The following is a 72,089-nucleotide window of genomic DNA, read 5'->3' as shown; positions in this document are numbered from 1 at the left end:
CATTATAAACATTGTTAGTAAGAAAATGATTATAAACACTATGAAAGAAAATGATGAATTTATAGTTAACAAGAAGAAGAAAATAAAATGAAATGAAACCTTCTTCAATGCAGGGGCCCTCTGCAACTGATTAGGCTACGCTTGCTCAATCAACTCCAAGAAAAATCCTTCAGATTTTCATAAAACATGCGGTCTTCATATTAAAAACAAGGACACAAAATGCCCAGAAATTACAGAGTCTAGAACTTCGATTTCACAATAAAACTATTACTATCACTACTAACTTCTTCGGTCCTTTACACAGGTATTTATAAGAAAAATCATATAACTGTTTGTGGAGAAAAACATGCTACAGTCAAACATGTAGAAGACAGATATGCAGAATTTCTTCCTCGGCTGCTGGAGACATAAATCCAAGACATGGTGGTTGTTGGATTCGGTTGTACAGGTGGTTGTTGGAGTCCGTAGGTACAAGTAGTTGTTCCGGATAACGCTTCCCATCACTATGAAACGTGTTAATTAACCACGAAATAGAGTCATGTTACCTTCGGTCTCTCTGCATTTGACTTATCCATTGATCGTAGTCTTATGCCATCTTCTTTGTCGACCTAGGCTAAATGAATAGGACAAGGTCCATGTCACGATGATTTCCAAGCTGCCCATGTAGCTAGTTTCTCCTTCTGACACCTGGAACTGTTAGAACATGAAGGTAACTGCGGAACAGCTGATTAGCTGCAAAATAGGCTGCGTTCCATAGCTAATATACAAAAATTTATTCAAACAACAAAACATAAAAGCATAACATGTAAATCACTAAATGTCCTCCTCAAGACAGTATATACCGGTCATTGGTGATGAGAATGCATCTTTCTCATGGAAAAACAAAGAAAAGGAATGAGAAGAGTTGCTAGGGAAAGAGTAATTTTGAGGCTCAACACTTATGGTCATGTGGAGTTTTAAACCCATTTCCATAATTGATTTACTAAACATTTCACACTATAGTTTATTTCTTTGTTGATTTATTTAAGCAAGTTGTACCTCCATGATCTACCATGTGCCTAAGTTGAACGTCAAATGTCAAGTCATAAATTTAGCAAGCTCATTCATGCTAACACGGTGGAGAGACTTGTGCACAACTCGTCAACAATAGGACCATAAAAATGACGCCCACCTTAAAGGTCTCCCCAGTTCAGACACAAGTTCATCCATAATAGACTCCTCACCTCAAAGGCATCCCCAATTGAAGACAAATTCATCCATTGGCAGGTGCGACATTGGTCAACAATCTTATCACTTAATTTGGTGTCCATATATGCAAAGCTAGCCAAACCAGTAGCATATCCACCACTAGCAAAATACCTAGTAGAACTAGTAGTAGCCTATCCATAGAGAAATAAAGATGCAATAGAAGCATAGGTAGCTATATATATATATATATATATATATATATATATATATTTTTTTTTTTTTTTTTTTTTCTTTCAATTACATTAATTATAGATTTTTTCCTTGTTTACACATAACTTTTATAATTATTAGTTTTTAGAATCAAACATTTCTTTCCTAATTTTATTAAGAAAGTTTTATTGATGTATAATTATTATTTTTTAGGATCTCGTGAACATTTTTTTCATTTGTTGATTTTTTTTTTAAACATATTTTTTATAATTTCTGTCTCCACATATATTAAGAATTAAAGAAATTGATCTTATAACAATAAATTGAATTCAAGATTTCAACAAATTAATCTTGGAATTCAAGGGGTGTTTTTTTTTTGGTCTATGATTAATGTCTATTATTCTCAGAGGTCAAAGGATTTGAAACTCCAGCTAAGATATTATCAGGACCCCACTTTGAAGTTCTATATCCTGTTTCAAGTCGCTAGAGATTGTTCCGCATTTATTGGGAGATTGATCTTCAATTTATCATATGTTTCAATTGGTTTGTTAAAGTTGTTTTATCTTCTTTCCTTGAATCAAACACAAAAGATTGGTCTCAATTACCGTGAAAAAAGTTAATGTGTGAATTTGGTTAAAGCGGTTTAATATACTGCAACTCTATTCCTTGTTTTATTCAAAGTGACTATCAAACTCAATCAATTTAGTACTAAATCACAAATCATAGACAAATATATAATATTTAGAAAAAAACTTGAAAAGGGCTACTGACATATTTTATTTATTTTAATATTTCAAAATTTTAAATGATTTTTTTTCATGATACGAAATGTTTTAGGAACTAAGTATTTTGATTAGAAACTAAGTGTTTTGATATCCATATATAATCATTAGTGATTTAATTTATATAACTGTGCTAGCTATAGTTTAGTTGTTAAGTTAATATTAAAACCATTGTTATTATGAATTATTCATAAATATTAATTAAGATGTCTTTATAATTTAATTTAATTAATTTAATACTAAATCATAAATTATAGATAATCTAAACTCAATTTTGCTTTACAAAAGAAAGAGATGTCATTTGAGATATAAAAATAAAAGTTTTGTTTCATATTCCCATGCCTTCATTGCCACAAACACAATTGCATATAACTCTATATCAATCATGTTCAATTCCCACAAACTTTGTAGGAGACAATTGGTTGTGCAAAACAAGTTTCTTGGAATTAACATCTCAATGAGTTGCAACTAAGTTTCTCCATATCAATTTGAACCAAACACTGCAAAAAAAATAAAGTTATAAAGCTTCATTACAACCAATGAGGTAGGGCACTCACCAAAAAGCAACATTTTCACTTTCATTTCTATTTTTTTATGAAGGCTTTAATTGATCATCTCACACCTTGTCAACAATTCATACTCCAATTAATTAAATATAGCGAGTACCTGCCACTTAGTTTAAAATACAGCTAATTAGAGTATGACCAGCTGGCAGAGTGTGAGATGATCAACTAAAACCTTCATAAAAAAATAGAAATGAAAGTGAAAATGTTGTGCTAAGATGTTGCTTTTTGGTGAGCATCCTACCTCATTGGTTGTAATGAAGCTTTACAACTTTATTTTTTTGGCAGCGTTTGGTTCAAATTGATATGGAGAAACTTAGTTTCAACTCAATGAAATGTCAATTCCAAATTGTTTTGCACAACGAATTGTCTCCTACAAAGTTCATGGGAATTGAACATGATTGATATAGAGTTGAATGCAATTGTGTTTGTGGTAGTGAATATGAAACAAAACTTTTATTGATGTCTCTTTCTTTTGAAGAGTGAAATTGAGTTGGGATGATCTATAATTTGTGATTTAGTATTAAATTAATTTTTAAATTAAATTGTAAAAACAAGTTGATTAATATTTATGAATAATTTATAATAACAATTAATTTACAATTAATTTAACAACTAAACTATAACCAACACAGTTATATAAATTAAATCACCAGTAGCTTGTTGACGGTATTGGACTCGCCAACATTCAAGGGATTTCCTCAATATGAAGTCTTAACTAGACCTCCAACCGTTTAGAATAGGAGTCCCAACAATGGGTGGTAGTGTAATGCCTTGACCGCGGTAGCGCGTAGAGGTAAGTAATATAACTTTTGGCGAAAGCAAGTGTGTGACCCTGCGGAGATTCAAGTGTGATGCATGAAGGTTCTAACACATGAAGGGGGAAAGGAAGTGCGCCCCTTAGAAACCTGTAATAGTACGTAGCTTGAAAGGAACACACGAGCGGAATGACATCACAAGCTAAAATGTGAAATAGTCCACAAATTAAAGTGACAGGTTAATCCAACAACACGCATTCAACAAGATTCGTACAATTGCATACAAAGTAGTTCATAAGCAAATGCGTAAGTTAAACAACATACATTGCTAAAGCAACCAGAATAGTCCAACTACAATAAAAACATATGCATGAAAGCATGTTGGCTTTGATATTATTATTATAAGTGAAAGTTCCATCCATACATACACCATTGATGACCACTAGCCCCAATAGTGGAACATTACAGTCAAGAACACCTGCTCCTCCAAAGAAGTATACTCACTCTACGTTGTGGAGAAGCCAAGGCTCGTCACAATACTCCCAAGACTTTCCTAAGCCTAAGCCTAGCCAAAAGCTTGGCTCCCAAAATCCCTTTCTATGAGTTATGAGGTTCTATTTATAACAAAGGGTGGGGTGACCCTTGACATTCCCCTTTGTGACTCTTTGAATACCCTCATGACTCTTCAACTTCCTTACAAGTAACTCATTACATAACATGATGATCTTTCACATTCCACTAATGACACTTGGAATTTCACTTACAACATATTTATAAATAATATTACAATTTCCACATGTACCCGTGTAAGACAAAATGGACTAGAGACAACCTAACAAGACAAAACACTATGACTCTTAAATTTGGGGAAAGACCAACTCGGCAACTTCCACTTTGTGCTTCTCGGGCACATATTGATGCTAAGCTTGATACTATGTGATGATTTCCCCAAACTACTTGATGGTGTCTCTCTTATATCGAACTCTTGCCTCCATGGCATCCACGTATATGGTTTCGGAACCTGTATCCAACTCGTTCTGAAGCATGTGCAGCATGGTGTTGACCATGACCAGACCACCAATGTACTTATGCATGTTATGTGCGCTCAACTCCAAGTATTCCCTGGTGGCCTCTCGCCTTAGCTGTTCCATGTACTCATCGATCTCTAGCTGGATTGGTTCTTAGGTTTAGCCTTGGTGAGGGAACCGATTGACGAGATCCTATGTGTTCTCACCATGACATCCAAACTGTTGTACAACCGTGCATATGAGGCCTGTATGTTGCTGACGAATGGGGTGATTTTCTCATAATTCTGGATCAACATATGAACCTTTGCTTTCTCTAGCTCTGTCTGCGGCTTCATCTTCTTTGCTAAGTGAAGCAAGGCCCCTTTGTACCGCATTGTCCACTCCTGTACATGGGCGATGACAACATGTATGTTCTTGAGAGTTTGAACAAACTATTTACTTCATTGTTGTAGGCCATGCACACAGGAAATTGATTTATGCACGGTGACAAATCAATCATAAAGCTTCTGCATGGTCTCCTCAAGTGTTGATACTTCAACAAGTATCGCTTTCCTCATCTCCCCCATTGCGAAAATTGCATTGTGCTCTCAACGTTCTTCTGCCTCTTGCCTAACAGCCTGCAATTTCTTTTCCAGATGTTCATTCTTGGCTAACAAGAACTTAACATTTGAGCTTGCTGCTCCTGCATAGGCCAAGTTGGTGTCGGTAAGGGCAGCTGGATGCTTCCTAATGTCTCGCACTATCACCCTTTCCTTGATGAATGCAGGTGATGCGTGATCATCCAAAAAGTGATTCCTTTGCGCTTGTACAATCATCTTCTACTTCTCTTCCCGTTCTTTCCTCCTCAACTCCTGTCCTTCCTTAGGTTCTTGTTCTTCTTGATTCGATCTCAGTTCTACTACCTGCAAGCTCTACTTTTCTCTCTTCCTCTACTCTGCTTTCTGTGTCGTCTGCTTACTTTTGCTTCTGTTGCCAAATCTAACTGCATGAAGATTGAATTTGCTTTCACTCTGCAATTTTGTTCTCCCTTTATTATGTCAATGACTTCCTCTTTCCCTAATCTTGTACTTGATTGATGCCTTCTGCCACTGCTATTGTACTTGCTACCATGTTAGTCTTGACTCCTTTTCTATGAATAGTTGAGTGTCTGCATATATTGGCGAGTAAATTATCGCTTGCTCAACTGCTTCCCCAGTGTTGCTTTTAGTGGTCTTGCTTGAAGCAACTCTCTTTGGTGCCATGGTACAATTACTGTTGGAGAGAAGTGCTTCACGACTATGGTACCTGTGGCACAGAAAGGACAATCATGGCAAGCAAACATTAGCTCGTACAAATCTAACTTCACAGCATGATCAAGCAACAACCAGGGCATCTGATGAGATGGATTACACAATTTTGATTGACAAGGGTGGCTGGCTGACTGTGGGAACTGCACACTGTGCAGTCCCAACAGTCAGTGTGGAAGCTTGATGACTAGAATTGTGCAATGCGCAGTTCAGTCTGGGCTAGGGCCTGGGAGACTTCACATTGCGCAATCTTAGTGTCCAAGTTGGGAGATTGGCTCCTGGAACTGCACAGTGCACAATTGGAGCCAGGTCAGTACAAGCTATGCGCAATTCTAGTGGCCAAGGCAGAGGCCTTGAGTTCCCAGAGTGCGCAGTGCATGCAGTGAAGTGTGAGATCCGGGCAAGGGGAGCCCAAATCTGCCCATGGGGAGTGTGAAAGTCAAGCATAATTGAAGGATGATGTGATGTTGGGTGCAGAGTTGACTAAGTGTTGATGCATGCATGTGAAACAAGTGCATCAATTGATTAAACTGAAGGAAAACAAATCATGTGAAGAGAGTCGCCACAACAACGACTGTTGGTGCAAAAACAGGAAAACTCATGCGACACTTGGGAAAGGCAATCTATAACTTGAAACAACACTTCTACAAGCTAAAACAAGTTAAAACGACAACAGTCGTTCAAAGAAACAAGTGAAACAACACTCTCACAAGCTAAACAATAAAAAGTGACAGAAAAACAAGACGACAATGCTTCGAAGTCTCCTTGATCTCCTTGGGAATGCTAGGGCTTGATGATTGAATATACACATGAGCTCTAGAGGCGTCCATTATATAGAATTGAGCAAATTGGAATTTATGACACACATGCCTGAGATCAAGGACAAAAGCGACACTTGGGGGAAACTTCTAAAGATAACAATGTGCCACCTTCATGAAGCTAATAATAGTTCCCTATTTTTTAGGGATTGTCTTTAATTTTTTACTTTTTCGAGAAAACTGCCATGCATTCCCCAAAAAGATTGCACAGTTTTGGGAAGGATTGGGCAACTCTCTAGTTCATGCATTGAGCAGTTTCTGAGCAAAAAAGGGTTCTGCGCAATTTCTAGGCTGAGTGGCTCTGGGTTGCCTCTCATGTTCTGCGCAATTTCCCAGCTTAAGATTGGTTGCCCTCTAGTGTTGCGCAATTCTTGAGCTCAAGGCTCATTGTTAGCTTGGATTGTGCAATTCTCGGGAGCAAGGCTAGTTGCCCTCAAGGATTGCATAGTTCTCCAAGGCAAGCACGAAACTGGATCAAGATCAAGTCAAAAGATCGGCTTGTGGGTTAGACAATAGACCAAGTAAGCAAACACAAGCCAAGATGCAAAGGATGAGGCTCAATCAAAGCACAAGTACCTGGATCTGTGCAAGATGAGATGTTGCGGTTTCTAAGGGAGGCTCCAAAACGAAGCATGGGCAAAATTTTGGAGGGTGGTTGTAGCTGCTACAACATACCTATAGATGGATATCAAAACACTTAGTTTCTAATCAAAATACTTAATTCCTAAAACATTTAGTATTGTGAAAAAAATCATTAAAAATATTTAAATATTTAAATAAATAAAATATATCATTAACCCTTTTCAAAAAATTTCTAAATATTATAGTTTGTCTAAGATTTATGATTTAGTATTAAATTCGTTGAATTTAACACAATCACTTTGAATAAAACTAGGAATAAAGTTGCAATAGATTAAACGACTTTAACAAAATACGATTGTTGCATGGTAAATAAGACCAATCTCTAGTGTTTGGTTTGAGGAAAGAAGATAAAACCAATTTTAACAAACCAATTGAAACATATGAGAAATTGAAGACTAACCTCTCAATAAATGCCGAGCAATCTCTAGCTACTTGAAACATAATATGGAACTTCAAAGTGGGATCCTAATAATATCCTAGCTGAAGTTTTAAATCCTTTGACAGTCTCCAGCTACTTGAAACATAATATGGAACTTCAAAGTGTGAGAACAACATACATTAATCATAGACACACGAAAGGAATAAAATAAAATAAAACCTTCTTGAATTCAATTTCTTGAATTTTTTATATACTTGGAATCAGAAGTTATAAAAATTATGCTTAAATAAAACAAATTCAAGAAAGTTAGGAAAAAGATGCTCACTAGATTCTAAAAACCAATAACTATACATCAATAAAACTTTCTTAATAAAATCAGGAAAGAAATTATCACAAGTTTCTAAAAAAGAATCATTGATTATCATAATAGATATTAATTATAAAAGCTATGTGTAAACAAGAAAAAATATTATGATTAATGTAATTGGAATTGACAAAAAAGAAAAAGAAAAAAGAAAAATTCAAGTCAAATAAAAAAGTAATAAAACTTAAAAAGATTTTTTTTTTCTCAATTAGTCTACTCCTATATTCATACAAAAAAGTTACAGCGAGGCTGGCCTCGAGAATTCATGCCATGAGGTTGGCATTTAGCAGAAAAACTTGACATCCTGACTGTAGAACCGTCAAAATGACTTACATCAGAGAGAATAATTTCAAGGAACATTGAACATACCAGACAGACTCAAAAAACTGACCCAAACAGCGATACCGGACTGAGTGAAACACTGTTGTTTCAAGGACCGATTTTTACATAAACAGAAACATAAACAGACCCGACCTGTATCATAAACAAAAGCCTGAGACAGGCATGAACCCTGTGAATCGAAAAGGAGGTGAGCTTCGTCTTTGGAGGCAAAACCATAAAACCAGAGGCGCTGACTGGCTCAATCTTCATCTGAGGTAGACGGTTGTTCCTCTAAAACTCGGCACCCAAATTGACCGGAGTCCATGGAGTCAGAAGAATGGACCGCAGAGCTTGAAGGCTCTCCTCTCGTGCTTGGGCCGACATTGGCCTCAGAGTGCGTAGTAGGCATGCTTCCGGTGCCTTGGCGCGGGGTGGCAATTTGACTTGCCAACCTCTGTTCCTCCGTAGCCCTCTGTTGAACTGCTCCCGGACCCGAGTTGTGCTCACACCTTTCAATAGTCACAGATACGATGAAGGAGGAATTAACTTAAAAAGAAGAATAATATATATATTAATTATCTTAGATTGAAAATATGGAGAAAAAATAAGAATTCATGAAAAAAAAGGGAAAAAAAATTAAGCAAAAAGAAAATAAAACTAAAAACAAAAAATTAGTAACTAATAGAAATTGAAGTTACTAAACAACCCATAATAAGACTTCAACCAATCACCTTACAAATAAATAAATTTAAATAATAATAATAAAACAACAAAAAATGAATTCCCAATGTTAAATCATAGATACGTGGCATAATGTTTCGGTAAAAAACAAACTAATAGATAGTCAAAGGCAAAATTGAATGCTTAATACCATGCCTAATTCAAATAATATATGATGCCTGGATTTTTCCGCATGCTCCGCTAAGACATAAGAGCGTGATCTATTATGCTTGATATCCGCGACATGCTCTTGAATTCTCTACTTGATAGAGCAGCTAGTTTCTCCAATATAAAGCGCACCACAAGAATAAGGATTAAGTACACACCCTTTAATTTTTACGCCGTAAGGCATTTCCATGTGAAAAGAACTTCCCTCCGGCCTTCATGTAATCATTACGGGTCATTAGATTTTATGTTAGACGATGGACGGATTTTCAACCATTAGATCATAGTTTAAGGTAGTTGAAAAGTCGTTAAAAACCGTTGGAAGGTATTTGGTTGCCAAAACAGTTATCAAGACATGCTATTTGTAGTACGATCATCCCATTGAGCAAAAAAAGCTTGCCACCCTAGAGCCCGTGATGAAAGTCTCCCACATTCACCATTGAGCAAAAAAAGCTTGCTACCCTGGAGCTTGTGACGAAAGTCTCCCACATTCACCCACAGAGTCCCTGGGTAGAGCTTTTGTGAGAAGAATTGCATCTGAATCTAAAACTAGAAATTGTGAGCAGATTGGAGGCGCTTGGGGTTAAGGTTCCCCGCTTGGTGCGCAGACAGGGCATGGTGCCGAAGATGTCGGGGATCATCTCGAATGAACGTGGTGCCTGAGATCATCTCGAATGAAAGGTTGGAAAATTCAGCGAATTGATGAAGCCCATGCTTGACCTTCTCCCTTGGACATATACGCACGTTGAAGTGGAACTCCAATTGGATCATCGACTTTCACCTTCTCCGCAGTGAATTCATTTGTTGCGTGGGTTCGAGAGCCCGTCTGCCCCGTTCTGACTATATGCCAAGCGAGATGTGGCGTTGGTGAACCAGGCCTTTGACATGTTGAGGCCAAAGTTAATGGTGCCGGAAACTGGTACCAAGTGGAGAGCATGGGCCGCGTCCTTAACTCGTATGGAAGATGGGTACAACCTGAACGAGATCCCGAGGATGTTCCATCTTCAATCTCTTGACCAATTACTCCAACAGTCTCTTGTTTTGGAGTTTCCAATAAAAATGGTGTAGGTTAATGTGTGAAAGTTATACCTTCTTGAGCACATCAACATATATTTCCAGCTTAAAGCAAATCTTGTAAATAAGAAGATTTCTTTTATTACTTGTATATATAAAAATTTCTTTTACTAAGAAAATTTGTGTAATTTACATCTGTATGGTATTTATGTGACTATGTAGCCTATAATGATGTTATAAATTTTATGAAGATTTATTTTACTACTTGTAAATATGAATATTTCTTTTACTACTTTCATTTTTTCACATAATGAGAAAATTTATGTAATTTACATTGTATGGTATTTATGTGACTAATGTAGCCTAAAATGATGTTATAAATTTTTTATTCCAGTAAAAGAAAGCAAAAGAAAATTACATCTGTATAATTCATTATATTCTTAATATAAAATTAGCAAATCTTGTAAATAAGAAGTTTTTTTACTAGTAATATGAAGATTTATTTTACTACTAGTAAATATGAATATTTCTTTTATTAATATAAAATTAATATGTAATCCTGTAAATATGAAGATTTATTTTACTACTTGTAAATATGAATATTTCTTGAGAATAAGAAAATTTATGTAATTTAAATTTTACATCTTTATGTGACTAATGTAGCCCAAAATGATGTTATAAATTTTTTATTCCAGTAAAAGAAAGCAAAAGAAAATAAGATTTATTTTACTACTTGTAAGTAATTTAAATTTTACATCTTTATGTGACTAATGTAGCCCAAAATGATGTATAAAAGAAGTAATTGCCAACTCATGTGTGGCCATCATGGAAGGGAATTTTCGTTGTTTATCCTTGAATGCTAAATTCCTTATTGTTTTCTCTAGGTCGAGTTGACAAAATAATTAGTATTTTGATTTTCATGCATTCTTCTCATTAGACTATTTTTTTAAATATCTGTAGAACCCAAAAGTAATTGAGAACTCAGAAGGGGCCCATCTATTGTAGTTGTGAATCAAAAGGGAGAAAGTAATTGAGAACTGAGAAGGGGCCCATCTATTGTAGTTGTGAATCAAAAGGGAGAGATACTTGCAAGTATTCCTTCCAAGCATAAGTTGTGACAAATCCCACAAATACTATGTTTGGGAGTAAGTGTTTGATAGGAAGGTGTTTCATTTAATATTGTTAAAGGAACTAATGTTGATGCTTGTAAATATGAAGATTTATTTTACTACTTGTAAATATGAATATTTCTTTTACTACGTTTTTTTGTTTTTTTTTTTTTTTTTTTTTTTTTTTTTTTTTTTTTTTTTTTTTTTTTTTTTTTTTTTTTTTTTTTTCAGAAAATTTATGTAATTTAAATTTTACATCTTTATGTGACTAATGTAGCTCAAAATGATGTTATAAATTTTTTATTCCAGTAAAAGAAAGAAAAAGAAAATAAGATTTATTTTACTACTTGTAAGTAATTTAATTCTTACATCTTTATCTGACTAATGTAGCCCAAAATGATGTATAAAAGAAGTAATTGCCAACTCATGTGTGGCCATCATGGAAGGGAATTTTAGTTGTTTATCCTTGAATGCTAAATTCCTTATTGTTTTCTCTAGGTTGAGTTGACAAAATAATTAGTATTTTGATTTTCATGCATTCTTCTCATTAGACTATTTTTTTTAATATCTGTAGAACCCAAAAGTAATTGAGAACTCAGAAGGGGCCCATCTATTGTAGTTGTGAATCAAAAGGGAGAGATACTTGCAAATATTCCTTCCAAGCATAAGTTGTGACAAATCCCACAAATATTATGTTTGGGAGTAAGTGTTTGATAGGAAGGTGTTTCATTTAATATTGTTAAAGGAACTAATGTTGATGCTTGGGTAGAAATAAATGAGAAAAAATACTCTCCCAGTCAAATAGGTGCATTTTTGCATTTTTGTTGACCAAGATGAGGAAGGCGTTTGATTTAATATTTTTAAAGAAACTAATGTTGATGTTTGGGTAGAAATAAATGGGCAATGATGAGGAAGGCGTTTGATTTAATATTTTTAAAGAAACTAATGTATTGTTAAAGAAACTAATGTTGATGTTTGGGTAGAAATAAATGGGCAATGAAAGAAACCAAAGACTCTCTTAGAAACTAATGTATTGTTAAAGAAACTAATGTTGATGTTTGGGTAGAAATAAATGGGCAATGAAAGAAACGAAAGACTCTCTTGAATGCAATCATTACTATGCCTGCCTATTTTAATTATGCTTAACACCAAGCAATGAAAGATGTTGGTAAAATTGTAGGATTGGATGTAAAAGGAATCATCACCCTCAATGTTGTGAGTTATCCATAGTCATCCCTACATGACTTGTAATATGCTTACTTTCCTTATGCTTTCAATAATGTTATATGTTATTGGTTTTCAAGTCATGGAAATCTGGGATCAAGAGAATATCCTTTATCTGGGATCAAGAGAATATCCTTGAGGAGACATTATGTTCATTCTGCATTGCCTAATAGCCCATTAACTCATGTAGGTGGATTATTTCCATCTCCCCCTCCACATTTGCAATTGGAGATGCAAACTCAAATGTGCACAAATGAGAGACCACTCTTGTTAAGTACATCCACAGTACACTAACTAGTTGATACATATATGTTTGTTATGTTCCAAAGATACAAGATACCAATTCTAATCTAGTACTATGTTTTGTCAAAATATATGGCTCAGGCAAGAGAATCTCCCTTTAACTAGTTGATACATATATGTTTTTTGTGTTCCCAAGATATAAGATACCAATTCTAATCTAGTATTATGTTTTGTGAAAATATATGACTCGGGGGAGAGAATCTCCCTTTTATGCCTTACGGCGTTTCCTTTGCAACATCTGGTGCAATTGCTAGTTTTTTAGGGTCCAGATGATCTTTGAGTAATCTAAAAGAACAACTGATGATGTTAAAAGGCTTAAAAATAGTAGAGCTAAGTCTTCCGCTTTAGCAGGCTTAAAAATAGTAGAGCTAAGTCTTCCGCTTTAGCTGAACATGCTGAGAAAACCAATCATCATGTTTGTATTGAGGAGGCTAGTGTTATTGCTAAGGTTTCGCATTTCCATCATCGAAAGTTTAGGGAAGTGCTTGAGATTGAAAAGAGGCCAAGCAATCTCAATAGGGAGGATGGCTGGAAAATCAGTAGGTGTTGGGTCCCAGCACTCTCTTCCTAGTCGTTTTCCGCCCTCCTCTTTAGGGCGTCTTTATTATTATTATTATTATTATTTATTTATTTTAATTTATTTTATTTTTAATTTTTTTATTTAATTAATTAATTAATTTTATTTTTATTTATTATTATTATTTTTTTTAAATGTCTTTTTGTTTTCTCATCATTATTTTTTCATTTAATTATTGTTTATTTTTAAAGAGTTAATTTTTTCATTATAGGGTCCTTTGGGTCTAATTTTTCATGTGAATTCTAATCAGCTTATTATTCTCCCATTTCAATTATTTTTATATATGTAGAAGGTCCTTTATATAACCAATTCTCCATTTTAATTCTAATCTACTTATAATTTTTAACTAATTTTCTAACTAATTTTACTTTATTTTATTTAGATATTATAAAATCCTTTATGTAACTAATTTTCCATTTAATTATTAATTAACTTATAATTTTTGATAATACTTTTTTACTTTATTTAGGCATTTAATTTATTCATATATTATTTGGTCTTTTATTTAACTAAAATTCCTTTTAAATAATATTTAACTTATAATTTTTAATAATATTTTTTGAACTTAATACCCTTTAAAATTATTTTTTATATATATTCTAAGGGATTGGTCCTAAATAGTAATAAAATAACTTTGACCCCGGTCCTAGAGTCAAACTAGCTGTTGGTCAAGTTAGCCGTTGGAGGCTCAGACTATTTAACTTGCTAAGGTTGATCTGGTTGACGATGAACCACACTAGTTGGTTCGAAACACGTGGACAAATGGTATTCCATGTGATTTTCGCCCAAAAATATCTCACAAACTTGATATAGATCACAAAAACATGAACTCTATAATTAAAAATAGTACTTAAAAATGATATGCACATTATTTTTTTAAAAATGTAAACTTAAATTCTTAAAATTTAAATATATTTCAAATATTACATCCATTTTTATTGGGTTTAAAATTTAAACCATTATAACTCTAATGATTTAAGTTTTTAACCAAAATATTTTTATTATTATTATTTTTAATATATTCTTCGAACTAAGTTGTAATATAATTATTTTTAATATAACATTATTTTAACCTAACAGCATCTCTTCAAACTAAGTTGTAAAACTATGTAGGCTGAAATTTCGGTCATACATTAATACTTCCATCCCTTTCAGTTTAACCAAATAAATAGCCAATCCCCCTCTCTTCAAGTCCGTTCCATGTGACCAAGTCCTTGGAACAACTATGGCCTGACTTCACCCTAGAAAGAGGCCAATGTTCATTCTCCCTCTCTTTCTCAAAACAAAATTACTATATCAATCGAGATTTGCGGAAGAAGAAGAGAAGTTGCAGAGGGTTTGAAGAAAATACACTGCCCAACACAAAACGATTGGCATTCGAAAGCAGAAAATCTTAACCAATGACTGGCAATGGTACTGTGGATACATTCACCTTCCTTGTGCATCGCTTGCCTAATTTCATTCCACTTTAGGGTTTTATTTTCTCTTTTTATTTTTATTTTATTTTCAAGGAACGGGCCATTGCAATGAAGCTTTAAGTTCTCAGCGTTTTGAAATTTTGTTCAACTGTCTAGGAGTCTCTTATCATTAGTTGAGACGTTAACAGAAAATTTCAGCTGCAATGTTAGGATAGTCATTATGAGATTACCCTGTAAAGACGAAATACATTATTTCGAACTTGGTATGTATTTAATTGTAGGCAAAAAATAACCGCAATTATGCCATTTTGCGATGATTTGTTTGTTTTAGAGAAATTGTGGTGAACAATGTTTAAAACAATAGCCGAGAGTAATATATTTATAGAAGAATTTCATTTATTTCTGGTCTTAGGGTTCGTTTGAGTCTAATAAACTTTATTTTGTGAATTTATCATTTCTCTCTTTATTATCCGGATCGTCCTTTGAGACTTGCCCGTACATATGCAATCCTATATTGGGGTGCTTTTACGCGGATCTGCGTTCTATTTCATATGTTATGGATGGCATAATTTTGTCACGTAATTGTGTTGGGGAAGTATAGATGGTTCCACTAAAAGTCAGCAGCAGTAGGTAGAGTAAAATGCAACAGGAGCGATACATAATGTTGAAAGAGTCTTGGTGTGTTACCAGAAACTTGACCCAGAGACTAGTTTCTTGTTCAGTTCGTTTCATTCCTCTGGCATGACAGTACATTAGTACATTACTAGTCATTTTTATGTACATAGTGTATGATGGGAGGGGAGGTGGATTCGCATGTTTAGCGGTTGAAAGTCTCTAGCCACATTTTTCTTTACCTTCCTGTTGCCTGTTCTTTTCCCTTTTCTTGCTTCTGGTATTTCAGGTGTGCCTTTTTAGAGGAGCCGTTAATTCCATTTCAAAAGTTGATTTATGTTCTCAGACTTGGATTAATCGATTCCGAGAGTATCGACTTTGAAAAGTGCAAATATCTTCACCAACCTGTGACGGACTATTGAGAGTGTGCCCATCCTTGGTAAGCAAATTACCATCATTTAATGGCCCAAGTTCAAATATATTTCCATAAGCTGCCTTGTCCAAAAGTTAAGCACTTCGGACTGCTAGCTTGCTGTCTAATTACATTAATAGTGATGGACACGAAATAAGCAGTAGTACCTTAACTGAAATTCGAAATTAAGTTAATAACATATATGGCCCACAGATAATCCTTGATCTTGTAGTGTGATGCAATCCTTTTTATCTGTGTAATAGTTCTCAGTGGTCACTGTCTGTGGATTTGGGTTATTCTGGTTGTTGACACAAAGGATTATTAATCCCCGTCTTTTGGAGTATTTCCAAGGTTTGTTCAAACATTTTTCCCCTTGAAACATTCTTCAATGGGGTGACCAGTGGAGTTGTAATGATTACAAATTTTATAAGCTCCCTTGCCAATTGGCTTGGGTCTATAGTGAAATATAGAAAGTTGGGTAAACTTGCCATTAAAGGGCAGGATGACACTGCAATATGAAACCACAGGTATATTAATTACAATCTATGAGTGCCATAGTTGAAAAAAATGTGTGTTCTCTGAGTACTCCATTATCAAACTTGTCTTGGCTCTGCCCCTTAGTGAATTTGACTACCTGCGGAGGGAAAATCTAGCTGGTGTCAAATATGAATGCAAAAAAGGAAAAGAAAAATCCTCATTTTGAATTATTTTTTGCTGCAGAGTTCTTTTTGAGTTTTTTGCTTAGTCTGAGTTGAATATGTACGCTTGGTTTAGTCCATACAAGGGTACCTCAAAGAGGTCAAAGTGATCTTTTATGAGTTGGAGTTGATGGCAACTGGTGGCATGTAGGGTTTGCTTACAATTTTTCATCCAACAGTTTTATTATTATTATTATTTAAAATTATGTTGCTTTTAAGGTCTTTTAAGAAAATGGTCATAAAAGATATCAAGGATTTTAAAATTACCTTTAGAGATCTGCATAACTGAGATCAGGATCTGATCGATTCTCATTACATTTTCAAAGTTTTTCTACCCTACATTTAGGGGACTACTAATATGATTGCAGGAATCTTAAAAGGAAAGAATAGTAGGGCAACTTTTACACCCGTGGATACCATCATGTGATGTACCCTTTGAAAGATCTCCCAACCTTGAGGGCAGGAATGCCACTTGGCTTTGAAAGATTCGAGATGAATTTGAATTTTGAACCCATTAAATTTTAAGGCCATTCAAATTTATGCATGCATGCAATTAATTAATGCAGCAGAAATAAACATCCATAAACTCATTTAAACCAGGGATTCCATTTTGAATTTCATTTGTAAGTAGGAATTAAACTTCAATGCAGATTAATAAACAGGCATTTAGGAGCAGAGATTGGATGCTTTTCTTTTCACCAAGATGGTCCAAGAAATTGGTTGTGTACAAGCGATTTTGCACCCAACTGCAGGAATCCATAGTAGGTGCCACTCCTAATTCAAGGTATGAGACCATTGGGGTGAAAGAAACTAGTTATGAACTCATAGGTCACTCGTCCAACCCATTTGATTTTAGGCTCAACCAAGCTATTCACAACTAAACACCCTAGGCATGCATCTTTTGCAAAAGTTGAATATGAATGTGCTTGAAGTAGTTTGAGATATGTCAAAAAGTAATTCTATTTTGTAATTTGTGTTCTGCCATCTCCATTTGGTAGAGATCGAGGAGCACTCCATCTTTCGTTGCCCAATTTATTATGAGATTCAAGGATGGTTCCACTGTCTTTTTAGCTAGATACAGAAACCTGGCCCCCAACTAGAGATGCTTTGCCTTATACATGTAGGAGGCTCTTCATCTTCGCGCTTCCATTCTTTAGCCACATCCACTTCAGAGATCAACTTCTACTTGGTAGATTACTTCCTTTTTTTTATGGTTATCTAGAATTAGGGCATCGAGTGACGGATGGAGGTTGATGATTCCAAACTAGTGAGGACATGGCTTTGTGAGGCGCCAATGACACCTCTAGACCATACCTCATTCCAATAGATATTATACTCGCTAGTTGAGATCTTCTAGACCTCAGTAACAAGCCCTTCCTTCTAGATAACTGCATAGTATTTACTCAAGATCTTTGCCCCGTTGTTCTTTTGGTCAGATATCTATGCCATGTTTTCTCCATTTGGCCTTGCATGTTGGGAGAGAAAGCTCTAGTGGTTTAAGATAGCCTCTTACAGCTGGTACCATAAGCTAATAAGCACTCATCTTGTAAATCTTTCTCTTGGATTGCATCTTCATTCTTTGGAGTTGGTCTTCTAGGGTTTTATATTAGAATGCTTTATCACTTCTTGATTTTTGTCTTATATAGGAGCCACTTTAGCGCTACCACTTTGTATTGACATCATTGTAGTTAACACAATTCCATTGACCTACTTTTGTGGTCATTCGTTGGATATTAATATATTTATCTCATATTATCTTATATAGGAAAAAGTGAAAAGTCTTACATTTAGTTGTTATGTCTACTAAAGTGTATTTCATGCATCTATGACTTAGACTAGGATTAATCTCAATTGTAGATCTCGTTGAGAGATTAGGGTTCCAACTAAAAGTATAAAGACAAGTAAAGATAGAGAGTTCAGATATAGTTGGACGAGGTTGAGCATTTGGGAGATAGGGAGAATAGGGATTCAAGAAAGAGGCATATTTGCACAATGGAACAGATTCATACAGCTATACAAATTTGTATAATCCACACAACTTATGGGTGTGTATAGTGGTATGGTATAGTTGGTACAGTCGTACAAAACATGTAGTCACAAGTTTGATATGAACATGCTAGATGTAGTTTGAGATATTTTGAAAAGTAATTCTGTTTTGCAATTTGCTTTAGGAAAATGTGAAAAGTTTTATATTTAGATAATGCCCAATAAATTGTGTTTTTCAATTATGTATGATTTAGACTTGGATAAATCTAAATTGTAGATCTCATTGAGAGATGAGGGTTTTAGTAGATTAGGATTTCAACTAAAAGTATAAAGACAAGTCAAGATAGAGAGCTTAGACATAGCTGGACGAGGTTGAGCAAGATTTGCATAATAGGGAAAAGTTGTATAATCCATATTGCCATACGGATCCATATAGTTTACATGTCTATATGGGTATGTACAATTGTACTATATAGATTGTATAATCATATGGATCATGCAATATTGTCATACAATGGGGTTGTATGACAAGTTTTTGTTGCATACCTCTCTTAGGTAGGTTGTACTCCTATGTGTAGGGTGCTTTTGATAATAATGTAGTTACTAGGTTTTAAAACACTATGGAGGTTACCTTGTAAGCTTTGCCAAAGGAATCAAAAGCTGATTTTGAAGGTGAAATTACTTGTGTGTGTGAAACTATTTAATGTTTATGCTATTTTACTTTTCCATATATTGTGTGATTTGATGCTATGTTCTAAAATTAATTTCGACATTAATTAAATTCAACAATTTATGTGTTTAACTGAGACCATAAGAACAACAATCATCTAGGTTGGAAATTTACATGGTATTAGAGCTAATTTCTCTAATTGAGATTCTCAAGGATTTGTAGCGTAGATCAATTGTAGGGAAGATGGACTAGTTGTTAGAGAGTTTCAAAACTAATTTTTAGATTTGGGAGTTTGTGCAATAGATCTCAGAGATGGCATTAATTAGCCTCAGATTTGAGGAGAAATTGGGTAGTGCCTCAAATAATCTGTCATAGAAAGTGAGGGTTACACTCTTACTAAAAGAGAATGATCCTTGGTTATTGTCAAAGATGTTGTGCCTTCCCCTATAGATCCATAATAGTTGTCAGCTTACAAAAAGAGGGAAGTGAAGGCCAAGTGGATGACGTTGGATGCCATAAAGTATCATAAAGAGGGAAGTGAAGGCCAAGTGGATGACGTTGGATGCCATAAAGTATCATAAAGAGGGAAGTGAAGGCCAAGTGGATGACATTGGATGCTATAAAGGATCATTTGATCCCTCATATATCTAAGAACACAATGACAAAGGAAATGTTTGATGCCCTAGTGAGCTTCCACCAAAGCGAGAACATAAATAGGAAGATATTTGGTGGGACAAACTCAAATCTGTAGAGATGACTAGATCAAACTCAGTCACCAATTATCCTATAAAGGGCACACACGTTCGTGTTCAACTTGCTATAGTTGGGGAGAAGGTTGTAGATGAAGAGCTAGTGAACATTACATTGAATGGACTCCCAACTTCATGGGTGTTGAAATGTGTAACTAGGTTCGGTCTTCATAATGTCTATTGTAGTCATGATTTTATGTATTTGATGAAAAGAGAAAAAGAAATTTATTATTATCATTCTTGAGGCATGGGTTTCATGCTTAAGATAAATTTATTTATTGGTCAAGCACCCATTGAGTGCTTCTAGGTTTGTCATATTATTATGAAGTCAATAGAGTTATTGTCATATGAAGAAGACCCTGTTGGGTATATTGTAACAAGTCAAAAGGATTTATTTGAGTCAAAATAGTGTCAAATGACCCTCTAAGGTCAAGTCGACCTACAAGAGATCAAGTCGGCCTCAAGAAGACAATTCATATCCCTAGAAAGCCTATATATAAGAAGGAACTCGACCTCATTTGGACACACAACAAGCAAGTTCGATCTCCTCAAGAAAGTTGAAAAAAGGATGAAAATCAGGGATAAGAAGAAGAAGAGCAAGATCAAAGTTTTGGACTTCTCTCTCTCTCTCATGTTAGGGTTTCTAAAGTTGATGGGCAAGTCGAAATTCTGAAGCTGGATCGACGCTGTGAAGCTGCATCGAGGTTGAAGTTGTGAAGCTGCATCTAGGTTGAAGCTAGGATGCTGCATCTAGGTTGAAGTTGTGAAGTTGCATCGCGGTCGAAGCTGTGAAGCTGCATCTAGGTTGAAGTTGTAAAGCTGCATCAAGTTCAAAGCTGTGAATCTGGTAGGTCGAAGTTGCAAAAAGTGTTGTTGGGGGTTGATGTTGTTGGAAGGTCGAAGTTAGTTGCTAGAAGCTGTGAAGGAAGGTCAACTTGGTCTTGGAGGGATCTTAGGTCTTGGAATTTGCCATTTGAAGATTCTATAAGAAGAGAAGAATTCTTGTGGGTTTTCGTCTGAAGAGGAGAGGTTTTGGCCTTGGCTAGTAGCCTACATTTTGTGTCCTCTTGTCTCATTGATCTTCATAGTTTGGTAGTGGTTTGATGATAAGAACACAATAATAATCAAGTGAAAGAAGAAGCTAAATACAAGTACATCAAGTTAAGTAAAAGAATATCACAAGCGCTTATCAAAGTAAGAAATCACTCTAATCTAGCTGCCCTAGATTTCTCAACATGGTATCAGAGCTAAGGTGACAAGTCAAGAAGAGGCAACATTGAAGGTTACATCATTGAAGAAGGATACATAAGGGTCGAGCACAAGGAAACCATTAAGGAGGAACAAGAAGCACCAAGGAGGAGTACTCATTTCAAGGATCACATCATCACAAGGAAAATAAGACCTCAAAAACCTACCTCCAATGAAAGAAGGACTTTGCATTTGAAGCACCCTGGGAGGTCTACACATTCTACATTATCATCCAGGGAAGTAAGAAGAAGCGTTGCAATCATCATCTAAGACATCAAGGTGATCTTCCTCACGTTGAAGCAAATATCACATCTCAAAGATCATCAAGGAAGCAACATCATCAAGAAGGCATCAAGTTGAAGATATCATTATTGAGGAGCATCTTCACTTGACAAGTAAGTATCTTTATATCTATGTCTGAATCTACTATCAAAATGGCCTCATTTTGCAAGGAAAACAATAAATTGGCTGAGTCATCAAATTCCTTGCATGGAAGAAGAGGATAGATTTGATCCTCATAGAAAATGAAGTTGATGAATATGTAAAGGGCTCCATCTTGAAACCATCTAAAGAGCAAGCTCAAGCATTATCAAAATATATGAAAGGGGAAATAAGGGCTCAAAGAATCCTTATAGAATCAATCAAGGATTCACTCATCCCTTATGTAGCAAAGATGGAGACATTAAAAGAAATCTATGAAAAGTTGGTAGAACTATTTTCTACAAGCATTGCAGGATAAGTGATATCTTTGAGAACTGAGCTATAGAAGATGAAGGTATCAATGGAAGAAGGGATAGCCTCATACCTTATGAGGGTGTCACAAATAAGAGATCAACTACAAGAGTTAAGGGAAATAATGTCTGATAAAGAAATGACCACGGTTGTGCTCAATGCACTACTTGATGAATGGGGCAACTTTGTTTCATGTATCTATGGAAGGAAGGAAGCCAACCCATTCAATGAACTTTGGTCATTATGTAAAATTGAAGAAACTAGGTTGAAGGTGAAGAGCGATGTTGGATTAAATGAACAAGTACAAGCATATGCGGCCATGGCTAAGAGAAAAGGAAAGTTTGGAAAGTTTGATTTTCAAAAAAAGAAGAAGATCGGTATGTCGAAGATACAATGCTATGAGTGTAATGAATATGGGCACTTTAAAAGGAATTGTCCTAAACTTAAGAAGGACAACAAGAAGAGAAAAGAAAGAAATGAAGCCCATGTCATTGAAGAAGTAGAAGAACTCAAAAAGAAGAAGACAAAGAAGGAGGAAGTGAAAGATCTTCACTATGATTGAGATAATCCCCTACACTTAGTTCTTTTCAAGTTTATAAAAGATAGTAGTCATGATGGAAAGCATCGGAAGAATGATAGAATGCATTAGAGCTGAGATAAAGATGACATCATCATAAAAGCTTGAAAGGACAACTGAAGTAGAAGTCTACATGGTTGTAGAAAGTCATCATGATAAAAAGAAAGTAGCTCATGATATCTCCGTTGGAAGCATATAAGGACAACCAAAGTAGAAGTATATATGGTTGGAGGAATGTCATCTAACATAATAGAAGATAAAGAAATCATCATACATCATCATCATTAGGAAAGAGCATTTGCAGGATGAGGATAATCAAGATTCTCCATTGGAATCTTCATTAGAAGGTTCACCTCCACATGGAAGAAGCAAAATATCTTGCGGATAGTCTACAGTCCACCTTGTGTGGGATCCCCTGGTAAGGTATGATGATGAAGATGTGCAACATGTTGAGTTGTTTGAAGTACTCTCGTCTTCAAGCAAGGAAAGGAAGTTGTAGAAGGAAGTCTAGATGACCACATGAAGAAATAGGTATGTATATATTTGGTAATAGAGAGATAAAAGTCATGTCATCATATGGTTGTAGATATAATGGTTGAATGCTCTATCTCATGAGCATGATCAAAGAAGAAGGATCTCTTCTATTAGAATGAAGCTAAAGGCATGTAGATAATATTATGCTTTGAACTCTTCTACATATTGGATGAAATCAAGATCATATGACCTCATATGGAATATGAGGTGGTTGGCAACTATGGTTCCTATGATGAAGGAACTATGTATAGAAGTTCCCAAGGAAGCAATATGTGAAGAAAAGGAGAAGCGTTCGTGAAAGATGCAACTATAGTCATGTAAAATAAGATATGTGATCAACATCCGATAACTAGGAGAATTAGCTATATGACATCTCCATGGAGAAGATATGAAGACTATGATAAAGTCTGAAAAAGAAGGAGACCCTTGATACTGAATGCCTTGGAGATGGATTCATACATATGCAGGATGTTGATGTTGCAAGAAGCTGATGTCATGACAAACGACCATCATGAAAAGGTAACTTTGATTTACTATTCATTTTTGATTTTTTGAAAACCTCTGTTTGGGTTAATACGGGGCTACCGAAAGAGAGTTGTAGATGTCACCTACAAATAAGTACTCATGTGATTGGATGGAAGATCCTGAAAGAAACATGGCTTGGAAGGGGTAGTTGTATGAAGGATAGCCAGATGTGGACTAGAAGATCACTTTTCAATGAAGAGATGGATGACATGACTATTGGTTCAACCTTATAATTCATTGAAGGAAAGTGATGGAGAAGATGGCTGATGCCCTATGAAGAAGATCTAGAAGATGAAGGCTCCATGATGAAGAAGTTGAAGTTCATGACATCGAAAGGAGGAGCCTTACTAGCAACTGATAGTACCATGATCTACACCAAAGAGCTAATAGCTCATGATTGGAAACAAGTCCTTAGTTAAGAGGGAGCTTGGGCAAGTTCCTAGGTAAGAAGGAATTTGTGTATATTCCTTTTGTAGGAACGAGTATATCCTCCCTAGTTGATTCCGATACACTTTGAGGATGTGGTAGGGCATCCAATGGGAAAGAGTAGTCGAAGAGGAAATTCCTCGAGGATGTGTTTGGAGACAACTAGAATGGAGAGGTTGGGGATCAGGGTGACAATCCCCGACCTGAGTCGTTGTCGCAGTGCTTGTACAATTTGAGCGACAACATTGCACATTGACTTTGACTTTTCTATTGTTCTGCTTCTATTGTCAATTTGTAGTTCTTACTCTTAAAAGAGATGTTGGCTGCCTCTAAATATTCATGATGAACAACTTAAATGCGATTGAATGCTTTTTCTAGAACTTTGTATAGGCAGCTTCAATGACTCTATTTCTTCCAAAACTATATGCTCCATCTTAATCTCGATTTCCATGAAGAGATTTTATAATTTACGAATCCCAATAATCATTTATTCTGAAAATGCTACTTTAATAATTGCCAACAAGAAATGAAAAAGCAAACTTAACTTTAAACCTGGGCATGCCATATTCTTCATTGTTATTAATAGTAGAGGTCCTTGGTGTCTTTGACCTTGGGATTCTTTTTGGCTCCTTCATCTTCTGTTGTTAATGCTTCATTTCTATCCTCTCCCTTATTGCTCTTATTATTCTTAGAGTTCTTGGGACTCCCTCTTATAATGTGTCCATATTCATGACAACCAAAGCATTGAGCTTTGGACATATCCCGGTTTCCATGAGACTTCTTGTTGTTGTACTTGTGATGAGATTCAAATCTTCCAAATTTTCCAAACAACTTCTTTGATCTAGCAATGAAGGCTTGAGAACTTTTATTATTGGGTTCGATATCATCTTTATCTTTCAACCTTATTTCTTCTAGAACACATAGAGCCCAAAGTTCTTCAAAAGTTGGAGTATCTTTTCTTGCATAGATACCTCTTGCAAAACCATCCCAAGCTGGAGGTAGAGCATTGATTACGAAAGTGATTAATTCAGAGTCAGATATGGTTTCTCCAAGTCCTTGAAGTTGATCTTTGATTTTTTATATTCTCATAAAGTATGAAGCCACATCTTCTTCTTTTGTCATTCTTGTTCCATAGAGTTGATTCCTTAGAGATATCTTTTGGTTGGTAGTATTGACGGAATATAATTTGACCAATTTATCATAGACTTCTTTGGATGTAGACAAATCTGAAACAAAAGAGATAAGATGATCTTTGATAGACTAAGAGAATTCTTTGAGCTCTAATTTCTCCCTTATTGTATTTGGCCACTTCTTGAGCATTGTTCTTGTCTGGTTGTGAAACTGTCCCTTCAACAAATTGCATGACTTCATTTTCTTTGAGAACTAAATCAATTCTCTTTTTCCAAGCCTTGAAGTTAGAAGCTCCATCAAGTTTGTTGCCTTCCTTACAAATAGATGCCATCTGGTTGGGAGGATTAGACATAGAGTATAGAAGAGTACTTACTTGTCAAAGAAGGAGAAACTATTATAAGAATGTCTTCAAGAATGTTGATGAGTGAGCGAGAGTTGATGATATTTCCAAGAGCCTTTAACAATGTCCTTAAGTGAGCGATGGCTGCTATGATCTTCAAGCCTTCTTTCTTTGCTTTGGTGGAGAGAGAGATAATTGCTGCCAGAGTGGCTTCAAATATGCCAACAGGTTGTGATCTTCAAGCTGCCTTCCTTTTTACCTTAGCTCTGATACCATGTTGTGAAAGTGTAATAGAGATGATGCTCAATTTCTCTCTTGATAATTACTTGTGAATGTTAGTTGGCTTCTTATTACTTATAATGTTTTCTTCATCAAGCAATTATACAAATGTGCAAAACATAAAGATCACAAGAAAACAAGAGACACCAAGATTTAGGCTCCAAGCCAGGGCAAAACCCCACAAGGGGGAAAACCCAACAATCCTCTTCTTATAGAATTAGATCAAAATGAGATATCCAAGACTGAGACCAAGACCAAACTACCACAAAGGTTTCAACTCAACCCTCCAAGTCTCCTCCAAGAAGTCAAAGTCAACGAACGTCAACATTGGTCAAACTTTCTGAAATCTGGTCAAAATCACAAAATTTTCGGTCCTGTAATTACCTCAGGGACGCCACAATTTCCGCATGTGTGAACATAAAAAAAGCAGAAAGACTCGGTTTTCTCTCTTCTTTGACTTTCTTCTCTTCTTCTTTCGGCTCTCTTCCTTCTTGATTAGGTGAAAAATTCGATATATGATGTAATGAACTGAATGGTCTTCCAAGATGTCGAGTTGAATCTTATATATAATTGTCTAGGAGGGTCGACTAGGTGCCACATAGGTTGACTTGTCCAAGGAGGGCCACCTTGGTTATTGTGTTGACTGACTCAAAAATAAAATTCCTTTTTTTTTTCAAATGTCCAAATGGGACATGACTCAAGTACAATTTCTTTTGACTCAATAAATTCTTTTAACTCTTTTTGACTCTTTGAGCATGAAGAACATGCTTGATAAATATGTCAATGATAAAATTACATTACATTATGAAGACCAACACTAGTTGCAATTTCAAATTGCCGGAGAAATTCTTCACAGTGACTCCGGTTTTCTGAGATACAAAAGGAGGCCGAATTGTTTTGCAAGAGGGAGGCCGAGATAACCAGCGTGAGTTGCCAGTTTACCATAGCAAGTTGTTGGAAATAGTTTCGATTGCCAGTTTCCAGCTGCCAGCTCAATTTGTTGGAGGTAGTGCGATGGGTTATTCGAGTTGCTGGAGGCAAAAAAACTTGTGTTATAATTTTCTCAGAGGTAGTGCGAATTTCTGGGAGGGCTAGTGCGCATATCCAGTGGGCATTGTGAGTTCACAGAGAAGTGTGAGTTGCCTAGTTGAGGCCGAATTAATTTGCAGAGGAAGATCTTCGATTTTCCAGTTCGATTCAGTTAGTTGAAGTGAAGAGAAAATTGCTAGAGCTTTGCTTGTGTCGAGCAAGTAGTTTGTGTACATTCTCAACTTGCTAAAGAATTAATAATATAAACCCTCATTTGCAAAATTGGTTTTCCCCACTCTGGGGTTTTTTCCAAGGACGATTTGTTCAAATATCTCGTTGTCTATTTTATGTGTGTTGTTTTCTTAGTTCCAGTGATTTATTATTTGGTGAAATTTGCAATTGTGTTTTTATTTAGTATTTGCAGTAAATTAATTTGTTGGGACAAATAATCTAAAAGATAGGAGAATAATTACTAGATTAACTACAATAAAATTTTAACAGCTCACCACACTAGCCACCCTGCTATGGGTAAGGCATGTAAAAGCCCCTTGAACTTGAACCATGAGGTTGAGTTCCCTAGTCTAAAGAAAGTGTTAGATTATTTTGGCTTGTATAACCAACTTTACTTCGGTGGTCAAGAGGCGGGGTTAGGGTGTTAAAAAATGTAACTAGGTCCGGTATTCATAATGACATGTGTAATTGTGATTTTATGTAATTGATGAAAAGAAGAAAAATAAAATTATTATTGTAATGCTCGTCTCATGGGTTTCATGAGCAAGAAATTTTATTTTAGTTTGACTCCCATTGTGAGTCCCTTAGGATTGGTCATAAATTCAAATTGAGTCAATGTCATGTATGAAGGACCCTTCTTGGGCATATTATATTTGTATGAGTCAATGAATATGTCAAGTAGCCCTCCAAGACTAAGCACTAGCATGAACCTCAAGTGGGCTTCAAAGTGGAATTAATTGTCTCCTCCAACAGTCACGTTGACTCACCTACATGTCAAGTCAGCTAATTACCTTGGGAAACAACTATAAATAGGAGTTCTCAACATCATTTCAAAGGCAGATTTTGGTGATCACAATTTGAAGTGCGAGGGTCATCAAGGGAACCGAGTTACCAACGAAGAAGGAAGAAAGAGCAGCGAGGTATTTTGTGTTGATTTGCGACTGTTTTGTGGGCCATCTTACCTCCACACACACGGAATTGCAGACTTGTATATTGCAGCAGTGAAGGCTGAGGAAAGGTGAAAGTCTATGGAAGCCATAAACACCAAGAAGAGAAGTCTATTACAACAGTGAAGGCCGAAGTCTGTTGCAGTAGTCCTCCTAGGGAGCTGAAAGTCTAAAGCAAGTCAAGGTTGAAGAGGAAGTTGAGAAGGAGGAAGGAGCATAAGGTGGACTATCGTTGACAAAGGAGTTTTGTGTCTTGGTTTTGGAGAGGCAAATAGGTCAAGGGTTTTGGTCTTGGTATTCATCAATTGGAATCTCTATAAGAAGAAGAATTTGTTCGGGTTTTCCTCTTAAAGAGTGAGAGGTTTTGGCCCTGGTTGAAAGCCTATATTTTCTGTCTCTTGTCTCTTTATGGTTTATGCATTGGTAGCTTTTTGATGAAGAAGAACACTAATAACCCAAGTAAAAGATCTTAAAAATCACTCACAAGCAGTTACTAATGGAAGAGAAATCACATAATTACTATGCCCTAGATTTCTCAACATGGTATCAGAGCTAAGGTGACTAAGTCAAGGAAGGACATCTTTTCAAGGGACACTCAAGGATCAAATCTCAAGGAAGGCTCAAAGCGAAGATCATCTTGAGGTCAAGAAGTATTAAGATCATTATCAAGAAAAGAAGGCCAAAACCCTACGTTTACTCAAGTTGAAAGGATCTACAAATCAAGTTGAAGTGTTTTGAAGTCTATTCATCCAAAGGAAGCTAGAGGCGTTGTCATCAAGACTCTAAGGCGATCTCTCTCAGGCAAGATCCCTACCATTGAAGACATCATCATCATCAAAAGATCCAAGGGATCTCCCTCTCTGTGGAATCAAGGATCATTATTGAAGAAAACTATCTTCATCAAAAGAAATTTTTCTATCCTCTATATCATCATCAACATCAAGGAAGCAACAAGAAGAAGGAGCATTCTATCAGGTAAGTATATCTATCAAAATGTCTCCTTGCAAGGAAAGCAACAAATTGGTTGGGGCTTCAAACTATCTTGCATGGAAGAAAAGGACAAATCTGAATCTCATTGAACATGAGGTGATGGATCATGTCAAAGGATCTACCACAAAACTAGGAGAAGAAGAAGCTCAAGCTCTTACCAAGTATATGAAAGGGGAAGTTAGGATTCTCATAGAATCCATCAAGGATCCCTCATCCCATATGTATCTAAACTCGAAACTTCAAAAGAAATCTATGACAAACTGGTAGAGTTATATCCATAAGCACTGCTAGAGAAGTCATCTCATTAAGGCAAGAATGCTACAAGCTGAAGATGTCTAGCAAAGATGGAATAGCCTCATACTTTATTAGGATATCTGAGATCCGGGATCAACTACAAGATCTAGGAGAAGTCATGTCTGATAGTGAAATGACTACAATGGGGTATTAAATGCACTATCGAAGGAGTGGGATAACTTTACTTCAAGTATTTATGGGAAGAAAGAAGCTACTCCATTCCAGGATCTATGGTCATTGTGCAAGATTGAAGAATCTAGACTAAAGGCCAAATCTGATGCGGGTGCAGGTGAACAAAGTCAAGCTTATGCTACACTTTGGAAAGGGACAATTTGGAAAGTTTGGTCCTCAGAAAAAGAAGAAGAACATGGCTAAAATACAATGCTATGGTTGCCAAGAATATGGACACTACAAAAGAGATTGTCCTAAGATCAAGAAGGACAATAACAAAAGAGGAAGAGAAGAAGCCCATATTGCCAAAAGAAGTGGAGGAAGTTGAAATGAAGAAGTCCAAGAAAGAGGAAGTAAGAGATCTCTATTACTGAGATAGTTTTCCTCACCTAAGTTCTTCTAAAATTCCTAATTCTTCTGTTGTAAGATAGGGCCACGATTCACTAAATGGGATGCATCAAGGCATCATAGAAGCATTGGAAGTAATAGCTCGAGACATCATCATAGAGAAGCATGAAAGATGGTTAGAGTTTATGGAAGTCAAGGATATAGCTCTTGGAAATCTCATTGGAAACATAAGTGGCAAGGTATCTAGTTTACGGGTCATCATACATTTGTCAAAAGGAAAAATATTCTGATGGGGATACTTTAGATACTTAAGATTCTTTGATGGAATCTTTATTGAAAGGTTCACCGATCATGAGGAAAAGCAAGTGTTTCATCAAGAATTCCGATCTTGTGGAATTCATGGGATGATGGTATGATGACATAAAAGTGAAGCATATCAAGGGATTGAAGCTCTTTCAATCAAGGACGCTATTGCAGGAAGTCTAGATGACCCAAAGGAAAAATGAGGTATGTATACATTTGTGGAAGTCATGTCATATGGTTGCACGTATCATGAACCAATGCTCCATCTTAAAAGCATGATCAAAAGAAAGGATCTCCTCCCACGAAGGAATGTAGGAATGCAGGGGTCATACATTCACTAGATGAAATCATCATAATATGTCTTCATATGACATATGAGGTGGTTGACTACAATTGAGGAACTTTGATGGGAAGCTCCTGGGAATGAAATGTGTGAAGAAAGGAAGGAAGAGATTGTGGAATATGCAACCATGGTAAAGGCTTTCAACATCCGAAAGACCAAGAAGATTTGACTATGATATCTCCGTGAAAGATATGAAGACTCTAATGGAGTCTGAAAAAGAAAGAGATCCTTGACAATATATATCTTTGGGAGATGTGTAGATATGTATGCAGGATGTTGATGCAAACTAGAAGATGTCATGATGAAAGACCATCACAAAGATAATGTTGATTTTAATGTTCATTCCTTTATTTGTGAACAAATATCTAGATGGGTTTATGTAGGGCTGCTGAGGGAAGATCTATGGATGTCTTCCACCACCGGTGCACATATTAAAGAACTATGGGATGAAGAAGGAAGCATGGCATGAAGGAAGGCTAAATATGGACTGATGGATCACTTTCCGATGATGACATGATTGACTCATGGATGAAAGTGATGGATGGTCTATGCCCTAAGAAGAAGTCCCTAAATATGAAGACTCCTGAATGACGAAAAGAAGTTCATGACATCACGAGGAGGAGTTCTTCAAGTAGTTGGTTTTCCCATCATCTCAACCTGAGGAGCTGCTGTAGATCCCTAATTAAGAGGGAGCCTAGAAACAAGTTTCTTACTTGGAAGAAACTTGGAAATTACTAAGACAAGAGGGAGCTTAGGTACATTCTTTCCGCAGGAATGAGTACATTCCTTTATTGGAATAGATATGTCCTCCCTAATTAAGAGGGAGAGATAGACACATCATTCTTGTTTTCACTTGGGAAGACAGAATTGAGGATTGGGTAAACATCTGGCATCCAATGTTCTTTGAGGATGTATTAGGGAATCCAAGATAAGAGTAGTTGTTGAGGACCAATATTCTTTGAGGATTGGGAATCCAAGATAAGAATAGTCCCGGTGGAACACACCTTGAGAACTTGGGTGGGGTATGTTCCAAGAGAGACAATGATGAGGGTTTCTATACATCATTGGTCTCACCAACATTGTGCTCAGATCTCGTGGAGAGATAGAGTTGTTAGTCAAGGCCTTGCTATGTGACAATGCTGGTTGATATGATGCTATACAAATGGGTTACCAATCCGACTCTTCTTATGAGAAATTCTTCAGATTGAGAATGACCAAGTACCATTATGAATACCTCCCTAGTTAAGAGGGAGTGTTGAAAAATGTAACTAGGTTCGATATTCATAATGAGTCATGACATGTGTAATTGTGATTTTATGTAATTGATGAAAAGAAGAAAAATAAAATTATTATTGTAATGCTTGTCTCATGGGTTTCATGAGCAAGGAATTTTATTTTTAGTTTGACTCCCATTGTGAGTCCTTAGGATTGGTCATAAAGTCAAATTGAGTCAATGTCATGTATGAAGGATCCTCTTGGCATATTATATTTGTATATGAGTCAATGAATATGTCAAGTAGCCCTCCAAGACCAAGCACAAGCATGAACCTCAAGTCGGCTTCAAAGTGGAATTAATTGTCTCCTCCAACAGTCACGTCGGCTCACCTACATGTCAGGTTGGCTAATTACCTTGGGCAATGTCTATAAAGAGGAGTGCTCGACATCATTTCAGAGGCTGATTTTCGGTGATCACAATTTGAAGTGCGAGGGTCATCAAGGGAACCGAGTTACGAGCGAGGCAGGAAGAAAGAGCAACGAGGTATTTTGTGTTGATTTGGGACTATTTTGTGGGCCATCGTACCTCCACACGCACAAAATTGTAGACCTGTATATTGCAGCAGTGAAGGCCAAGGAAAGGTGAAAGTCTATGGAAGCAGTAAAGGTCGAGAAGAGAAGTCTATTACAACAGTGAAGGCCGAAGTCTGTTGCAGTAGTGGTGCAGTCCTCCTAGGGAGCTGAAAGTCTAAAGCAAGCCAAGGTTGAAGAAGAAGTCGAGAAGGAGGAAGGAGCATAAGGTGGCTATCGTTGACGAGGGAGCTTTGTGTCTTGGTCTTGGAGAGGCAAATAGGTCAAGGGTCTTGGTCTTAGTATTCGTCAATTAGAATCTCTATAAGAAGAAGAATTTGTTCTGGTTTTCCTCTCAAAGAGTGAGATGTTTTGGCCCCGGATGATAGCCTATATTTTGTGTCTCTTGTCTCTTTATGGTTTATGCATGAAGAACACTAAAAACCTAAGTAAAAGAAGATCTTAAAAAACACTCATAAGCAGTTACTAATAGAAGAGAAATCACATAATTACTATGCCCTAGATTTCTCAACATAGGGGTGGCTATTTCTCCCTCTTATGGTGGAGCACCCATCCTATGAGTGATTTATTTGGTTTGAAGTAGGTGTTCCTCGACTATTATTCCTCTTACAACCTCCTCCACTTCAATGGGTGGGTGGGGGAACAACTACTTCCTCTAATGCTTCATCTTCCTCCTCTTGAACCCAATAATCAAGGGTCTGTTTTTGTATCTTTGTCTCTTATTTGAGCAAGGCTTGTTGTGTTGCAGAATGTATCTAGGCCAGGTCTTCATAATTGTATTTGAGTCACAGTGAAATGTATTTATCAAAAGAACGAAAAAGAAATTTATTATTATTGAAGCAGTTCGATCATTTGGGCACTCACTCACTCACAAGTTTGATATCCAAGAAGAAGAGCAAAAAAAATGCGAAGTTGCTGGAAGAAGGAAGATAGAAGTTTCTGGGTTTGTCTCTCTCTCACTCGTGTGGATTTACTGGGATATTTGTTAGAAGGACGAAGATACTGTTGGGTCGAAGTTGTTACTAGGCTAATTGCTGGGTTGAAGTTGTTGCTGGGCTAATTGCTGGGTCGAAGTTGTTGCTGGATTGAAGTTTTGTTGTTGCTAGGTCAAAGTTATTGTTGAAAAGGTTATCATCTACAAAAGGAAGAAAACGATGACTTGGTGTGGAGGAAGTCTGTTAGAGTCTTGGATTATCTCAGAAGTTATTAAGGAAGAGTTGTTGAGTGGGTTTTCCCGTAGATAGGGGTTTTGCCTTAGTTGTCCACCTATATCTGGTGTCTTTGATCTTTGTGCTATTGTTTTTGTAATTGCTTGATGAACTAAAGATAAAAGAGGAACATAAGAAAACATAAGAATATCACAAGTAATTATCAATATAAAGAAAATCTTTCTGCCTTTATGATTTTCTAACATGGTATCAAAGCTAAGGTGAAGAAGGGAAAAAGGTAGCTCAAAGATTAAAAGAAGAGTAAGGAGTTCTAAGAAGGTTTGAATAAGGGTCATCAAAAGGGACATATAAGGAGTCAAATCTATCATCTTCAAGGACAATGTCTTACTTAATGAAGGGAGAAAGCAAGCTTGAAGGAACATCTAACTACAGGGCTTGGAAGAAGAGGATAGATCTCATCCTCAAAAAGAATAAAGTTTTGGAGCTAGTCAAGGGAAAGGTGAAGAAGCCTACTAATGAGTCAAGTGATGCAGAAAAGGCAAAATTCAGGGAGACAAATATTGGCTATGACTCTAATGGTGGATGGAATAAAAGATAACCTCATCCCCTATATATCTAATGTAGAGTCTACTCAAGAGATGTATGAGGCTATATCAAATTATTCACTCTCAAGAATCTTGGTCAAATAGCAAGCCTTAAAAATGAACTAAGATCTGTAAAAATAACAAAGGAAGACACTGTGGCATCTTTCTTTGTGAGTATAGCCAAATTAAGAGATGAACTTCAAGTGATTGATGAGATAGTACCGGAGAAAGAACTTGTAATCATTGCACTTCTAAGTTTACCAACATCATGGAGTGCCTTCTCATCAGGTCTCAACAGCTGGAAGGAGACTCCTACATTTGAACAACTATGGAATGTTCGCAGTCAGGAAGAAGTCAGGATTTCTCTAGTAAGAAACAAAGAGAATGAAGAAGAAAAGGTTTCAAATGCCTACTCTTTTGATCACAAGAACGAAGGATCATTCAAGAAGACTAAAGGGCCTAGAAGGAAGACTGACATATTCAAATTTGAATGTTACAATTGTCACAAGATGGGTCTCTACAAAAGTGATTGTCTTGAAAATCCGAGAAATAGAGATCATGCAAATGTTGCCGAAGAAGGATCTCTAAAGAAGCACAAGGCCAAAGAATAGGAAATAAAGGACTTATACTACTAAGCCCTTCTACTTTGAAGTTTTGATTTGTTTTGTATTTTGATATCTAGAACTTATAGGTTTAACATTCTTTGGAAATATATTGTTGAATTGTTTTGTTAAAGTTTTTAGGTATCCCTCAAGATTGGATTAAGAGGGAGCCCTCATCATTTTCATAAGATAAGTATCTCACTCATGTATTATCTTCTATATTTGGTTTTCTTTTTATTATCTAGACGTGTTTACACTTGATGCTAATCATATTTCTTTTCTATATTTTCCCTGTTTAGGAAAGGTTGCTGCTATGATCAAGGGCTATGGAGAAGACCTCACTAGACAAAGCATAGAAGTTCTATTGGAATTGATTTCCTATAAGGTTTGTCTAAACTCAAAGGTATGTCTTGACTATAAGTTTTGTTTCTCTTCGTGATATAGGGATGTTCATGTTGGCATTATGATGTATGTGTTGTACTTGATGGTAACCCACTTGTAGCAGAACAACTCACTTGTATATGGTAACTAGATGAATCTACAGAAGAGATATCAAATGTGACAGAATGCATGACAGTGGTGTTTACAGATGTGATGAAATGCAGGGCAACTTCAAGGAATCAGTTTAGAAGGCAACTCACTCAGATGAAAAATCACAGTATAGTGGGTAAACAACAAAGAATTACAGATCAGTCTTCACAGAATGAAGAAAGAGAGGTATATGCAGGTGCACCATTGACCAAGCTGTGTATACACGCAGGTTCACTGTTTACAAGTCGCGTATACTCACACACATACTTTCACAGAAAGAAATGCTCGTATACCTTGGAAAACTAAATTTTTGGTCCGAAGTATTTGGTCCATGGTATTGGTCCAAGGTATCTGGTTTGAGGTATTGATCCTAGGTATTTGGTCCAAGGTATCTGGTTTGAGGTATTGATCCTAGGTATTTGGTCCAAGGTATCTGGTTTGAGGTATTGATCCTAGGTATTTGGTCCAAGGTATTGGTCCTAAGTGGTTTTGGTCCATGGCATTGCGAAAGGCCTAAAACTATAAAAGGAGGAGAAGATCATTAGGCCAAGGTGTGCAAGTATCGAATATCTGATGAAGTATGAGATCTAGTATGCAGGTTATTGGGTTATGGTGCATTGCTGGACCTGAACCAAGGATGAACTTTAGCTGATGATGAGGGATCAGATCTAATGATAGATTGGGATTTTAAGGCGAAAAATGAATTATCATTAGGTGTTTTTGCTCATGAATATTCTAGATCTGAATTCTGACGCATATTTTATTCTGCAAATGTTATGATCTGGGTATGACTGAATTTTGAAATAGCTGTGAAGTTTTTAAGTTAGTATTTGCAGATATGTACGCGGGTTCACTTTGGTAAAAGCGCGTATACACGCTGTTTCGGCTCATCAGAGTAGCGTATACATTATGAAATATGATATCTGAATTTACAGTTGGTTCTAGTGGTTGTTGCAGAGTTCTGGGTTTTGCTCTGTGTTCTGGTGACTGTGTTTTGATGACAGGGCTTCAGTGATTCAGTTGTTGGGTGATTCAGGGATTGATGATAGAGTATTCAATGATTGGTTAATGCAATGGTTGTATTGCAATGGTGATTGATTTTGAGCTTCAATGTTGTTGATGGGTCCAGTATGAAAATTGGATGAAACATGGCCTTCATATTATGGTGTTGTGTTCCAAGAGTATCCAGTCTGAAAATTTATGAAACGTGGTCCCTGGAGGAAGAGAGAAGGTCGTAGCCTTCTGTAGGCCGACGCCTACGTACTGGTAAACATATCGGCTAGTACAAGAGCCAGGGGGTTGGAGCTCCCTTCCAGTAGTAGCTGGAAAACGAGTGAAGGTTGGAGCCTTCAGTAGGTTGGCGCCTACGTACTAGTAAACATATCGGCTAGTACAAGAGCTAGGGGTTGTAGCTCCCTTCCAGTAGAAGCTGGAGAACGAGAGAAGGTTGTAGCCCTCTGCAGGTGGATGCCTGCATACTGGTATGAGTCTGCACCAGTACAAGATTGTAAACAGGTTTTTGTCTCGCATTGGATTTCCAGCTTAAATCTTGGTGTTCATGTGTGTTGCTTATGTGTGATGGTTCACTCTGTTATTAATTACATATGGTTACTATTTAATGTTTAATAAAGTATTGATGCACAGATTTAAAGATCAACATATGATGAGTTAACTGAATCATTAGTTTGCTGGATATACGCTTGTTTTCTTAAGCACAGTTGCGTGTACACGCGAGTTCCCTTAACTGAAGTAGTGTATATAAAATCTGATTATGGAAATGGAAAAATTATTGACTTGCTAATATTGATTCACCCCCCCCATTATTATTTCCAACAGTTCATTTATCAAAAGAAATCTGCTTTATATTACTAACAAGTGTTATGTTTAGTATCTTTGAATCATAGAGATTCTTGTTTGGGAAATCAATCATTAGATTGAATCTACCCTTAATAATCATTATGTTTTGTGGAATCGTAGTAGGTTCCCTATAAAACCCTAACCTAAGGGTATGCCAATGTTAATGTGATAAACCCTATTCTACTTAGGGTTACTGATAAAATCTAGAAAATACTATTCTTCTGATGTTTGGGTTTTGATGATTATGTCATATCTGGTTTCTTAGTTTTGTTATGGAAACCCTAGTCCTTTAGGGTTGGATGGTAATGTGTTCCTAGACCTTTAGAGTTTTTGGAAATTTAGGGTTTGCTACATTATGAAACCCTAGATCTTTAGGGTTTGATAGGGTTTATAAGCAAGACCCTAATGTTAGATAATGTACTAGGAATGAATCTCTAGGTATATGATTTATCTGTTTGATCAAAACCCTAGCCTAATCAAGATCATTATATGTTTGACTTTAAATGTATTGATATTTGTATCTTGGGTTTGTCTTATTTGTTATGATATGCTTGTTCATGATTATCCTAGATATGTATTTGTGCTAACCTATTTGTTGATAAGTTTTAGGGTTTGTAACTAAAGACCTAGTGGAAGTTTGATATTCTAGGATATGATGTGATGATGTGATGATGATAAAATATAGGGTTCCCTATAGACCCTAGTAGAAGTTGGTCATTTAGATTGTGTCATGATGATTGCTGACATCTAAGGTTTAGTGTCTCATGTATGGAATCGAGGGTTTGCATTAAATCCTAGTAGAAGTCTAACATATGAATTCAAAAATTGTTGGATGCATTGTAGAACTATATTCGTTTGAATTGCTTCAAGGGTTTGCAATATATTGTAGTAGCGTATGTTATATCTCTGGAAGAAATACTAAAGCCCTAGATATAATGAAGGTTGTTATCTTGATTGAGTTGTTCAAAGTCTTGATGATGAAATCGAGGGTTTATGAGAAAACCTTGGTAGAAGTTGGTCATTTAGATTGTGTTGTGATTAGTTTTGATTGTTGACATCTAAGGCTTAGTGTCTCATGTATGGAATCTAGGGTTTGCATTAAATCCTAGTAGAAGTCTAACTATATTCGTTTGAATTGCTTCTAAGGTTTGCAATACATTGTAGTAGGGTATGTCATATCTCTGGAAGAATTATTGAAGCCCTAGATATAATGAAGGTTATTATCTTGATTAAGTTGCTTGAAGTCTTGATGATGAAATCTAGGGTTTATGACAAAACCCTTGCATATAGAAGTATGTGTCTCTTGTTGTTTGTGAACCCTAGTAAGTTTATGTATTTGATGTCTAATGTCTAATGCTTCCTTTATTATATGATTATGATATAGTTAACTTCATGCTTATATATGTAGGTATTTGGTTGTACTTGCTATCTAAGTTGTGCAGGTACATAATCTTCAAGATGTTGAAGATATTCGTAAGTAAATCACGATGAAGGAAGTTATATGAATGATGATGATCAAGAAGGATGGAAGCCATGAAAGATTCTCCAATGTCAAAGAAAAGAAGTTGATCTCCTTAAGTTAAAAGGGAGCCTAGAAAAGAGTATATCTCCTGAGTAGTTGAGAAGGAGATAATATTATAGTCATGATGAATATCTTGAAGAAGAAATTGGAGAATACATATTGAGGTGCTACTGAAAGAAGAAAAGCTGGATTTGGTTGGTGCATGTGAAGTAGGAAAGGAAGCTGAATGATTGTTAATTTTAGGTATGTTCTATGCTTAGAGCAATTTATTTCAATTTTCACAGTTAACTCAATATCTTTTCCAGATTAGCAATCACATCAGCATTAAATTAAACTGCAGATAGAACATAAACATAAATTGCAGAAAGCCAAGACAAGAGGACACAAGATGTGGCGCTAACCAGGGACAAACCCCAATGTGGGGAAACCCTTGATTAATTCTTCTTATACGTTCTTCAATAGTTCAACAGAGAGAGAGAGAGATAGTACGTTTAGAACAGAAGTCAACACTTTGACTTATCTAGATAAGAGCATAGATCATCTCTAAGAAGATGATACATGAGATCAGTTGAAGACATGCTGCTTCAACTGATTCTCCAAGTTGACTCCTTCACCTATCGTTATGCTGCATTTTGTCATCATGCTGCACCTCACCGTGCTGCACCATGCTGCATCCATCATCACTATGCTGCATCTCATCATGCTTCATTAATCATGACTGGTATTGCATTATGTGCCATTGCTACACCATGTTTCCATACTGACCTATGTGCTGGCTGCATCTTGCTTGCTTGTTGTCCTTTGCATGCTAGTTCGACAGTTCCCGACAGTTCCGGCTTCTGCCTTCTGCGTCAGCTTTCTCGGCTGTTCCGACAGTTCTGGCTGTTCTCGGCAGTTCCAACTGTTCCCAGCGGTTTCGGCTATTCCCGACAGTTTCGACAGTTCCGACAATTCCAACTATTCTTGGCAGTTCCGACAGTTCGGCTATTCTCGGCAGTTTCGGCAGTTCCGGATTTTCCCAGCAGTTCCGACAGTTCCCGGCAGTTTCGGCTATTCCCGACAGTTCCCTGTAGTTCCGGTAGTTTTGGCTTTTCCCGGCAGTTCCGGCTTCTGCCCTTTGGATTAGGGTAACGTTATCCCTTAGGATCTCTCCGCTTTCTAAAACCCAAAGACAAGTAGAGTAGAAGAGATCCCAAGTGTGTTGAAATGACTTGAAGGCCACCTCTATTTATACTAAAACGTTCAGCACAAGTGGGGTTTATTTGGTTGCTGGCCGACCTTGACGAATTGTCCCATAACACAAATAAATTCATATCTCCATGAATACTTATCGGAATCGGATGATCTTTAGATCAATCTTACACCTCTCGATGAGAGGGATCCAAGAAAAATATCAGCTTCCATTAATAAGATGACCCACATGGATTTTCGCCCTAGTTGCCAATTTTAACACTCCCTCTCAACTAGGGAGAACTCCATTCGCTGATCCATATGTCCGACTGTACTATCTCTGCCATCAGTGCCCTGCGTTGCTCTGCTTTGCATTGCTGAACCATGAAGAAGAAGAATTGATCGAGAATGTCTCATACCATTCTCTACTGACCCGAAGTCAGTTTCATTTGAAGAGAGTGTGTCACATCACTCTTACTGGTCCGAAGTTAGTTTTATTGATCCAAGATCAATATCACAAGAGAGTGTCTCAAACCACTCATACTAATCCCAGATTAGTTTCATTGATCCCAGATCAATGGAGGTCATCCTAGCATAGGGAGTACGGTAGATACATCAATGCGTCCATCGATACTACTACTATGGTCCCTAACCCCATTTCCCTGCTCATTGATCAGATGAGAGGTACTTCCCATGAGTCCCAGACTGCATGGGTAGGATGCCTTGACAGGAGAACTAATCATCCTACCCCATAGTTGCTACGGGAGAACGAATCATCCTGGCGCATAGTCACCACGGGAGAACTAATCATCCCAGCCCACATGGGAACTAATCATCCCATTCCATAGTTGCCACGTGAGAACTAATCATGTTGGCCCACTGGAGAACTAATCATCTTGTTCCACAGTTGCCACAGGAGAACTAATCATCCCGACCCATAGGAGAACTAATCATCCTTTTCCACAGTTGACATGGGAGAACTAATCATCCTGGCCCACAGGAGAACTAATCATCCTGTTCCACAGTCGCCACGGGGTATCACAGGGGAAGGTTGAACCTGTCATCTTGTACATAGCGCACCACTAGGGGAGGGTGAGTCGCCCTGTGGTTGTATGTTGCTCCAGTAAGTACCCCAAGCCCCCCAGAGCTCCCAGAGCTCAATGCATGCAACATGTAGGACCCTTATAAGAAGGTCTCTCAACGACTCCAAGTCGTTTGGGAAAGTCACAAATTTGACCTTTCCTCGGGGCTTTGACAAAATGTCTGCGACCTGTACATCAGTCTCAATGCAATGGAGCCTCCTCGCTCATCGACTTACCATATCCCAGATAAGGCAGTATTTGATGTCTATCTGCTGGAGCAATCATCGAATACGGGATTCCTCAATAATTGAATCCCCCCTCTGGTTGTCACAGAGAATCACAGTGGTATTCATCATGTGTACAAACAACTCACTTAAGAGCTTCTGCAACCATGCAGCTTCACACGAGATCATGCTCGTAGCTATGTATTCAGTCTCGACAGTGCTTATAGCAACCGAATTCTGCTTCCTGCTCATCCATGATATCAAAGCAGAATCCAAAGAGAACCCGCACTGAGAGGTGCTCTAGTGATCCTCCACACTGCCTGCCCAGTCAGCATTCGAATAATCATGCAGTTTCATATTTTCGGTAGTGTATCTCAATCCATGAGATTGTGCCCCGAAGATATCTCAGAAGATTCTTGGCACCAATCTAGTGAGGCTCAACCAAATATGAGCTCACCATGCTAATTGCAAAACATATATCCAGACAGAAGTTCACCAAGAACATCAACACGAATGAGTTTATGAAACTCAGAGGCATTTCCCAAATCTGGTCCGACATCACTACCATATAACTTCTGAAAGTTAAAACTTAAGATCCTCGAGGTAGTCACAGGCTTGCAGTTTATCATTCCACATCCGGAATCCAACTCCCTCCGGTGCTATGTGTCAATGGACATGGTCCCCAGTGGACTTCCTGCAACTTGATACAACCCTGAACTCAAAAACATCTTTGAAAATTCTATTTTCAAACACGTACCTTTCCATCGGTGAGTGCCACCTCGTAACCTTTGACTTCCATTGCTAAAATGGGCACCAGGTTCTTCTTGCGATCAGGTACATAAAAGAGATTCTGTAAATGAATCGAGTTACCCTCATTCAATTGAGGGGTAACATTCCCTACACCCTTTCCGGGATAGGTGGCATCGGCTCCAAGTATAATCCCATGATTGTTTCCATCTCTACCAAATTAGGGAGTGCACCCTTCTATCCGATGAAGTGCCTTGAAGCACTACAATCAATAAGCCAGATTCCCAAAGAATCTGAAGGAGATGGCCAATACAAGATAACGCTTCTTTATCTTATCAAAAACAACATTTGATTCTTCATGCTTGGGGTTCCTTGCTTTCTTTGAAGAGTCGGCCATTTCCTTGATGACCTGCATTACCTATCATTCCTTTGATCATTGAAGATGTCCCTGGAATGATTGTTATCTTCATCAAGAGATGTGTCTCTGCCATTCGGACACTCCTTCGCATAATGGCCGAACTTATTGCAACCAAGGCATCTGCCTTTCCTTCCACCCTTAGATCCGGACTTCCCAATGAAGTGATCTTTAGGTAGGCCATCAGAAACTTTTGCTGCGCTATTTTGATAATATTCTCTGCTTCGACTTCACCCTCGGTGAATTTGAAGAGGGATGAGGAATCCACTGATCCTTTTGTCCTTTCCCAACTGTCTTTGGTGATTGCTCTTTCACTCTTGCTTGGGCATTGTCTTCACCTCAGCTCTGATACCATGTTAATTTTAGGTATGTTCTATGCTTAGAGCAATTTATTTCAATTTTCATAGTTAGCTCAATATCTTTTCCAGATTAGCAATCACATCAGTGTTAAAGTAAATTGCAGATAGAACATAAACATAAATCGCAGAAGACAAGCCAAGACAAGAGGACACAAGATGTGGCGCTAGCCAGGGACAAACCCCAATGTGGGGAAACCCTTGATCAATTCTTCTTATATGTTCTTCAATAGTTCAACAGAGAGAGAGAGAGAGAGAGAGAAAGAGATAGTATGTTTACATCTGAAGTCAACACTTTGACTTATCTAGATAAGAGCATAGATCATCTCTAAGAAGATGATACATGAGATCAGTTGAAGACATGCTGTTTCAATTGATTCTCCAAAGTGACTCCTTCACCTATTGTTGTGCTGCATTTCGTCATCATGCTGCACCCATCATCACTATGCTACATCTCATCATGCTTCATTAATCATGACTGTACCCATCACTGTACTGCATTATGTGCCATTGTTGCACCATGTTGCCATACTGACCTATGGCTAGCTGCATCTTGCTTGCTTGTTGTCCTTTGCATGCTTGCTGTTGCATGCTAGTTCGACACTTCCCGGCAGTTTCGGCTTTTGCCCTCTGCGTCAGTTTTCTCGGCTGTTCCGGCAGTTCCGGTTGTTCCCGGCGGTTTCGACTATTCCCGTCAGTTTCGATAGTTCCGGCTATTCCCGGAAGTTCCGGCAATTCCCGGCAGTGTCAACAATTTCAGCTATTTCCGGTAGTTCGGCACTTTCGACTTTTCCTGGCAATTCCGGCAGTTCCGGCCTTTCCCAACAGTGCCCTGTAGTTCCGGCAGTTCCGGCTTTTCTTGGCAGTTCCGACTTTTCCCGGCAGTTCCGACTTTTGCCATCTGGATTAGGGCAGCATTATCCCTTAGGATCTCTCCTCCTACTAAAACCCAAAGACAAGTAGAGAGGAAGAGATCCCAAGTGTGTTGAAATGACTTGAAGGCCACCTCTATTTATACTAAAACGTTGAGCACAAGTGGGGTTTATTTGGTTGCTAGCCGACCATGACGAATTGTCCCACAACACAAATAAATTCATATCTCCATGAATACTTATCGGAATCGGATGATCTTTAGATCAATCCTACACCTCTCGATGAGAGGGATCCAAGAAAAATATCAGCTTCCATTAATAAGATGACCCACATGGAGTTTGGCCTTAGTTGCCAATTTTAACAATGATTGAGGAAACCTTTGTCAAAATTTGTTTGGGAATCCTTGAAGTCCTACTATGATGAATTGTGAGGCAACATCAAGAAGTCAGAAGACTCTGAAGGTTTGTGATTACTCACGAGTATTTGAAAAGTTGTTACTAATTGGGGTTGTGACTGTTAAAGTAAATCTCTCAAAGTTTTTTTGAAAAACATGCTTGAGTTTAGAGAGATTTGTTGAGGCATTGAGTGTGTAAAATGCTTGGGAGGACATCTGGCCGGCATATGTGTTGATGTCTAGATCCCAAAGTTGTAGGTAGGGTGGTGTTGGTCATGGAGCTTTGACCTTGGATACACACCTAGATCCCTAGGTTGATGGTTAGCAAGTAATCTTGATGGTACCTAGACTGGCTGATAGTTTTAGTCCATCTTAGTCCCACCTTGATAGATTGTCTCGGTTAGGAATCTAGTGGCACCGTAAGTGCCTAAACTCTTCATGGTTCATGTGTTTTGAGATCTTCGATGTACTTGTATATGTAAGTATGAATACCTCCCTACTTAAGAGGGAGTGTTGAAGAATGTAACTAGGTTCAGTCTTCATAATTGTATTTGAGTCACAATGAAATGTATTTTTCAAAAGAATGAAAAAGAAAATTATTATTATTATTATTATGACTTATTAAAGCATGGGTTTCATGCTTGGGTCATCATGTTTTAGGTCAAAGTCCCCATTGAGGACTTTTAAGATTTATTCTGAGTCATTAGTCATTGTCCATTTAAAGAGACCCTTCTTGGGCTTTTGAATCATGTAAAATGATTTATTATTGAGTCAAATAAGATATTTGTCACCTCCACACCAGGTCAGCCTCAAACTGGGTAATTCGACCTCACCAAAAGGGTATATATTGAAGCAGTTCAAATTCATTTGGACACTCACTCACTCACAAGTTTGATATCCAAGAGGAAGAGCAGAAAAAGTGCGAAGTTGTTGGAAGAAGGAAGATCGAAGTTTCTAGGTTTGTCTCTATCTCACTCTTGTGGATTTACTGGGATATTTGCTAGACGGACGAAGATACTACTGGGTCGAAGTTGTTGTTGGGCTAACTGTTGGGTCGAAGTTGTTGCTAGATTGAAGTTGCTGCTAGGTCAAAGTTATTGTTGAAAATGTTATCATCTACAAAAGGAAGAAAAGGCTGACTTGGTGTGGAGGAAGTCTATTAGAGTCTTGGATTATCTCAGAAGTTATTAAGGAAGAGTTGTTAAGTGGGTTTTCCCCTAGATAGGTGTTTTGCCCTGGTCGTCTGCTTATATCTGGTGTCTGTGATCTTTGTGCTATTGCTTTGGTATTTGTTTGATGAACTAAAGATAAAAGAGGAACATAAGAAAACATAAGAATATCACAAGTAATTATCAATATAAAGAAAATATTTCTTCTTTTTTGATTTTCTAACATGTGATCTCATATCTTCTTATAGATTTTTGATGTTTGAGATTTTAGATTAAAGTGTGAGAGGGTCTTGTTACCCATGACCTGTGGGTAGTGTATATGGGAGAATTTTTTTCTCCTAGATGGTCCTCAGCCGGTAGCCAACAACCCCTTGCAACTCTCAGATAGTTTGATGTGCCATTTTCTCCACCACTTGAGCCAACCATGTGGTCCCTCCCCATCTGCTATGAGTATGTTTGAAGTTGGGCCTTCTTACCTTGAAGTTATGGCTTTTCGTTGGTATAGTTGATTAGTTTTCCTTACTTGCATGTACACTTTTGGGCATGAATTGGTGGGGGGATTTGACAAAAAGAGGGGGGTTAGGTTTGTATTCTTGTCTCCTTTGCTCAATTATGTGGTTACCCGTGGGATCTCCTTTACTGGCCATTAGCTTTAAGGATGGCACTACATGGGAAATCCCGATTTTGGTTGTGTGGTCCCGCTTCCTGATACCACCTACATTGCTCGCCTTCCACTCAGTTTAACCCCATTCCTCCTTTTCTCATTTGGGTCGACATGTGTACACTGGGTCCACACAGGGTTAACCTCCCCCTCCCCTTGTCCATGCCTTGGGTCGGGCCTGGAACAATGCCCTAGAGGTTGATGCAGCTAGAATGAAAATAAAAAGCATAATTTGGCCACTCTTAACAGAAAATATACCACAAAATGCAAAAGATGGCCGGGACATACAAATTTAGCACGTGGGTAAAATCCAAACATGAGCTCTACCCCTTATCTATGGCTATCGCCTTGGTTCCTATGAGCCCTAGATGAGCCCCCTCCATCATTAAGGAACCCATGATTGCCCCAACCCCTGGTGGATGATGAACTGCCTGGGTTATCCACTGCGACATATTACACATCATGCTCTCCATCCCTTGAAGCCCCAAGCAGTTATGAAGAAAAATCAATCAAAGGTAAAAGGCATATGAAGAACGGTGGAAAAACAAAGGCCGGGGTAACTCATGTACCATGATTTGCTCCCTCCTACACTCATATACCCAGGTGTGGGCTTCCCTTATTATAGCTACCCTTGCACCTTGACATGTGGTTTGGATGATTCCCTTGATCCCCACTCCATTCCATTATTATATCATTTGCCACTTACCTCTTAAAGGATGTACCATGGACATGCCACCCCCTTTAGAGGTTGAAAACACCTAATAGGGTCCTTGGTTAACCCCTTATTAAGCTTGGGGACACTTGTACATGCCAAAGCCCACTATGGAAGGACATGCCACTATGAAGTGCCCCATTGATCCCATGACTTGTAAGCATTATTACTTGATTATTCTAATGATTTGTTGTATTAGAGCGCAAGGGGACGTATTGGATCCTGGTCTTAATTTGGGGTTTGGTCAACCTATACGGGGTTCGAGCCCTCCAGAGGGCTACATTGGCACTTCTAGGGTGAGCGTTGAGAGCCGTGCACCTCCACCATAGCAGGTATTACTTCATGGATCCCCAACGACGTTTATTGATTGCTCGTATTCCACCTTTTGGATGAGAATGATGCACATGGTCCACCATGCCCAACCGACTCCATGGTTGCACCATACAGTTGGCAGATGTTCCAAGATGCCTCCTGCTGCAGAGGGAGGGCTAATGTCATTACTCCAGCCCTTACAAATGGTCTACATGCATATTTGATCCATTTGGAGATCAATGAGGATGTCCTTGTGCCCCCACACCCACTTGGGAGCACCACATGTTCTTGATTGGAAAACAAGGGGCCAACCCCTTGTCCACTATGTTTGGAGTCCATTTCTACATCATGGCACCCCTTGGACTTCATTAGGCCTCCTTAAAGGCCCAACACTTTGTTGATCATTCAACCCTCTTGAGAGGCTTATCTTTACATTATTGAGCTATTTGGTGGGCTTGTCACCAAAAGTTTTGTTATTATGCACATTATTTTATTTTAGGGGCTAAATTAGGCCTAATTAGCTAAATCGAATTCATTAGGAAGTGTATAAATACAAGTGTGATGAATCATTTTGATCATCATCACTTGGATTGGATCATTCTCTCTTGTGAGATTTTCGCTATTCTTTTTGGAGGACGAAATTGGATGAATGGATGAATTTTGATGTTTGGATCTCTTCATTTTTGTCTTGGAGCTTCACTATTGGCATATAATGATGATTGGATATACTTTTTCTTACATGTAATACTCTTTAATGCTATTTTGTTACTTTCTTATGTCACATGCATGTCGCTGGGGATTTTCGTTATACTAGGATGAATTTACTTCTTTTCTTATGCGAAATTGTGGAAATGTGTCTTTTTATAGTGTTGCATCATGTCATGGGCCATGTATGAATGATTGAATGTTCCTAGAGATATTTTGTTGAAATTTTATCTTGATAAGTCATCAAATATTGCATATCGAAGTGTAAAGACCTTGAAGCAATTGTTCCATGCCCTAATTACCATGCGGAATTGTTCTAGAGGCCTCCTTGACTAAATGAATTCATTCTAGGCATTGAAATATCCTTGACTCCATGTCTCCCAAAGGACTATGCACGAATCCTCCATAAATGATCACCTAAAAGCATATTTTTCTCTCTTTCTTTCTAGGCCGAGCCTCCATAGGTGAGCTAGGGCATCGCTTTTCTCACAATTCACCCATCAAAAAAATTCGATTTCTTGCCCTCTACTGCGCTGCTATGTCTTCTAGAAACACTCCAAATTTGAGGCAATTCCGACGGTGGGATTTGAGATATTCCAAGCCCTAGCTCTGAGATCGATTCTTGCCCTTTGTTTCCCTTGGCTAGTGACGTCATTGGGATCATTGCATCAAAATTAGTGAAAATTTCCCCTTTGATCAAGAACACCCTCAGGTCAAGGACACCCTTGATTGATCAACTCCACCCCCTTGACCTAATTCTCGGTCCACTTGGCCTTGTGTGGTCTCGCAACTTACTGAAGATAATTTCACAAAGACCATCTGGAAACCAAGTTTTCACAAGGGTTTCTAGGACTAGGTCCTTCTTTTACAAGTCTCATTTGCAAACCGTAGCCCTTGAAATCCCCTTGGTTTGGAGAGCCTTACATTTTGCTTCTCAAGAAACCATGCAATTGAGTCTCTCCTGTGAACAGGCCTTAGGGATCACTCTTTAGTTCTTCATTGACTCATCCATCTAGTGATTCCCTTCGTACTGGGTCTCCTCCCATTGGCGAAAGTCTGTAAAGAGTAGGGAGCCTTAGTTGAGGTGACAGTGGGCTATCGCTCCATTGTTGCCCTTTTAGGATCCCCTCCTAAGACCCTTATTAGTTTGAGTGGTAACAGGTCCGTAGGTGGGTCTTTGAAGTAACAACAATAATCCTTTTTTGTCTTTTGAGGATTTATTATAGGTCATCTTGTAATTGACTTAATTTTAGTTGATCTTGGTGGTTATGACTTAGATTTGAACTTCCTTGAACTTGGTCTTCAGCCACATGCTTTTCATAACAATTGGTTGACATGGGGCCTTTATTTTGCTTATGTCCAATAGTTGTTTATAAAATGATTGGCCTTCTTAGTAACCAATATCGACGTCTATTGCAGGGGTTGTTGATGATTTTTTCATTGGCATTGACATATTTGTTTGTTGATGGAACTTTCATCGATGTCAACTTCATCAACTTTTCCTTTTCTTTCCTCTCAGACTTATGCTCCAAGTTATTCAAACCCCAAAACCAAGTGCAACCCTAGAGGTGCTTAAGAATGTTTCCTATTGTCATCATAAGGTTTCTTCCTCTCAGTTTAGGTCATCTCTCCTTTGACACAAAGGGAGAAACCCTAGAAAATGTGTTTATGATATTCTCGTTACCACTCAATCTAGCAGGGGACCCAAAAGGGGTTCCTAAGAGGGCAACTGCTAGGTCAAGGGAAACGGTGGAGGCTTAGCCCACTGTCACCACATCTAAGTCTCCTTGCTCTTTATGAACTTTCACTGATGTGAGGAGTCCCGATAGTGTAGGGATTCACTTGTAAAGTATATGTCAATGGATAGGTGAGAAGTGACCCCGAAAACCCTTTCCCAAGGATGGAGTGAAGAATGGAGCTTGCTTGCTCTTTAAGCAAGGGACTTGTTCCACCAGGGAGAAGGGGTGAGGATTGGAGGGTTGAGGGAGAAAGGATAGGCTTATGAACAAGCTTCTCAATCCCTATAATCCTTGGGAAACTTCAATTTCCAAATGGTCCTTGACAAATAGTCACTATTGAGAAGTGGGACCACAAGGGGCCAAGTGGACCCAACCCAGGTTCGGGGATGGAATGTAGCAACCAACGATGTTCCTATCCTGGACAAGGTGAGGGGAAAGGACCAAACAAGAATACTTTCTTCAAAAGTGTGTTGTGGCACAAAGTGTCTAGGTACCGTGTCAACGCTCAGAGTAAGGGCTGCCACTCTAATGCTTACTCACTTTGTTTAGACTCTCTCTTAGACAAGTCAACGGGGGTAGTCCCTGAGGTGAATGAATGAGGATAGCTTGTGAAACACAGGCTCTAGGAGACTTAAAGATGGACAACTTGATGAATGTAGAACAAATCTTGGTCAACTGAGATCGATAGATTAAAATAAGACACAACCACAAGATAACAATAATTACAAACCAGTGCCTTCATATTCGATTAACCGTAGATCAAGTAAAAACAAGTTATCCAAAGCAATTTACAAATGTGACGAATAATGACAATCATGAACGATTAAATGTAAACGCCCAAAACTCTATCATGCAAGAGATTCCAGATTTAAAATGATTTTCATTAATGACCCAGATCTAGAATTTAATTAACTTTCTCCTATAGCCAATAGATAAATATTACCACAGAATGACACCAAGGAAATTTATGTAATCAATTCAATTGTTCCTTAGGAAATTAATTTAATGTGGTAGATGAAATAATTAAACTTTAATGTGACCAAAAATAAAGAAATCAAAAGGACTTCAATAAATTGAAATTTTAAATGGGCCATAGGACACAATTTTTTTTATTTTTTTTATTTTATTTTTCTCAATATTTAAATTTTTATTTTTATTTTTAAGTGTGAAAGCGTGAATTCCCTTTTAGATTTAAATTTTTTAGTCACTAGATTTTTTGTTTGTTCGTTTGGTAATAATTTAATTTTCTATAGATTTTTTAAATTTTTTAATTTTTTTTTTAGATTTTTTAAAATTTTAAATGTCTTTTTTTTACGAAAATCAAAAAATAAAATAAAAAAATAAAAGAAAGGAAATAAAAAATAAAAAAATTAAATAAAATCAAAATCAAAAGAAATCAAATAAAAAATGTAAAAACAAAATAAAACAAATCAAAAAATAAATGAAAAAATCGAAAAACAACGAACCAAAATAATCGAAATTTTAAACTGAATTGAGTTCAACCCAAAGTTTCACTAAACGTGAAATAGTATGTTTTGTTTATTAAAAGTAAGAAAAACTAACCTAAAACCCGTGAAGACTAAAAAATAAACAAATGAAACCAAACCAAAAAAATCGAATGTGTTTGCTTTGTGCAGGTTGGCAAAAAGAGTAGTGACGGTGGAGGAAGGGATTTGAGCGATGGGTGCGTAGATTTGTTGCAGGGATAGCGGAGCGTGGGCAAGGAGTTCGATGAGAAAGGACAACGATGGAGCTGTCTGCGGATGGAGGAAGGAGTTGCGAGCAACAAGCACACGATTTTTTTTTGAAGAGGAGTGGACGGGCTATGGGCTGAATGCTACACGCAGATGGTAGTGAGAGGATGATGGAGCTGTGATGGATGCAGGTGAAGCGGATGCGTGGAATGGAGACTGCGATAAGGGAAACGCACAACAGAGATGGGAAGTGGAGCAGAAGAAAGTTGAGGGTTTGAGGAAATGCAAAGGAGGGTTTGAAGACAACAAACAGAGATGGCAGCGAGGGTTTTAAAAAAAATTCGAAATTGCACAGTGAACCCAAAAACCTAGGCAACAAACCAATTAGTGAAAATGGTAGCCCAAAAATTCTCTAAATTTTTTCCGGAAATCTTAATTAAAATGTTAAATCCACTTGCTTCAGATCTAACCCTGAAACCCTCACGAAATTTCCAGATCTAATTTTTTTTTTAAATTTAAACCCTTGGGTTGCAAAATGTCTGAATAATATCCCTAGAAAATTATGTTGATGAACCCCAGAGATCCCAATCTTACTCATTAGGGCCTAGATTTGGACTCAACACATATTTGTTCCTCAGATCTATAGCTGCAAGACAACAAGAAACATCCAAACGATATATACAATGATAAAACTAAAACCCAGAAAAACCCAAGTCAGAAAACCAAGAATAATTTACAGATCTATGTACAAGAATTGTAGATCTATCAGATCTGAGGAGTATGAGTCCAACTCCGCTCCCAGATCTGATAGTCTAAGGCTCTCAACAACCAGATCTATCAATTTGACACATAAAAGTTAAATTTTTTAAATTTTAAGGAGGTGCTAACTAGAAACCCTTCGTGCATCACCAACAAAAATTCTTATGATAAGCCCGGGATTAATTTCACTGGGCTCCTCAGAAAACACGGATCGGGAGTTTGCTGGTCCAATTGAAAACTTACCCTAATGCTCGAAGATCTAAAAATCAAGATTTTCCTGCAAAACTCAATCTAGCCATTAAAATAGAGTGAGAAAATGATAATAAAATTCAGATAAATAGAGATACCGACTATTACATTCGAAATTTAAATTATCACTCAAACCCTAGTGACTGAGTAAGATACTTGTACTCAAATCACTCTTTAGAAGCTATCATCAATGGCTAAAAAGAATTTACGCATGAAAACGACACATCTCACAATATTTCCATTAAGAGTAACACCGGCGAAAATTAACTCCAAAGTCTTTTTCTATTATTCGAATAAAAATTACACAAAAGCTTCTTGCTAAGCACATGACTCAAAGGTCAGATGGATTGATTGACAAATGATTTCCTATTTAAAGATAAATCTTCCAACGGCTAGTTCGAGTGATCCTCGTCAAAGCAATCTCGACCATTGATGAGGATTAAAATTTCTTTTAATCTCATCCGTCGAAATATTTAAATATTTGAGGAAATTCGAATTTTTCAATTAAATGCATTTTAATTAATTCAAAAATTAATTTTTTGAATTAATTTTCCCAAAATTTTGACTTTGACTTAACCTCAGGGATCAAAGGCTTAAAATTTATCAAAATAATTAATTTACCTTAGTCCTTGGACCTCTTAAAATTTAAATTTTAAGGATCGACGAATTTTGCCTTTGGAGAATTTAAATTTACCTAGGACCTAGAATTAATTAAATTTCTGGCTTAGGATTTTAATTAAATTTTGGCCAGAAAATTTAATTAATTAACCTATGAGGGGATAAATTATTTTTCCAACCCTCAAGACATTTTACATCATGATTTTCACATTTTTTACATCTCAAGGGTGAAAACCCATTTGTAATAAACCCTCACAGACTTCCCATTTCTGCGACACAAATATAATCCAACAGACCAAGCAATTTGTAATAAAATAACCTAACCAAATAGTCGGGATTATTTCCAAATTATTTTTACATAGACTCTATCTAGAACACTAGGACTCGTATAAGATCCCAGTGACAGAATCCATTTTGGCTTTGGGGTAAGACTGAAGGAAATCTCTGTTGACCATCTGAGAATGGATCGGTGAGACAAAAAACCACCTGGAATGTAGATCGTCACCAGAAAAGTAGGTTTACCTAGGCAATTACATACATGACACAGATCTGCTGAGATTATTTACATCATATACATGCAGAATGGGTTTACATTATAACATGATGATCAGGCTGATGATGATAGCTAGACAACACAGACACATTGATCAGGCGCTATCCCTTTTGCGAAAAAAGGGGGTGTACTGCTATGGGTCGTTGACACGTAGTGGTCAATAGGTTGTATTGATCTTATCAGGGTCTAACCTTGTGGATGCCTAGGCAAAATTTGGTCCTAGAGCTAGGGCTTGAGATTCCCAGAGATTCCACTGTCAAAATGGCCTCAAATTTGGAGAGTGAGGGACCCACCAGCGCAGTAGCTTAGAAGAGATCGAAATTTTTCCTTGGGCCAATTGCTGGGAAATTGATGCCCTAGGTGACCCACTGGGGCTATACTCGGGAAAAAGGGAAAAATGGTGAAAATAAGGTCACCCTTTTATGGAACTAGTGCCTAATTGACTTGGGGATATGGAGTCAAGGGTGGTAATGAGTAAGAACTTGGATTCTTTATTAAGGAGGCCTAGAAAGTCAACTTCATCCAATGTAGATGGTAAGAAAAGAAAAGCGACTTTCAAACATTTATACTTTAAAGCAAATGATGCAAGCTTCTCGAGATAAATAATCTCTAGGACATTTCATTCATATAACATTGGCCCATACATTTAATAACTAAAACATTGCTTAATTCCACATTATAATAATGCAACAACTAGCCCTAATTTTAGCTGTATGCAGCAACAAGAATAACAACGATAAAAAGCATTTACAACGTTATAGAGTATATCCAATCAACTTTTCGTTTGCATAAAAAAGCTCCAAGATAGGAGAAATAGCCCAAATCCATACATAAAAATTCATCCATCCTCCAAGGAAAAAGTGCGAAAATTCTCTATGAGTAGAGAGGCCCCAAGTCAAGTGATGATACAAATGAATGTATCTAACATCAATATATAGCCTCCTAAGGAGTTCGAATTAGCTTATGGGCCCCTAATGATAAAATAAAGTGCAAATAATAACTGCTAATGGTGACAAGCCCACCATACTAGCTCATAATGTAAAAACAAGCCTCACAAGGGGCCAAATAATGATGTATGCGTGTCGTAGGGACCTACAAAGGCTCAATAACATCATGAAGTGCCATATTGAGGATTAAATTCCTCGGAATATGATGGACAAGGGGGTGGCCCCTTGTTCTCCGAGTAGTAGACCTGTGGTGGTCTCAGTGGGTCCGAGGGCACATCAATGACCCCATGGGTCTCCATATGAATTAGAGATGTCTGTAGATCTTCTGCAATGGTCAAGGTGGTGGAATGAATGCTGCCATGACATCGTACAAGTGCTGGGACACTTGCCAAGAGTGTGGGGCTCCTATGGGTGTCTATTGGGCATAGTGTACCAATCATGTCATCATCCTCCCAAAAGTGAATCGCTAGTAGTCTTTGAACATCCATGAAGATTTGTGGAGTGCTGTTTGTCGCTGTGGAGGCCCATGGCTCTCCATGCACACCCTATATGTGCCAATGTGGACCTCTGGGGGTTAGGATCCCATATAGGGAAGCCAAACCCAAATGGAAACCCCTTGCAATCTTGCATAAGATCCAATGCGTCCCCTAGGCTTCCAGTACAATCAGTCATTAGAATAATCGGGTAAAGGAGCTTACAAACCATGGATAACAAAGTGGGCACTTCATAATGGCATGCCCTTCCGTAGTGGGCTTTGGCATGTGTTAGTGTCTCCAAACTCCAAAGGGGGTTAGCCAAGTACCTTATTAGGTGGTTTCAACCCCTAAAGGGGATAATATGTCTAAGGTACACACTGCTAATGGGGGTGGTAAGTGACAAATAGGTGAAATGGAATAGGGATTGAGAGGGGCATCCCTGGGCCACATATTGGGGCGTAGGGGTAGCTAGATAAGGGGAGGCCCACACCTGGGTATATAATGTATAGGAGGGAGCAGTCGTGCTACATGAGGTGCCTCGACTTTGATTTTTCCACCCTTCTTTATATGCCATTTGCCTTTTATGAATTTTTTTTAATTAACTGCTTGGGGCTCAAAGGACAAGAGCATGTTGTGTATAATATAGCAGTGATTACCCCTTTTGAGATAGGGCGGTTCATTTCCCCCTAGGGGTTGGGACAATCATGGGTTCCTGAATGATAGAGGAGGCTCATCTAGGGCTCTATGGAACCAGGGTGATGGCCATGGATGGGGTAGAGCTCATGTATTAGCTTTTGCCCACGTGCTAATTATTTTTGTCCCGGCCATCTTTGGCATTTTGGGGTAAATTTTCCTTTTAAATGTGGTCAATTATGCTTTTTCTTCTTCTTTTAGTTGCTTCAATCTTCGAGGCATCATTCTAGGCTTGACCCAAGGTGGGGCCAAATGGGATATGGAGGCTAGCCCTATGTGGACCCAGGTGGGGAGAAATGATGAATGGGGGTATAGTGAGCGGAAAGGGAGTAGTATGTGCGGGTAAAGGAGCGAGACCATGCACCCAAAGTTGGGGTTTTCCAAGTAGTACCACCCTAGAACCAAATGGCCAATAAAGGAGATCCCACGGGACTTAAGATCCAAGGGTAACAACCAAAAGAGATCAAGAAGACAAGAGTACAAACTAAGCCCACTCTTTCCACCAAATCCCCCCATCAATCCATACCCAGATGTATCCATGTTAAGTAAACCTAATACTCAATTAGCAAATGACAAGAGATATCTCTAGATTCAGGAGGCCCACCTTCAAACATACGATCAATATAGGTGGGTGAGGACCCACATGGCTGGCTCAGGTTGCAGAGAAATGGCATAACGAGCTAGTAGGAGGCATCAAGGGGCTGCTGGCTGAGGCTCATCATGGAGAAATTTTTTCCCCTGGGGATATCACCCACAAAGTGGTTGGTAACAATTCTTTCGATTAAGGAATGATAGATAGCCAAGATCATTTCCTATCAAGTAGGTGATGGAGTCAAGGTCAACAATCAAGAGGGTTTGAAATTACATAGAAGGCGGCGTGGTTACGCTATTATAAACATGCTCTAACCAACCACACAAATTTACTTCAACATGCAAAAAATTAAAGGAGGACCCTTGCAAAGATGCTTCTCACAACAAGTACAAAATCAGCCACGTAATAACGTGCAACAATGAATGATTAAAGGATAGCCACATATGAAATCATACAAGAAGTAGACAAGTGGAAATCCATTTTCATAGAATGAGGAACCAATAATACATCAACCATCAAGTGTGATTTCACCCAAAAATCAAGAGGGCCTTAAACATGCCACACTCAATGTTTGAACCCAAGTTGGTGCAACCCTCAAAATACAATGAAGTTGAATAGCCGTAAATGAGATGTAATCTTATTGGAGGAAATTTTTCTTTCTACAAATATTATTGCAACATATATGTACTAGTAACTTTCAACCATCAAATCAACCTAAGAAAACAAAAAAAAGATGAAGAACATCACATTGAAATTCTCTATAACTTCTTTTTATTAGTAAATCTTCAACTAAGCTTTAGAGGGGATCTCCCACACAATCGATCGTGCCTCTAGCAAATGAATATTTCCTCTATTTATAACCTTTTTCATCCAAAATTTATGCTTCCTCCATCTAGGACTTAAAAAGGTGAATTAATATTTTAATCCATAGAACATGCCCTTCTTCCTAGGGTGCACCTCCCTAGGCCTTCTTTATGGTGATTTATGGCCTCTTAGACACTTGTGCTCCCTTTAGGAGGCTCTCCACACCCTAATGCTCCTCTTCTAGCACACAAGTGATGTGATAATGTTGTGCTAATTTAGTCTTTCTTGGATTATAGGCCAAATTTGTCATAGGATTGTTGCATATATCCACTTTCCACTTGTCATTATCCAATCCCTTAGAGTATGCACTCATTCTTTGTTTAGGGTCTTGGACCATGCAAATATGCCGAAATGGTGCTTCCTCATGCAAAGGACTCTCCTCCAAACATGTAGAGCAAGAGTCCTCAAAATATTTCGAACATGTCTTGAACCAAGTGTCCTTACCCTACATGTCGCAAACGTCAGACGTGTCTCCAATATGCCTTGAATATTGTGTAATGCCTTATAAATTTACTTTAATGCGCTCTTAATGCACTTTTGCACAAAATGTCCTAGTTGCAAGGGGTAGATTTATGATCAAGCAACCCCATTGCTGCCTTGCAGTGGAATGTTTGTCATGTAGTGATCTCCTTTGACCAAAATAGTACTCCATGCTAGGGCATTCCTCCATTATCTCTTTCCCTTGCCATCTATTATGCCGTGGGTCTCCTCCAAGGTAGGGTGTTTTGCTCCTTTAGACTGTCTCATGGTGCGCTATGCTCTGAACCTCCAATGATGTAGGGCATGTTTGCTTTTGGCTGTATTAAGTCTTAGCAAGTCACTTTTGTTTGTATTTCCTCTTAGCTTATCATAACTCATGCTTTGGAACCTCCAATATGGTAGGGTGTTCTTGTTCTAGGGCTCCCTTCCTCTTTCTATGTCAATTGTGTAAGAATGGAATCTCTGGGGCAGTTTACCTCTAGACAGTCTCATCAATCTATCACTGCTATTGAAGTCCAAATGGCCTTCTGTTATGCTCGATGAGAAAAAAAACCCCATAAAAGTATGAAAGAACCCTATTTTTTCCAGAGGGTAACATCTTTTGTCAATTTCAATGTATATGTTCATGAGGAGACTTTCACTAACAATGATAACCTACTTGTTCACTGGATCTTCACCAATATCAATAACTTGCTCATTGATAAGACCTTCATTGGCATAACAAGTTGTTTGTCAATGGGACTTTCTATGACATCAATACATTGCTTGTCAATATGGCCTTCATTGATGTAGACACGCCTGTGTGTCAATGGGACTGTTGACATTGATGACTGGTTTGTCAATAATATGATTACTAACACCAACAACATGTTCCTTAACATGGGGTGATCGCTGACACTGACAACTTTCTCGTAGACTAGACCTTCACTGATATCAACCTCCTTGTCAATGATCTCCTTCCCTGCATTCCAATCCAAATTTTGTATGACCTTTGAATGATGGGCATATTTTTTATGGTTGGAAAAGATGATTTTTGTAGATGAAGTAATTTTTCTAAATCTTTAGTTATTCTTCATCATGTTTGGATATTGTGAATAGCAGTCAATTTCTATTGAATGACAAACTGGTTTTTGAATTAAGATAGTAGTTGTTTCATTCGTTTCTCCTGCATAGTCTTTTGAATCTTATTCAATAAATTATTTGCATAAAGAATCATTGCAAGAGTCCAGACCTATTTTATGTTCTCAGTGTTCTTCCCTTTTCCTTGTTTCATGTTTTCTTTTCAATAATTTCCTGTATGAAATGGCAGGATGTTCATATATTTCCAGTACTCTACCTGAAACACCCCCTCACTGGCATACTATGTCACAAGGTTCGTTGAACTTTAACCTTGAGGTTCGAATTTTGGCGAACCTCATAGCCATTGACCAAGTCCATAGATCAAAAATCATAACTTCTTGTCGCAACTCAAGCTTGTAATTTATCCTTGCAGTTTCCATGTCTGTGATAGCATTTTTGATGTTTACTGATGTTGATTTCTTACAATTTTATAGTATAATTCATTTTAAATTAATATATATATATATATATATATATATATATATTTTTTTTTTTTTTTCCCGTAGAAAAAGTCGTAATTTCTATTAGATTTGAGAAATTACATTTTGTAGATGCCTAAGCATATGCATAATGAGGCTAGCAGCCTCCCGAAATAGTAGCAAGTGAGTAAAACATATGAACTAATACTATGTACAAGTAGCTTCAACAATAACAGAGTTTATGTTTTTCTCCCCTTTTTCTTCTCAACCTTTCGCCATTCTCCTTGGGTTGGAGAGGATGAAAAAAGGACTAGAGAGGAATCCTCCATAGTATGAGGCGTGTCCTTATCTGTATCAGAGTGCTCTGGAGAGTGATGTCTTTTAGCCCCGCTAATGTCTTCGAGAACTGGATTTTTCTTCGACAAAGAGGCCAACCTTGCCTGTGCTGCCAAAATTTCTGATTCTGGCATCATGTGAACTTGACTAGGTACTATGGGAGAGGCCGCCGTGGCTTCGCCCCCTTTTGGATCATCGTCTTGTCCAGATGGAGGGTTGTCTGCCTTCTCGTCTACTGTTTCTTCGTCTAGGTTCTCTGTGTGTTGCCAGCCTCTTGGTTTTTTTGTTTGTTTTTTGTTCCTCCTGTTTTCCTTTTTGGCTTGTGGACAGTTACTATGGAGATGACCTGTCTGTTGACAGCCTCTGCATCTGAATGTTGTGTTTTCGTAATCTAGTGGCTGATTCCACTGGGAGTTGTTATGGATCAAGATAATACTGTCAGGAAGCCCTTGACTAAGGTCGACTTCGACACAGATTCTTGCAAAGGTATGTATACACCTTGCAATTCTTTCGGTGTCTTGCTTGATGTATTTACCTATTGCGTTTCCCATTGCCTCAAAAACTTTGGGGACCCAAAAGTGTAGCGGGAGATTGTGTAGCCTGACCCATACCGGCATTCTGGAGACCACCATATTGGCGGGGTCAAAATCCGGAAACCAGGGGGTCGTAAAGAGCCCTGCATTTCCCCAGAACCATGGCCCCTGTTGGAGAACGTGGTCTTTTTCCTCAGCTGAGTCGAATTTTACAATAAAAAATCCTTTGGAGCATAAATGGATATCACAGTTTTGTGTCCATGTGGTATAGATCCATTGCCGTAAAGCATCTGTTTTGGGCCAAAAGCCATTGAATCTGCAAATTACTGCTAATGAAGAGAATTCAACATGAAAATTGTTTACCTCCGGCCTGTCGATTATCAGTACTGGATTGTGCTCACTTTGCTCCACTATATACGGACCAGGCAGTTCTTGTGGTGGTGCTGGCTTGTTGGTGGCTTCCCCTTTTCCTTTGACAGCATCCTTGAATGATCCTGTGCCCTTTGAGCTAGTTCCGAAGCTACCTCCTCTCAGCCTCATGTTCAGAAAAATTGTTGAATCTCTCTCTACTCCATAATGTTGCATTGTGAATTTTTCCTGTAAAATGTGTCCTGCATAGACCAAGCTCTGCAATCTTGCTGGTATGCCGAGAGACTCTTGTATTTCATCCTTTAAATTTTTTATCAGCGTACCTGTTCTTATTTGCATGCAGATTGTTTTCCCTGACAGGGTTCTGATGAATATTTGGGTTGCTTCTAGACCTGAGTCCTTTATTGCCATTTTTGTTTTTTGCCTTGCTTCTCCTGCTCGTTGGTTTCCCAGTATAAGGTGGGGAGCAGGCTTTTCTTGATCGATTCTCCTGCATTCCTTTGAAGTTTCTGAGGGACCTGTGTGTGGTCTGGGGATCTGAATCCCTCGACTGTTAGAGATCTTGGAGAGGGGAGTCCGGATCTTTAACTTTCCCGCTGTCAAGTTAGTTAATGCCCGGATCTGCGCTACACAGGGCAAAGAAACCCCAAGCCACCAGGGGGCCAGTCCCACTCTCCCATCTCTTGCTTGGTCTTCAATCGCTCCCTTGAAAACCAGTCCTTGATCCGCAGATCGAAACCACATCGTTCCAGAATGGGGCAGGGGAACAGGCGATCGCCTCTTTTCTTCATACATGCAGTCAGATCTGCCTGTCCTGTGCATGGCATTCACGGAGGAGGGCGCTTCAGACCTGGATTGGGTAGGATCCGGTTGTTTTGGAGCCCATAAATTTGTACGGCGTGGAGAGGTTTCTAGAGCCGCCCTGAGAAACTCGTCCAGCGCCCAGAAGGAGGCCAGGCACTCCGATCTCTGTATGCTATGGTTTGCGCCTTGTAATTCCTTTCCCGCAGCAGATCCGCACCAGCAACCGAGGGTGGAGTCGAGCTCTGAGGATCCATCGATTCGGCGTCCATCCGTTCCAAGGCAGAGCAGATCGTATGGGGCCGCGGCGGCGCTGGTCGATTTTCCTGTAACCCTAGCTTCATAAACTGCCGCCATCGCTCCCTAGTCACGATATCTTAAGATCCTTCAACTCCCTTCGTCAAGCATATCTGATATCTATATATATATATATATATAGATATATGGGAACCTAATCACGAACCTCATCAAAACATTCGAACTCAAACCGAACCTAATCATTGTTGAACCCGAGCCATGTGACATTGCTGGAATACCCATTACCCATCATTTTGGAAAACTGTATGGGGATCCCTTCCTTGGCCCTCGTGTACTCTCGTACTTTTATACCTTGTGTTTCTTTTCTTGTAGCACGTTAACTTGGCAGTCACATGTTTTGTAGCTCCTACTTACCTGTGCGTATCTGCTGCTTGGGTTTATTTTAAAATTACCCGATACAGAGAAGATTCAGAGCTACCCTGTTTAGATTACTCTATGCAAAGTGTGATGATTTTTGATTCCCTGCCTTTTTTTAATTAACCATGGTACCATTAACACTTAATATCTTCTGGAAAATGATTGATATCCCTAATTTAGAAGTTGGACTGACTAGATATGATGAAACAATGGGAGTCCTCATATTCTATTGCCGAAATAAAAAGTGACCAATATCAATCAACACTGGACAGTCAGTGATGGTTTTTGTCAATATTATCATTTGAGCATCTATTTCATTCTGACAGTATGTTATATATGCTGAAACAGTAACTTTAAAGAAGACAAATTCTATTTCCATTAACCATAGCACCATGAACACTCACTGGAAAATGAGCAATAATTCTAACTGACAAGTTAGAACTGACTAGACGTGATGTAAAAACTTCTTTTATTTTATTGCTGAAAACGAAAATGCCAAATATTGATCTACTCTTGACAATGTACTCCGTGGTCATTTTTGCTAATATTCTCGTTTAATTATCAAACAATAACATTCCGAGTCCTGACATTATGGCATATGCTGAAAAGACAATTTTAAAGAAGATATATTTGACAAGGGATTGCAATCTTGAGCATACTTACAGCTTTCTCAACCTGTTTAAAATGACTGGCTCCTGTATTTCTTGGAGTATTGCAGTATTCAATTCTATCTGTACTTATTCTGAACTGTGTCAATGGATCAAGGAAAGGAAGGGAATAAAGTGCTTGTATGTTGATTTTTGTATGTTATGAAAATTGTATTTGGATTCTTATGAATTCTTTGAACTTTGTCTGTTCCAATCAGGTGGACACTCCTAGACGAAGGTGAGAGGTGTCACCATTCCTGTTTTATTTTGTGGCATTTATCTTCTATTAAGTTTCATATTTTCTGACATCTTATTGACATTAAATAAACTTGTATTTTATGAAGGACATTAAAAGTGCTTTGAAAATGCCTGTATTCTTCTTTGTTGACATCACAGTTCTGCAATTATAAAAACTAATTTTATTGTTGACTTGCTGCAGATATTCACGCTCTCCTTCCCCGAGACGCAGATATGTGCGATCTCGTTCTCGTTCTCGTTCTAGGTCGGCATCTCAGTCTCGATCCCCGTATCGGTCTCGTAGTCCTGTGAGGAGGTAAAGTGATGCCTTATGTGATAATATAAGAATTGCTCGTTACTGTATTTTGGTATTGCCTTTTATTTTTATATTTGTTTTTAAAGCTGTGGTCACAGAAATTTGTAATTTATGATGTGTGGGACCATATGTATGTCCAACCCAAGACAAAATTTCAGCCCTATGGACCATCACATTATTTCCTGTGTGGGCTCGAAAGAATCTTTCTGTCCACAAGGCATGAATATCAACTCAGGACAAACTATATTAATTATATAAGATTGATATATGTGAAGTATTGCACCTTGTCAATTGTTTGACTTACTGGAGCACAGTGGCACACTTGTATGTATATGTTTATGTACACCTGCACACACCCTCTTTTTGTGTGAATCTGTATGTGTCTAGGATTCCAGCTTTCCTTCCTGCAGGGGCTTGATATTGAAGGGAGCAAAATTTTCAAAAGTTGAATCTACCTGTCCCCTAGATAAAAGACCACATATAAAAGCTGTTTGGCTCTATAAACCCTGGAAGACAGTATTGGTAGAAATTCTTAATTTTAAAGGCATACCCAAAAAAGTTTGGATTTTTCAAAATACCAGTAATACAATATTAAACTTCTTCATTGTTTATGTTAAATATTAAGAATTAAGCATCTCCACCTATACATTGTTGAATCCTATCGGTTTTTATAGGAGGTACGAGATAATATTGAATAATATATGCCATTTTAAAAATCAGTGGAGTTAGGGGTTTGGAAGTTGCAGAATGTGCAATCGTAAATGTTTTACTGTGAACATCCTGAATGTTTCAGTTACTTGACACGGGTTTATACAAGTATGTATATATGCACACACACCCACACATATACGTAGCCACACTTTCTTGCAATTTCTATATATCGAAGTGGAAAGGCCTTTTTGAATATACAGAAGTTCTTGTGCAGAATTTATTAGGTAGGTCTTGTGCAGTATTTATTGTGCAGAAGGTCTTGACTATGCATCTCTATCTGTTCTGTTTGTTTCTATTAGGGATATTTCTTCGAGGGATGATGTGAGTAACCCTGGGAACAACTTATATGTCACTGGACTCTCTGCTCGTGTTGTAGAGGCTGATCTCGAAGAACTCTTTTCCCAAGAAGGCAAGGTAACGATTTCACAAAACATAGGACAACTAACCAATTTGGATTTTTGATATAGCCTGTATCAGAAATAACAAGAAAACTTGTTATCAACTTTTGTTCTAGAGAATAAATATGAGGTTTAGATTTATAAGGTCCAGTTGATGAAAAATTTGAACATGTTCTTTGATTGGATATGGATGCTGTCATTATTAATGTTTGCAAGTGGAAGATTTATGGGATTTGTGACGCTCATAAGATGGACATGTCTTCTTGAAGAGGTTGATTTTCTGACTTTTCTCAATAACAGCTTGAGGGAATGGTAAGGCATGCTTGGAATCTGCATCTTTTTTGCTGAACTAGTTGCTTATCCCAAAAGAGGCATGTGATTTGTGATTTATCAGTTTGTGATAGAACATTTCTATGCTCGAGGGAGGAAACTGATAAATCATAAATCACATGCCTCTTTTAGCAAGATTCTCTCTGGGACTTTGTCAGATAAGATAAGATTTATTAAACTCCATCAAATGACCACAAAAGTAGGTCAGTGGGACTAACAGGTAAATCTAGATACAGTGTAGGATTTAGATTCCATGTCCCAGGAGTTATTTAGAGTTTGCAAGCAAAGTGCTATTTATACAATCTCTATTGAAAATATTTCCAAAATTGAGAATTGAAGGTCAAAATTCTTGCTGTGACTGCATATGAAATGAAAAGCATTGTTGTTGAATGCATAGGCAGATTTGTGAATGGTTTGCTTGGATATCATTTTTAAGAGGTAAGTACAAGGGGTACTGTGCATTGAACAATGTACACAATGAACGAATATGCATATTTGACATTGAGGCAAACAATCAGTGATGAGGGCAATGATCAAAGCTTTAAAGAAACGAAAGTAAATGAAGTTGGTAGGTAAATCTCATAGAGTAGGTTGTTTGAAGATTTAAATGGTGTCTAGCAATTGCAATTCAATGATAGTTGATGCCAATGTTTTGTGGAAAACTGCCATCATTGCCTGAGGTACCAGGTTTTAGGGCGACCTAGTTTTATAGTCTTTCCAGTGCATTTCTATTGTCTTATCAGTCACATGAAGAAGCATCTCAAGCAAGTGTGTGCAGCTTGGAGATCAACCTTATTGAATGTATTCAATTTCTACATAATGTTCACTACATTCAATGTATTCTGACCGTTACTATTATCTTTTGCTTTCGACTTAGCTATGCTACATTAATTAGGTCCAACAGCCATTTTGTCTTGGTAAAAGTTTTAACTCCTATGGAATTCTAGACCTGATTTTTGATTGTAGCTCAGTACTTAGTTACTGAGTTGACTGTCGGTAAGGATTGTAGTAGGTGGTAGTTTGTTTTCTGTCATCAGAAAATATAGGGAATTTTATGTTGTGTTAATGGTATGTGCAGCTACTGCATGATTCTACCAGGTTTGTTATTAAAAATTGCAAGATACATTGCTTCATCTGTGCCGCAGAAGCACTGTTTGTTATGAATATAATTCATAACAATTAAATAAATAAAATAAATATAAATATTAAATATTAATTAAGTTAAATAGTCATTAAGTTAGGTGAAAAGGCATGTCTAAAAGACATGCCCATTCAGGAAAGGTCACCTGCTGAGGTGAAGCAGGGCCTCATTGTAACATTTAAAGAATTTGGAAGTTTGCCTAAAGATTCCACTCATTAATTTAGTCTGTTTTGAACTTTTATTGTCTTCTGTTTCTCTCTCTCACCTCAACATAAACACATGGTAATTGATTTCCTATATATGTGTATATTTTGCATTTTCTGGGTTTTGATTATGGAAGAAATTGTGTACTGTTGTCTATTTTTATTGTCTTACTTTCAATGTCTCTCTCTCATGGGCACATAAACATGGTAATTGAAATCCTGTATATGCGTGCATTTATATTTTCTGGGTTTTGATTATGGAAGAAATTGAGTGCTATTGCCTATTTTATGGATTTAGATTTTTTGTGACAGGTAGTTGATTGCCGGATTGTGGTTGATCCAAGATCTCGTGAATCAAGAGGCTTTGGATTTGTGACCATGGATACTTTAGAGAATGCTGAGCGCTGTGTCAAGTACTTGAACAGATCTACGCTTGAAGGGCGTATCATCACAGTTGAGAAGGTGAGTTGCGTCCATCACAGAGATGTTGAGTAGTCAATGGAAATGGATATAAATTGGAATTCACAACTTACACTAATTTAATTGGTTCATTTGGAGCGGTTGGACCTCCAGACAGTAACGACCTTTCCCTGCAGCATGAAGCTCTTTAAGTTTTAGTGTCTGCATCAGCTCATAAGGAGTTTTCTCGAAAATCAATTGTCCACTCAGTCAGCTGTATCGAGCTGTCAATGCAGAAATTATGGAGCGAATGCTTTCTAATTCGAATACAACCTTACGAATGATTGTTGTAAACGGGTAGGGATCTACTACGACATTAATACTCAGAACATCAGCGCCAATTTCATATGGAGGTCTAATATCCTCTTTTGTTTGTTACAAATTTATTCGAGTTCAACCAACCTGGTAAGCAGTATTGAATTATTCCTATCGCTGCAACTGTATCTGCAACAACTATGTTGCATGTTTAATTTAACAGAATTGCTGCAGATACAATTTTTATCACAGAAATCCAGTGTATTTGCTACATACACGTTAGTTGGAAATATAATCCAAGTTAGGGTGTGCATCATTTGCTCCTGCCTCTAGTTATGGGACTAGTGACCAATTTTGTGGGTCTGTTTTATAACCTGTGTACCAGTTGAAGATTTATCACTGACCCATAAAGATTTCTTCCTTTTGTCCAGGGGGTCAAGGAAAATTTGAAAGCAGCATATTATTCTTGCAATGTAGGAACCTTTGTGAATCTTCATAATTTTTAAAATCCCAACTATAAGATTAGGTCAAACATGCATAAAATTTGTGAAAATACAAGGATCTTACCTATCATACGGGTCATTTAAAAAATTATAAAAATTTATTCGGTAGACATTTGGACGAACATTCATATTGTATTAGTGAATCTCTTTTCTAAAAGTTGGAAAAAACTTGGGCAAATGTGGAATAATGGCCTCCAGAATTTCGTGTTGTCTAGACTTTCCTATAGGCACACGCCTTTTGTAATCTGTGCTTAAAACGTTTTGGACATTTGCATTATGTCTGCAGGCAAAGCGAAAGCGAGCAAGGACACCAACACCTGGTTCTTACCTTGGCGTACGGGGTATGTATATATTTATTGGAGCTCATATATATCGTTGTGACTAATAATGTGCTTGATTGGTTTTCCTGTAAATTTGATGTGCTGGTGCATTGTTGAAAAGTGGGCTTTGCTGTATTATTTAATTTCTGTTTGAACAATCGTAATTTTCCCATGTTATTCTATTTCAGAGGATTGAAAATTTTCAATTAAGTGCATATTAAACGTGGATGGACATTTCTAATTTTATTAATATTACAGCTACGGTTCGGCCGCGGTCCTATGGGAGACACAGAGACAGCCACAGCTCACGTCGATCACCTCAGTATTCACCATATCGTGGAAGTCGAGAGCGGGATTATGATAGAGATCGTTCACCTTATTACTCAGGGCCTAGTTATCGCCGGGAAAGGTCAAGGTCTCCGGAGTACTCACCCTATAGGCGATAGTGCATCCTGATTTTCCTCGAGTTTTATGAGTGAAACACAAATACATATAATATTCTGTTTTGAGTGCTTTTTCATGTGCAGTTATGGATAGTTTTAAAGTAATAGAGTTTTAGTTCAAATATGATATCTTTTTAGCTTGAAGATATTTTTAAGAGCTGATTACTAACTGCTGACCCAGAGGTTAGTGGTTTGTCTAAATTGTTTGGTTCAAATTGCGGCCTTGGCTAAATAAAGAATATTAAACAGTGAGTCATGACACCAAGGAAGACCATGAAAATATCCTGAATTTCTAATATCATATTTTGTAGCAGTTAGAGGGGAACATTTTCCACTACATTTTGTAGTTCTTGGTCATTTGTGCAGTAAATATTGAATCTCCTAGACTAATGTGCATTTTGAGTATTGATGGTGGCGTTCTGATTCACTTTGTTATGGGTTTTTTTGATAAATAAAATCAAAATATGTTTTTCATTTTGTAATAAATCAAAGAAAAGCATTTATTCTGTGTTTTTGCCAAGAGGGCAGGGCGGTGTGTACTTAATGGAATGGGAATTTGACATATCCTTATTGTGGAAAATCTGAATGTTTTAGGTTACAGATTTCAGATTATCTCTCAGATGTGTAAATGAGAAAGTTTATTTTTTGTACAGTAAAAATAAGTGTTTTTATGGTTCCTTCGATTGATTATGCATTGAAAGACAGTAGCTTGGTGCATTACATTTGAAATGCTATCTACTTATGATCAAGCCTATCATTGTTTTATTATTTTATTTATTTTATTAGATGCGTTTAGGAGTTTTTAAAGTATTCTATTCTGATATTCTTTTTTTTCCATCATAGAAGCAACCATTTGCATAATATTTTCAAATACTAGCTATTGCATCCTTAAATCTATATTTATCTTTTCACATATATTTAATACAATTATGAAATTACTTTGCAAATTATTAAAAATAACCAATGATAACCAATGACATGTTTATTTTTATTTTTATTTATTTAATACAATTATGAAATTACCATGCAAGTTATCAAATAACAAATGGCATTATGTCAATATATGGGTTTATAAAATGGATGGGTTATACAATGAATGGTTGTACTAGATCCATTAATTTTAAAAGGGGGGAAATGAAGTTGATCAAGTTACATCAACCAAATTTACTAATGTGGTTGTGCTAGTAAGATAACAAGAACGTGATTCATTGTAGAGGTTAGAAAGTAGGCATGTTAAATAACAAATGAAATTATGTCAATATGTGGGTTTATAAAATGAATGGGTTATAAAATGACTTGTACTAGAGCCTTCAATTTTAAAAGGGGGAAAATGATGTTGATCAAGGTACATCAACTACATTTACTAATGAGGTTGTGCTAGTAAGATTATAAGAATGTGATTCATTGTAATGAGGTTAGAGAGTAGGCATATTAATGGAGTCAAGACCACAATGGGGATTTTGGGTTAAGGAACATGGAGGAATATAAGGTTGGTATAGTGCGAGGTGAAATGGGAAAATGTAGATGGGGAACTTTTTAAGTTTTCGAAGTGTTGGAAAAATGCATTAATGAGCATTTGGCTTCTAAAACATTGGTTGAAAAGTAAATAGTGATGTCATGTGTTTTAAAGGCCATATAAAGTAAATGTCCTCAATATTAGTGATGTTAATTTGGTTTCAATTTGGTTTCCAGGCTATGAAATTTTGATATTTTTGACAAAGATCATGATGTTAAGTAAATTTTTAAGATACAAACATATAAAATGGAATGATGATTGTAATTTTTGTCTCAAAAATACATTAATTTGATAGCTTATAATAATAAAGATGATGTTACATTGATAATGTTTACATCATATCTTAATTTAAAAAAATACATTGGTATGTATATAGGGGAAGATAATTGCTATATACATAAATAAAAAAGAGATCAGATTTAAAAATGAGTTTTTTTTTTTTCTTAATTTATAAATATGATATTTACATAAAAAAAATTGTTAAAATGTAAAATGTAAATATGTTGATAATATTCAAAACTGAGTAAGTTGTGAGTTTTAGAGTTCTCTATTCAGTGGAGTAAGAATACAAACTCTTGGTATTTGAGAGTATGAACTATATATTTGACTAACAAAGAATGAAATATCCATAGGGAGTTTTAGAGTTCTCTATTCAGTTGAGTAAGAATACAAACTCTTGGTATTTGAGAGTATGAACTATATATTTGACTAACAAAGAATGACACTGTATTATGGAAATATCCATAGGGAAAGGTAAGGTATTTTATTATCTAAGATATAGAGAAACACAATAGTAAAACTACGAACACACATTTGACAATAATGCACAACATCGCTCACCCATTTCATTATCAAACACATATTTATACATGTGAGGAGAGGCCTTGGGAATCTGCCATCTCCTATAATCTCTCAATCAATCACTCCACAAATCTCTCATCAATCACTACATAAATCTTTCGATATTATTTCATATTTTTCATTGAAAATAACAACTTACAATAATACCAACATTTAACAAATGAATCATTATTTATTTCATTTCTCCCCTATAATGATCATTTGGAAATATTCCAAGATCATCTTTGAATTTGCAAGACTTTTCTTAGATAGTGCTTTAGTAAATATATCCGCTCTGTGTACATCTGTTATGTTTTGCAGCAATGTTTTAAAACTCTGACTCGGTCGAAGGTCGACTCCGACTCTGTCTCCAACTCGGTATCGACTCGATCGGCTCGATTTCAATGACTCGATCGTTGCAAAAGATTTTCATTCATGTTTACAAACACACAGCGTTAGAATACAGATAGAAGACAACATATGAACAAAGTAGGCTCATGAATATACCCATTACATCAAAATGGCACCTAGTGCACTGTCCAATACATACATGATCATGATATAGAGATCAAAACAAAAACACATAACCAAGGAGGCTAGAAATGGCCTCTACAACAAAAGTAAACTGTGACCAGTACTACTGGCTACTGCCAGAGGAGCCGAGATCATGTGGATCAATCTTTGGATCATCATTAGAGTCGAACAGGGGGCCCCATGGCTCCTCTTCATCATCATCTCCAACTGCAACTGTAGAAGTGGTAGCACTAGCAACCTGTGTAGCAACTGCACGCTAGATAGACGAGATATGCGCTTCTGTCGTGGCTGAGCAGAGGAAGCCCCTGCAACTGGAGGGCTCGCTGGCTCTGATGCTGATGCTGGTACAAGTGGATTAGGCTCTGCATTCAACTGAACATTATGTTCGAGTGATGCTATCATTTGTAAGTCATAATCAATATCCTCATCAGACGCAAGCTCTACTGGATGACTCTCCACTACCCAATCTGATGTTGGATCAATGTCTTCCAATACAATGGGATTTGAATCCGGGCTTTTGTTCAGCAATTGGTTGCGCCTGAGCCAGAGGTTCTATTGGACATATATTAGATCATTTAACTGTTTTTGATCCAAACCGTTTCTCTTCTTTGTGTGAATCCTCTTAAAAACAGACCAATTGCGATCACACCCAGTAGCATTGCAAGTTTGACTCAAAATACGAATTGCAAACTTCTGCAACTCTGGACAATGGCTACCAAAAGCCTCCCACCATTTTGCTACAAAAAACATAAGAGTGTAATGAGTTAGCTCAACAAAATTACAAATTATATCCAACTTTCAAATTATAAACGATTTAACAAAATAAGTATTAAGAATTTGAAAATTGAAATTTTTGTTTACCTGGCTCATTTGCTTCCCTTGCAATTTTTGCTAGGTTCTTCCCAAAGGTACCTGAGGCAGTGTTGAAGGTTGTGACCTGTCGGTGTATCTCTAGCTGATCACACTCCAATGGGATCATGCGATCAATGCAGTCAATCAATCCATCTCTAACCTCCCCCCTCAAAGCTCCCGTCGCCTTAGCTTTATAATGACACTGTGGGTTGAAAAAATACCCATCTGCATGTATAGGGCGATGGAGTTGATTGTTCCATCTTTCATCAATGATTACCCAAATGGGCCCATATTTAGCCACTTTATCCTTGTATGCCCTCTTTATTTGCTCCTTTGTTTGATCCATAGCCTCATAAATGAAGCCCATAGCCAATCTTTCCCCATCCACCAACCGCAACGCCTTAACCAGTGGCTCAGCAAGCGCCACAATCTTCGCTGCCTTTCTCCAAAATATTTCTTTATTAAATTTCTTTTTCAATTCTTTGCCTTCCAGTTAGTGAGACCACTGGCTTTGACTCCATTTTTCACTGGAAAAAATCTTTTGCAAGTTTCTATGTTGTGAAAGCATAGATTGCAATGTCAAAAAATGAGTCGCAAATCTAGTGATGACAGGTCTAATAATATCCCTGCCCCCTGTGTGTTTCCTCATTAGGCTCAAAATCCATGAATGATTGTAGATAAATTTTGTTATGTTTTTGGCATGATATACAATGTTTTGACCCAATCTAATTTGCCAATATCCTCAAGCACGAGGTCTATGCAATGTGCAACACATGGGGTCCAAAAGATGGTCCTGTGTTTTTCCTCTAACAGTTTACCAATAAGAACATAGTTAGAAGCATTATTTGTGATGACTTCAACAACCTCATCCAATAGTTGAAACAACAATTGCCCATATTTTACCTTATCAGATGCATCAATTGATTTTAGAAACATGGTTCCCTGTGGGCAGAAGATAAGAAATTTTATGATGGTACAGTTTCTTTGATTAGTCCATCCATCTGACATGATGGTACATCTTGTTCTTGCCCATGAGTCCTTGAAATCTTTCAAATACTCATTGGAGGCAATATCTTTCTGCAAACGATACCCCCTTAGCTCATGCATAGTAGGGCCTTTGAAGCCTTTTCCAG

General features: G+C 37.5%; 1 protein-coding gene across 1 annotated transcript; it reads left to right on the top strand.

Annotated features, from left to right (window-relative positions):
* The first annotated feature begins 14,658 nt into the window (after positions 1-14,658).
* LOC149195938 (serine/arginine-rich splicing factor SR45a-like) lies at positions 14,659-67,604 on the top strand. Its single transcript, XM_089405445.1, has 7 exons — positions 14,659-14,864; positions 62,117-62,136; positions 62,338-62,451; positions 63,462-63,576; positions 65,547-65,696; positions 66,738-66,792; positions 67,030-67,604. The coding sequence occupies exons 1-7, from the start codon at positions 14,862-14,864 to the stop codon at positions 67,215-67,217; spliced, it is 645 nt and encodes a 214-aa protein (XP_089261571.1). The 5' UTR covers positions 14,659-14,861; the 3' UTR covers positions 67,218-67,604.
* The last annotated feature ends 4,485 nt before the right edge of the window (positions 67,605-72,089 follow it).

This window comes from Pinus tabuliformis, chromosome 2_2 (genome assembly GCF_031772625.1).
Source record: "Pinus tabuliformis cultivar Carrire ecotype Pingquan chromosome 2_2, CPIR1, whole genome shotgun sequence".
Taxonomy (NCBI): Eukaryota; Viridiplantae; Streptophyta; class Pinopsida; order Pinales; family Pinaceae; genus Pinus; species Pinus tabuliformis.
The sequence above is the reverse complement of the archived record's forward strand: the minus strand, read 5'-3'. Positions and strand labels throughout refer to the sequence as shown.

Coding starts and splice junctions, on each gene's coding strand:
- LOC149195938 (XM_089405445.1), top strand. Junction 62,137..62,337: donor GTGGACACTCCTAGACGAAG/GTGAGAGGTGTC, acceptor GACTTGCTGCAG/ATATTCACGCTCTCCTTCCC. Junction 66,793..67,029: donor TTCTTACCTTGGCGTACGGG/GTATGTATATAT, acceptor TTAATATTACAG/CTACGGTTCGGCCGCGGTCC.